Below are 57,733 nucleotides of genomic sequence, written 5' to 3'. Positions count from 1 at the left end.
ATTTGTATCTCATTAACCTCCTGAATGCCATCAGCCATCCCTGAACTGCAGAGACCATCATTCCTTCTTACCTACCTCAATAGACAGTTGAACTTGGGGCAAATCTATTGCTAGGTATACATGGGCTTGCTCACAAAATATTGCACAACATTTTGAAAAGGCTGGGGCCATTCTAATGACAGTGGCACCAGGGATTATATTTAGCCTAACAGTAGTCTGATTATTATGATCTTAAACCTGATGAAGCTGAACTTTGGTGCTGTATGAAAAAAATATCTTTCTTTGCAAATGGCCATCCTTTGATACAGGTGGCAAGATGAAATGCACTGATTTTGATGGGATGACCCTAACAAATAGCACTGAATGAAAATGTAAATACTGAAAGCATTTCTACTGTACTTTGCAGTCCTTTAGTGTGAAGAATATACATTTATGCTAGTCATAAGCCAGTTTGAAAGAGACAGTCACTCCTCAGTGCTTCTAAACACTGAAACAGAGAAGCACCATCAGCCACCAACCCCCTGGAAGACTGCCCTAAATGTGAATGAGCGTGGTGGTACTGAACAAGCAGTGAATGCAGCACGTGGCACCTGTTGAGGCCCAGGAAAAAAGGGAGTTGTTAGCACAGACGGGATGGATTTTCAGGGATCCATCTGCCAGTATGCACTTATCAGTAGCCTCAGGGAGAGACTCAGTGACCTAGCAGCGGGGCACAAAGGAGAGGGGTGAAGTCTCCCACTGTGAGTAGCTTTCTGATAAAAAAGGGAATGCTTTCACAGCAGTTAGCTCCAGCGCTGGTGCATGACTGATTCATCATGAATGCTTGTACTCAGGTTTCCCTTTTAAATTTGCAGTCTGTTCTTCAGGCCCTGCTGAGTTTAACTAGGTAACTGTCTCCTCTCCTTTAGGGAGAACAAATCAAAAGCAGCACAAGGGCCAATGCGTGTTTCTACTCAAAATAAATGAAATGCTTGGGGGAGACGGACCGTGTTTTATAAAAGCACACAGTGCTTTGTATAACTCGATGCCCCCAGTAACAGTGGGTTTTACACTTTAACAATAAATATAACTTCAAATTTAAAGAAAATGTTTAAAACAGCCAATGTGCTATGCCCAATAAGCAAATGTTTGCATGCAGAACTGACAGGAGAAATGAGCTCAGTGGGTCCCATAAAGACCACGGGTCCTGTGCTGAATGCCTAACCTCTAGTAAATTCTGAAGCACTCTACACCTACACAGAGAGGAAGGAAACCTAATCCCAATGCCTACATCAATATAGCCCCACAAAGAAAAAAATGCTAAATGAAGCCAGACTGTCTGAAATGCCATCACTCTGAGTGCGAGCTCCAGAGGCACGCATCCCTGTCAACCTGGGATCTAGAGACTGGTCTCTCTCTGTATCATTTTTGCCTAAGAACTGATCAAGTTCTTAAGCCTGTATCTGTGGATGAAGTCCTGCACTGGGTTCCACTCCCTACCTTTAACACAACCCCTCACACTGAACAGCCACCTATGTAAGATCCAGCAGCAATCCAGGACTTGAGCTCAGAGCCCGTTTGCCACTCTAGGCCATTATATCACAAATAAATGCAAACACCCCATTTCCATCTACCGCCTCTTCCCATCTGGCTTAAAAAGGCATTTGCCGGAGATGTGCATCAAGAGGGTTCCCCATCCTGCACTGACTGCGAGCCTCCAGCAATGCCTGGAGGGTCGACGGCAGCCGTGTGCCTGCTCTAGGACCAGGCTGACACAGGTGCAAGATGCAAAGGCACCTGCACTTCCAAGCATTCACATAAATAAGAGTCCAGGTACCCACCCCACAAGACATGAGTTAGGTAGGGAACGTATGAACATCAATTCTGGCCTTCAGCAGCTGTCCACCCAGCCCTGCCTTTGGTGCCCAAAATTACAGTTACACAAAATTAGCCCTAAAATCTTGACTAATTGCGTGATGATTTGAACCTGCTGTTTGCAACATGCTGCTTAGCTTAAGAGCGTGCTGTGGTTTAAACCCAAGATGACTGTGTAGCTCCACAGCAGTCCTGTGTACTGGGGGAAAGTTGGTACAAGTACAAACATCTACAGCATCTTCAGAGAAAACATAAAAGCTGAGGGTTTTATTGGATTAAACAGATCAAAATAAATAACAAGAGTGAGGGTTCATTAAGTTTAGTTATGTTTAGATTCATTCTCCATGTTTGAGGTTTCTCAATGTGGTGTTGATAACGTTTCAGAATAAACAGTATTCTAGATAGCATTCTGGCTTGTCTCTACCCTTCAGCAAACCTTTATTTATTTATTTATTATTTATTTTTAAAGACCTTTGTAAGGCTAGTTTTCAGCCCAGTGAAATGACATTTCAGTGGTTGCAAGGGTAAGAACACATAAGGTTCTTTTCATCGTGCTTTACACTAAAATAGGGATGTATTTTATCTAAACAGTAGGATCATAGACATTTTTATGTTTGGAAGTTTACTCAAAAGTATAAAAATATTCTTAAAATACTACAGTGTGAAAGAATGAGTGACAGAAACAATCTGCAGGCCTACCACGAAGACTGGACATGATGACGTTCAGATGGACAACGGGGAGCACACAGATTACCAGATATTACATGATTGTTGTCATTAAAAATAGCAAAACATTAATTACAGTACAGAACATACTTAAAATACAGTAAACCTTGCAGCTCATAGCATCGGTAAGAACACTTTTAGCGCTGTGTTATGAGTTGTTATTGAAACTCAAACCATATGTTGGCAGCAGTAGCACTGCTACTAGTGGCACTGCACACGAATTTCAGGATTTGTGATTTGAGTGCACTGGTCTTTGTGACAGCTAACAGTCCGTGAAGTTGAGATAAAACACCAGCTATCACAAGAACAGATTTACAAAGTTCCCTGAAAAAAACTGTGCAGAAGTCAGCAGTGACTGCCAACAGCAGATAAAGGGAAAGAGGGGACACACGCCTGGCTGGCAGCGTGGCAGTGGCTGCCAGCCCAGAGCCTACTTTGGGATTTCTCATCAAAACCCCAAGCCTGTCTGTCTGTCTATCCATTGTGGGGCATTTATTTTAAGTTTAGGCAGAATAGTTCTAGCCAATTCCTCCCAAGGACTCCTGAACTGCTCTAGAAAAAGTCTCCCTTTTCACAGCAACAGTTTCTAACACATCGTGAACTCAGTATCTTTTACGGAAGTACATTAAAACAGTTTACAGAGGATAAAAATACACCCTGAAGTCATCAAGACAGCTATAGATTCAAAGTTCAGTTTTCCCTTTTATTCCCCTCCTTTTTCCCTCAATATGAAGGCTTTTGCTCTCTCCCTGCCCCATTCCCCCCTCTTCATCCCCCCCCCCAAATAAGCAGATGCAATCAAGGAGAAATTTATTTTGAACCAATTCTGCAAAACAGTTCAACAATGCCATACTTTATAAAAATACTTAGTTACATAATTAAACTTATTACTATTTATATAAAAAGTGTGAATGTGAATTTTAAACTCTGTTAGGGTAAGAACCACATCAAGATCCTCAGGTGAAACAAATAAATTTTCATAAACATACAAACTCTTTTGGAGAAGTCTTATAATACACAACCATTTACAATGAACACGTTCATTAAGTTAGTGTTTTATTCCTTTGCTATACAAGTGTTATTACAATGAACTGTTCCATTCTGTAATTAAAATCCAAACAATGCCAGTGTCATTTTTGGCATTTGTTGTTATAGCTGTATTAATACATAAACTCATATGATTGTGTTATTTATTTTAAAATATTTAGAAAAATTAAAATTCCATTGTATTTTTCGATCTTCGTTGTGTCTTTTTTTTGTTTGCTTTGTTTTTCTTACATAAAGCCCTTTTAAAATTTGATAACCACAGATGTACAGGTGATGAGTGATGATGAAGGAAAATTGAAAATGATGGCACTGTACTTACAAAGATCTGTTTGGTAGCTGGATTCAGTGTAGTGTAAACCCATGAAAAAAGGTAGGTTTAGTACCAGAACTATATTACCAACTTTTCTGAAATTCATTTGTTGGATAGCTTTACAATGCTAATATAAATTCAAACCCGATAGATACGTAAGAGTTTAGTGTTTCAAAATTAAAGTATATAAGCTTGATCAGAAATTCAAAAACGTCATGCAAATTGTTGAGTAAAAGACATGATGTTATTGCTTGATATGTCAGTAGCCAAAAAAAATAAATCTAGATGTCGTGTGAGCTGGGCTGAAAGCCAGCAAATTTCAATGTCACTGTATTCGGACAATATTAAATATATTTTCTCCCTTTAGTTTTTAAACTTTCACATTTTCTTTTCTTTATTTTTAGTTAAATAATTCTGTAGGAAGGGCATAAGTGGGAAGAGCAACTGTGTGTAAGGGTGTCTTAATAGTCAAGAAAAGCAAAAGTGCAATCAAATCCCTGAACTAGTGACAATTAACATTTGTGGCACCCACCCTTGCTAACACATATAAGCCACATACAACAGTACCGAATCTGTCTCTGCAAAAGGACTAAGAAGTGGCCATTTACCAGCTTCAATCTTGCTTTCATGGTGAGCTTTGTTCAGGTAGTCTTCCCATACAAAAGCTCTCTGTAGGATCGGAGCTTAAAAGATAAAAGGATTTCCCCCCATGATTGTATCACATAGTTTCAAGTTCAAATATCATCATACTTTAGCAACATAATTTTATAAAATATTACCTCATTTTCTAGTTACCTTCATTATTCTTAATTAGCTACGCAGAAAGAAAAAAGAAAAATCTCTCATGCTACTTTCCAGTTATATTAATACAAGTATTAACACAGTGCATTATGCTCTCTAATTTCACTATTGAGGTCTACCATTTAGATCAAGTTTGTCATTCTCTGTTCCAATTTCTCTTTTAACCTGCCTACCCTAATTAAGTCCATGCAAGAGGAAGCTTATGGATCAAGACTATGTATCAAATATGGTTGTACCATCTTAAGGGGGAAGAATGGGGGACGGGACATATAATTTTGAACACAGGAAGTTTTACAGAACTGGAATAGCATTGCTTGGTCCCACGAAGTTCTTCTGCTTTAAAAATGTCCTACCCCAAGATCACTTTAATTCCAGACAATTCCCTCCTTAGTAAATGATTAAATGTTGGAAAAATAAAGGATTTGAAACATTGTTGTTTTTTTTCTGCTATCATTCACACCAACGCTCATTTTACTAGCCCGTATTATCAGTAAGCTTCCTTTGGACCCTGAAGTAAGTTGGGAAATAGGAAAAAAAAAATACACGTCATTGGTAAATTAGATTATAACATTTTAAAAGTGGTTTTGTGCAACTGTATTATGAAATTCCAGTTTGCCATTAAGAGCATGCAAAGTAGCGAAGATTTTCTTTCCTTTGATTCCTTATAGACGTCAGGAATTCTTTGCAAGTCTTTTACATTTGGCAGATTTGTGCATGTTATATAGACTGTTGGCTTATAAATTGTCTCCAGGCTGGTACTGTGGTTCTGTAGCAGTAAAGTAGTCCTCCAAGAAAGACTGAATATATTCAAATGTTGGTCTCTCATCAGGGTCCTTCTTCCAACACAGTTTCATTAACTCATGAAGAGACTCTGGGCAGCCCTGTGGGCAAGGCATCCTATATCCACGTTCCACTTGTTCCAGAACTTCCCGATTCACCATCCCTAATAAAAAGAAAGCATTTTACCTTTGAATGTCATTATACAAAGAACAGTTAGCCAAAGCTTTTCAAGTTTCTCCAACCACGGTGTTGTTTACAATGTGCATGTGAATCTACCGTTTCAGAATATTTCATGAATGCGTTTTATGTTGAGTGAATTTTTAAATTCTTGGATTAAATACATTTTCTGAAAATTATTTAATTGTTCTGATAATTCCTCAGTACCTGGTCCTTCCTTCATTTGTATAGTTACTTGTATATTTTGCTACAGAACATTTACCACTGTTTTAAGCCTGTTATTTCAAAAAGGAGACTCAAGCACAGATACCTTCTGCTTGCCTAAGCTTCTACTAAAGGACCACTTAATTTGGTATCATTATGCCTTTTTATTATGCATATGCCTAGCAGAACTACCTTACAACTCTAGTCACAGAAAAATATCTGACAGAACATGTTATATATGCTTAGTTTCAAAAACAGGTCTGGCAGGTTCATTCTATGGATGCTTACTGTAGACTGGGAAAATGTCAACAAAAGTAGAAATTTCAGGAACAGACAGACAGGAAAACCTAAGGACACCCACTAATCTGAAAAGAACTATCAGTCACATTTGCAAATTCTATAATCTTAAAACACTTTAAGGAGCATGTAATAGTTAATCTGTAAATAAAACAAGTAGCTTTGTGAACAAAGGAACTAGTGAAGCGTTACCAAGCTTTTGTCTCTGCTTGTCAGCTGTGGGCTGTGGATGAAGGTTAGAAGTCAAAAAGGTAACTTCAGAAACAAAGAACACCACAAAGTAAAGGAAGATCTATTCCATTTTCCTCTTACCTGGATACGGCACTCTCCCCTTTGTTACCAGCTCTGTCAGTAAAATTCCAAATGACCACACATCTGACTTAATTGTAAACCGACCGTACAGCGCTGCTTCTGGAGCGGTCCATTTAATTGGAAATTTAGCTCCTGCAGACATCGGAAAGACAGATACTCAATTTACCCTTGGTCACGCATCGTTTACTTAAGCTTCAAAATATTTTAAAAAGAATACTGCACTCAAATTTTTTTAGTTTGCTTTGTTTGACCAAATTCAAGGTAGTTTAGTATTTTAGCATTTTAAGCTGGAAAGCAGTTTCAAACCAAAGCAGCAACTACTGGCTATAATTTCTGGAAGCAGTTAAGACATCTGGGATTCTTAATTAAATACGTTTCCAGAAGTGGGGTGATCTTCAGAAATTGAGGAATACCCTCTCTAGAACCTCATCTCTCTTCAAATTATAGCAAGTTTTTACCTAAAAAAAAACGTTTCAAATGTCTTTTAAAAACATAAGCAAGTTGCTAAATAATTCTGAACACAGAAAGTTTACAAAATATGCACTTAAGCAAGAGGGACACCCAAACATAGCTGTGCAAGCACACTTATATGCATTATCTTTATTCACGCATACAGCATACATTGACACTCTGCTAAATGTAATAGTTCTAAATAATTTTAAGATAACTGGACTTATTTATTGAGTAAATAAATCAATCTTACCTTGTCTTGCAGTGTACTCATTGTCCTCTATTAACCTTGCTAAACCAAAGTCTGCTATTTTACACACAAGATTGTCTCCTACAAGAATGTTAGCTGCCCGGAGATCCCTGTGGATGTAGTTCATTCTTTCAATGTAAGCCATGCCATCAGCAATCTTAAAAATAAAGTTTTATTAAAAATTACTTTCCATGACTACATACATTTAGCCTAAGCATTAAATTATATCATTTTATTTTAGGTGTATTCTCATTGTGTAAGTATATGAAGTAAAGCACAGCTTGTGACAACATTGATTTGAGTGTGCCTGGCTCTACAGTATCTATCAATTTGTAACTGACCATATCTTTTTGACAAATTACAAAAATCTACAACAGAAAATGTAAGAAAGAACAGTGTACAACTGCTAGTGTACAATATTTATATTTAGTTGATATTTGATATAGTTTTAAATTTCTAAGCATAAAATATAATTTTCTTGGTTATAAAATGTACCTGAGCAGCCATATCGACGAGCTGTGGAAGTTTTAAGTACTTTCCTTCTCCTTCTTTTAGGAAGTCTAGTAAGCTGCCTGTAAAATATGACAACAGTTTGATGAAAAACAACAGAAAAACACACTAACTTGTCCTGAAAACATGAACAAGATTTTTTTTTCTAGACGTTAGGATTGATGCATTCAGCTCCCAAAATCTGAGTTTGAAAATCCTCATTTACCAGAGCAATTGAGTATGCCCGTATAGTTGATTCTACTCTGCAAATTTTATCTAAGCACTTTTTAATCAATTTTAATAATTCAGATAACTAAACGCTGATAAAACAGACTGCCATTGATGATTATATTGCCTGACCTTCCTGGTATCAATGCCTTTCCTGGCTGGACTTTCCACAATTTCTAATTAAACAAACAACAATTACAAAAACAACAACAACAACAAAAACCACCTATATGTTAGTTAAATCTTCTGCCAGCTCCAATTCTATACCAGAGAAGTGATTCTGAAATTGCTGCTTTTAATTCCTTACATGGGAAAACAAAAGTATCTTCCATACTTTACGATATATTATGTTCTCATATTTATATAACACAATTGTGTCCAGAATATTTCAGCATTAGTAGTATTTGAAATTAATTCCAAGGACCTGTGCTTTTTAAAGACAATAATTTTTACATGTATGTTAAAATCCTGTTTCTGACACAACAGCTTTCCATAAGGGTAGAGGAACAGACTGAATAAAGACTAATCCATAATCTGTCTTATTGGAGTCAAAGTAAGACAGACAAAATGAAAAGTGCAGTGATGGTTGGGGAAAAAAATCACTAAATAGCAGGTCTTGCAGTGGACTCATGGCAGTAGTAACGAATTTGATCTGTCTGATGCGGTTTTAGTCAGTTGCTGTATTTTTTCATTGGAAATAAGAGCATGAAAGGCTCAAGGCTGCTTTTTCAAGGTAACATCCCTAGAAAGCAATTGTTTATCTTGACTGCCTTGCTAAAACCCGATTTCTGAACAATGAAAACTGATTTTGCATGACTAATTTAAGATCTGACAGAGACTGTCTACTGTTATTTAGAAAAAACAACAAAACAGAAAGAAATTCTTAAATTTTCTATTCCTATGTTTTCAAACTTGTAAAACACTTTAAAATCTTTTTAAACAGGGAAAAATAAAACACACACAAAAAAACATATTTGTGGAAGAGTACTGAACACAAGCAGCTACTCTCCTGGGCTTTGGCAATACTTCTATTTTTTACCAGGATAGCAAAATTTCTCTGAGTTAAACAGACGTTTGCATTTTTCAAAATCCAGAAAAATTGACATGAGAATCCATTTCTTCTAAATACTAATATGCTTTTGAAGTTCATTTCCACATTCAAACTAAATCTCTATTTCACTAGCAGGGGGATATATCAAGGAAAGAAGGGCGAAGGACTGAAAACAAAGAGAGATAAAGGCCAGAGTCTGCTAAAAATAGCCAACTATTTTAAAATTCATCACTCTTCTAGACACGAAACAGAACAAAACAAAACAACTAATTCTGTTGTTGTGAGCATGAACAGAAGGAAGGCATATTCTTGTAATAGTATTTGTAGCTATACCACCCAATTTAAATATACCAATTTAAATATACCAATATATGCACTAAATAAATGAGGAAAAATGAAATGAAATGAAATGAAATCATGTACTTGGAAGATTAGCAAGGGTGACACAGATGCATCAAAAAATTCATGCCTCCACCCATGATCTAAATCGGAACTGCTTCAAGTAGGTCAAGCATTGCTCATTTTAATTTAATCAGAATTATCATTTTAAACCTAACATTAATTAAACATTTAATTTGTTCCTGGGGTTTTAAATAATCTTTCTGATACAGTATCTTCAGCCTATTCTGCCACACACCTTTTGTCATGAATTCAGTGACTATGTAGATTGGTTCCTCAGAAACAACGGCATACAGCGGAACAAGCTTGTCGTGTCGTAATTTCTTCATGATTTGAGCCTCCTGCAGAAAAGCTTCTGGCATCATTGTTCCAGGTTTTAGTGTCTTGATTGCTACTTTTGTGGTTCCATTCCATGTTCCTAGAGAAGCAAATTATATGTTATTCTCCAATACAAAACCAAAGAGGTTTTCTGCTTTTTTTTTTTTTTATTTTTTGCTTCAGTTTTGTTAGGTAACAGAGAATCTTAAATTACTAACTACATCGAATATTATTTTTAACTTTATGTGACTGATCATAATCAGTATTTTTCCTTCAATTATTTATAAGATTATCTTTTCAGATTCTGATACTGACTTACTTAAAATACTGTTAAAAGATGCATACAGACAACTGAAAGATGTCAGCTTAAGCTCTTACCCATCCATACTTCACCAAAACATCCTTGGCCCAACTTAACTTCCAGCCTCAAAGATTCTCTAGGGATTTCCCATGCATCTTTTGCTAGTCCCTGTGTTTGTGGTTTCACAGTGGGACACACAGTTGTTAGCTTATGACACAGCCCATCGGCATGTTCTGGAAAATGGAAAAAAAAAAAAAAAAAGCTTAATAGTTAAACAGGGTAACACTATAGCAGAAGTAACGTCCTAATGTTGGTAAAAGAACTATTTCATTTACTGTTTATCAAAATCAAAAAGAAACTTTGTAATTGTGAATTTTAAAAATAAGCTACATATGAAGTTTTTCTTCCTCATGGTAAACACAAGCTAGTCTTGGAACACCAGACTTTCGGCTTACCTCTGTAGTGCTTCACCAACTTCTGTAGAGATTCAAATTGTGCTCTGGTTGTGATATAGTATCCACCATTGTCAAGTTTTCTGATTTTGTAGTGTTTCACATTATCACCTCTGACCTCATCCCAGTCACGTATGGAAAGGGAGTAAGCACCTAGGAAATAAGTCATACCTGCTGTTTCACCAAAAATTTACAAATATTTTTGATGCATCTCCCCTACTGTCATTATACACACACACGTGTGCACATGCATACGTGTAATGTAATCAGCGTAAAAATAGTCCTCGTGCTCACCCTGGGGAGAAGAGGAAGAAGAGATATACAGAGGCACACATACCTTTAGTGGTTTCACTCTCTCTTACTAAGAAAATGCCGCGCTGGTTCCCAGGATTTAAAAGTAGCCTTTCTGCATCCTTCCTGCCCATTTTACCAAAATACCACCTAGAAAAAGTTAGAGGAAATTAGTGTCAATAAAAGTCTCCTACGCTTTTCTAGTCATATAAATACAAGATTTATAAATCTCAAGCATTGACTGGGCTACTAATATTACAAAGCAGTTACAAATCAATAAAAGTAAAAACGTCCATATAATTGGAAGATTAAGATGACCTATTTCTACGTGACTAATTTCTATTGTTCACAAAATAAGTAAAAAGAGGTCTCTGTCTGCAAATATTATGTTTTTCTTATGGTTCAACAGTAGATATCAGTAGTATTCATTGCTGAAAGTAACACCCTCCTTGTAGTAAAGTTCATAGGGCAAGCTGAATCAGATGACAATGAAATACTGTTGGTGGCATACTCAAAACATTGCAGAAGCCAAAACTACCTTCTCTAGGAAGTTTCAGCTATAAATCACAAAACAGTATTTAATGCAAAGTGGGTGTGCAGCAAGATCATCGGATCACATTTATTCAGGTTGGAAGAGCCCCTGGGGGGTCTCTGGTCCAGCCTCCTGCTGCAAGCAGGATCAGGATCAGCTGTGAGATCTGACCTGGCTGCTGAGGGGGTGTCCAGTTCAGTCCTGAATATCCTAAAGGGTGAACGCTGCATAGCTTCCATGCGCAACCTGTGCCCCTACCTGGCTGCCTGTCCTCAGGGTAAAACGCTTTTTGTTACTTCCACCTGGAACCTCCTCTGTTCAACTTCTGTTCTCTCTCATCCTTTTGCTGCACACCTCAGTAGGGGGAGCACTTTTTTCTCCTGTTCATGTAGGAATACCCTTTTGGTAGGTATCATGTAGTTCTCTCTGAGCAACACTCCATCTTTGAATTCTAATATTGAAAAGTATGGAGATGTTTTAACACATCTGCTTTTTTTTCTTGCCTGAAGTTATTTCAGAAAAGGAAAGTCTTCTATTAGAAGAAAATAGTAATTTTCATTAAAATCATAAAAGTCACTAAATGAAGCAAAGTGTAAATTTCCAACATTTTAATTTGGGACCGTTGTAGCATCAAGCTAATCTGGCTTTATGATTGTTGGAAGTTGGCAAAAAATGTAGGTAAGGAGGGATCATTTTGTTGGCATGTGATCAGAACAGCCTGTACAATCAGTTAGGAATTTTAAACTTATTTTTACTTATTATTGTGGTCACAGTTTGACATGCAAAATTAGAACTGGTCATGAGCGTACATACACTTGAAACAACTTTGAAGTAACTCTTAGTCTTAATGAAGCAAAGTTGAACCCCAAGACTATGGCAATTTACAAACTATATTGTAAAGTCTTATTTTATTTTAGTACCTATAAAATATTAGTAGGTTTAACTTTTTTTTTTTTTAAACTAGTGTTCAACATCTATGTTATAGCAGCATTCAAAAGCCACAAGGATAATATGGATCCTATCACAAGCAGTTTGTGATATAAATGCCTTCAAGCTTAGAAAAGACCGTTTAAAGAAAATCCTAGCAATCTGGGGATGTATATTGCCTTGCACTCCTAACTCCAGCCACAATCACAACACAAAATCTATAAACACAATCAAGGGAAAGGGCTAACAAATGAGCTCTAAAGCAAATGAGCTCGATTCCAAATGCTGTAGTAATATTTAATAAAATTAGCACTAGTTCTTTAAAATAGCGTCAGTTTAAAACAGCCTCCTCACTCATTACCCCTCACTCTCACCTCCAGTCATCACAAAAACGTATGACAAAGCCCAACCACCACATTTTGCTTGTCTTTAGGAGCAATACTTCCTTTGCAGAAGCACTGCATTCTTTGTTTGCAAAGGTCTACTGTTTCCATTTTACCACTACTGCAGCCCTAATGACAACATGCTTTTACTGCATAGTTTAAAAAATGGTAATAATAATACCGATCTCATTTTTTTCAAAAAAAAAAAAAAAATCAATTTTAAAAGCAGACGAAATACAATAAAATAAACCATAGACCATAAAATAACAACAAGCCTGCGGCACAATCACTTTTTAATAGCAAAAATCCGGATGAGAGCAGCAGCACGCTGAAGTCTCAGCTTGAGATTCAGGAAATGTCCTGGAAATTGGGCAGCTTTCCCAAAAGTGCCGTAGGAAACACGGAAGAGCCCAGATCATGTATGGGGAAATTGCTTATTTGCAGAACCATGCCTGTTTATCACAGCAAGAGCTGTGGAGCGTTACATTGCTAGTACAATAACTACAATTAGTCCCTTGAAACAAGCATCACCTGAAAGTATACCCCAACTCACAATTACCAAAATAACTTTACACAATTCTGTAAGTGCTTTGGGATCTTTGTAATTAAATGTAGGAAGTACTGGTACCCAAAGTCATGAAAAATTCCCAACTCATAGTTGTCCCTAGTGTGCCTAACAATTCCATCACCAAGAAGTTGCTATAGATGAATAGATTAACAATAGCTGTCCATACCACTGTTATTTAATAATGTGAGAATGGGTACTACCAAGGATATAGCTGATATTCAACTCAGGGTTTAGCAAGCAAAAATAAGGATAAAAACCTACAGTTGAGGATGTGTGAACTCTTAACTAAAAGCATGTATTTTTGCTCAATGAGAAATACAGTGCATGTCCCACAGTTCTCACCTCCATTACTACACTCTCCCAAACTTTCTCCTTTAGCCCTGCACATGGCAAGCACAAATAAAACATTTGCAGAAGTATTCACTTTACCAGTAGTAATAATTGTATCTTTGACACTACCCACATAGCATTCCTATCCTTTAATTAGTAGTGTTATCCTACTATCCCTTCAGTGTTACATGCAAGGAATTAAGGGAACAGTATCACCACAGAGTAAAAATGTAGAATGGATAACAAGAACAGATTGACAGGGTACAGCGTCTTACTCTTCTGCTTGAATGGAGTCTGCAGGAGCTACATAATTGCTTGGGATGTAGCCTGTTTTTCCCGTAGCAATGGATCTTGCTTCCCACCAGTCTCCTTCCCTGCAAGGAAAGATCAGTTATCTCTTCTACACATGAACAATACATCATTCCTAACAGCTACAGCATCCTGATGTATGAAAGACAGGTTAAATTTAGGTAACATTTTATTTTAATTGAGAAGGACTCTAAAAGAATTTCTGCTACACCTGAATGTATTTTCCTTTTAATTGTGAACAATGTGAGTGCTTCTTGGTGGAATTCTGTACTTTAAACGATTCTTTGTTTAAAGTAAAGGAGTTTATCTATATATGCAAAATGCAAACCTGCAACAAAACATTTTATGATGGAGGTATGTAGACAAACTTCCCAGTTCCTAGTCTTATTCTGCCTCATCCATGTCATTCTGCCTGTACAGTGACAGCAAGAAACAAAAGAAGCAGAAAGTGAGCTAATAAAATTAAGAGAACTCAATGAATGAAAACTGTCCCACCTACATATTAGAACTACTACCACACCCAAAATCTGCATGAAAAGAAGTCTTCAAAGTAAAAAAATAATTTATTTTTTACTAGGCTTCTAGAAATCAGGCCGTAATACTCCAGAACATCAAGCTACTACTAAGCTACCTTAGCGTGGGTTTTCTACAGAGGCCAGTGAGATGTGTTTCCATGGCCAGAAGTCCTCTCCTACCAGCAGGCTGCTCACTCCTGCATTCGTGGTGCAGTGCTGCCAGTTTCCCCACCTCCCTGTCAGATGGACAGGCAACGCACAGAGCTTGCAACACCTCTGCTGCCCTGAAGGGGATAGCTGTGCCTTGCTGCAGAAGGGAATGCAAAGATGCAGCCCTATCAGCAGGGGAGGAGGCGGTTTTGGGCTTCCCTAGTCACTACAGCTCTGCACTTGCACCCAAACACAACCTCAGCCTGAAAGTTATCACCTTCCCAGTATAATTATTTTAATGCGTGTTGACTCTGTCATCTGAGAAAAAAAATAATCCATCTACTCTTCACTGAAATATGACACATACATTTGAAGTAGGGCCAAGGATCTATTCATTCCGAACAATGCCCAAGTGAAGTTTATGAATGAGAACACTTACGTGTTGTTTATTATCTGGAACCGTTCACCTTTCTTAAATGAAAGGTCATCTGTAGTTCTAGCTTCATAATCATATAAGGCCACAAATACAGTAACACCACCTTAAGGAAAAAAAAAAAAAGATATAGCAGTAATGCTACAACTCTTGATTTAGGGACTCGCCTGTGAAAACAACTGATCACTTCTAAATTGTAAGCAAATGAATGTTTTGGGTTCCATCTGATTTTGGCAGCTAGATCAATAACTTGTTCATTTCTTTAGATAAAGGAAAGTCTATAAACAAATAACCTTAAAAAGTATATTATTTCCACAGCAAAAAAACCAACAACAGATAGATACATCACTGGAAGTACCTTTACAATTAGAGTATTTAAACAGAGACACCTGTAAGAACACATTGATAGTAAAAAAATAAAATAAAATTAAAAAAAAAAAAAAAAGTTAGCTTCTTTATAAAGTTAGCTTCTTTTTAAGAAGATCAATAATAAAAGATCCTACAACACAAAAACAGCCAACTGGCAGCCATTAATTATATATGTATTTTTTCCAGAAGTAGTTTCCTGTTGAACTCAGCTGTAAATAACTGTGGTAATTCCAACTTTCTGGGATTATAGAACAACGATCTCCGCAAGGAATTCAACTAGAAATACAAGCAGTCTGTTGAAGACAAAGACATTTCTCTGCTTTAATGCTAACATATTTTTTTAAATTCCATTAAGTATCCCAACCACTGAAGCATACCCTTGCTGAGGATGATCCATCAGTGCATTCTTCTACAGAACAATGCCAGAGATATTTCACAGGACAAGCAGCTGCGCTCCCCCAGCCCTAGGGAATTTGCTTCCCTTGTCCCCCTTCTGGTACAGGGCGCGCTGCTGAATGTGACCCACAAACATGACACAAGTGTGAGAGAATGATGGCAGGGAGGCTCCTACACTTACAGTGGGAACACATTTTCTATGCTTGAGGGAACTACTTAATAAAACTGGGCTAAAAGAAGAGAAAGAGGGGAAGGAGAACAGGCTGTATGAGATGTACGAGCCATGAGCAAAAATAAGTACCATAGCTAGAGGAAATTTAAAATCGAAAACTGCAGATGGGCAATTCAGAAACACTTCCTGAGCTCTCGAAATGCTATTTCACAGTCTAGTGGGCATTTAGGAAGCCTAATGATAATCTGAGGAATAAAATAATTAATTTTTGAGAGTACAATATTACATCTCTAGCATGCATATATATGTACCAGGAAATACACAGAAGACCACCTACAGAAACAAGCTGTGTCTAATCTTAGATGTGGCAATTAGCATGACGGTGATCAGAAAGGAAAAATACGTAATGCAATGGGTATTGTCTACATCTAGTGTTATTGTACTATGGATACTTTCTGACATAAAGTTCCAAATCAGTCAAATATTTTCATTTGATTTAGAGTCTTCCTGTGCTGATACTATCTCAGCAGGCCATAAATGGGAATGAATCTATAGTTCTAAGAAAAATAGAAAAATCTCCCTACGATTATAAAGTGAGGGTTTATTTTGAAGTATGACTTCCAAACTAAAAATTAGACTATCCCCCTCCTTTGGCACTAAAAAAAATATGTTGTTCTCATAGGTGACTCCTATCTGAGGTGAACAGAGGGCCTGATATGCTGACTGCACCCAACCCAGAGGGAAGTCTACTGCCTCCCTAGGACCCCAGTAGGAGATGTTACTAGAAAACTCCCTAGCCTGGTACAGCCTTCCAATTATTATCCTTTATTGGTTTTTCACATTAGCAGCAGCTATGAAGTAGCAAAGAGAAGTTCAAGGGTGATCAAAAGGGACTTCAGGGCTTTGAGACAACTGATTAAAGGATTGGGGCACAGGCAGCATTTTCCTCTATCTTTCCAGTAGCAGCGAACAGTATTGTAAGGAAGAGGTAGACCCAGCTCATCAATACAATACGATGAGGCACTGGAACAGGCTGCTCAGGGAAGCTGTGGATGCCCCATCCTTGGAGGTGTTCAAGGCCAGGCTGGATGGGGCTTTGGGCAGCCTGGTCTGGTAGGAGGTGTCCCTGCCCATGGCAGGGGGTTGGAATTAGATGATCTTTGAGTTCCCTTCCAATGCAAACCATTCTGTGATTCTATGAATACATGGGTCCAAAGCTGGTGTCACCAGAAGTTTGGGTTTCTTGAACATGGGATTCTTGAACACCAGGCCTGCTGCTGCCTGACTGGATACACCTTTCTCAGAGGAAGAAAAGGATTTTTGTGCAGGAGTTAGCAAGGCTGTTCAATAGTGCTTTAAACTGGATTTGAAGGAGGAAAGGGATAAAACCAGGCCTGCCTGTGCTAAGCTATGGGAAGGAAAGCATGCCAAAATTTGAGGGACTGCGTGCTAGTGAGATCCTTCAGTCTGCTTCAGGAGGAGCTGGCTACAATGAAGCACATTTGAAATGTTTCTACACCAATGCACACAGCATGAGGAATAAACAAGAGGAGCTGGAAGCCTTGGCTCCGTCCCAGAGCTGACATCATTGGCTTAAACAAAACCTGCGGGAAGAGTCCTGTGACTGGTGTGCTACAATGGCCGGTTATAGGCTCTTAAAAGGGACAGGCAGGGCAGGTGAGGCAGGGGGTGGATGGACCATACAGTGCTCGTCTCTGGTAATGTCACGGCTGAGAGCCTCTGTAAGGATAGTGGGACAACCAAATAAAGCTGATGTTGTTGTGGGAATCTACTACAGGCCACCCAGCTGGGATGATGACATCAAAGAATTATTCTTTAAGGAACTAAGAGATACCTCTAGATCAGCCACCCTTGTCATTATGGGTGACTTCAACTTGCCAGATGTTAACTGGAAAAAAAAACACACAGCTGATAAAAACATGTCCAGGAGATCCTAAAACACCTTAACGTCAAACATACTCCTTCTTGGGCTTTGTCTTCAACACCGATGATGGCCTCCAGGGGTCCCAGAGACCTGACTGTGACTGTGGGAATGATAAACTCCCAGCCGACCCTAAACTTGTGTGGGAATGGTTGCTCCAACTGGATGCATGTAAATTTATGGGGCCCAATGGGATTCATCCCAGGGTACTCAAAAAGCTGACTGATGTCATCATGAGACACCTCTCAATTACTTTTCAAAGTTTGCAGATGATACGAAATTGGAAGGAGCTGCTGGTTTCCTTGAGGGTAGAGAGGCCTTGCAAAGAGATCTTGACAAACTAGAGACCTGAGTATTCAGCTGCATAAATTTTAGCAACAGCAAGTGCTGGATTCTGCACCTGAGGTGGGGCAATCCTGTGTATATATACAGACTGGTGGAGGAAAGGCTGGAGAACAGCCCTGCCAAAAGGGATCTGGGGATTTGGTTGACAGCAAGTTCAATGTGAGTCAACAGTGTGCCCTGTCATCCAAAAGGGCCAACTGTGTCCTGGTGTATGTTATGCATGGAACTGCTAGCTAGTCAAGGAATGGGATTGTCCCGCTCTGCTCTGGGCTGGTACATCCTCATCTTGAGTGCTGTGTGCAGTTTTGGGCACCACGATATAATAAGGACATAAAACTATTATAAAGTGTCCAAGGGAGGGCTATGAAAATGGTGAAGGGTCTAGAGGGCAAGACATATGAGGAGGAGCTAAAGTCACTCGGTGTGCTCAGCCCCGAGCAGAGCAGGCTGAGGGGAGGCCTCATGGCGGCCTGCAGCTCCCTCACGAGGGGAGCGGAGGGGCAGGCGCTGAGCTCTGCTCTCTGGGGACAGCGACAGGACCCTAGGGGACGGCATGGAGCTGGGACAGGGGAGGGTCAGGCTGGGGGTTAGGGAAAGGGTCTGCACCCAGACAGAGATCAGGCACTGGGACAGGCTCCCCAGGGCAGTGGTCACTGCACTGAGCCTGACGGAGTTCAAGAAGAATTTGGACAACCCATCCAGCTGGGTTTTGAGTATCTCCACAGTAGGAGACTCTACACTCTCTGGGCAAAGTAAATAAGTGTTTTCTCATACTCAGATGGAACTACCTAGGTTTTAGTTTGTGCCCATTGCCTCTAGTACTGTTGCTGGGCACCACTGAAAAGGAGTCTGGCCCCATCTTCTTAACGCCCTCTCCTCCAGATATTTATACACATTGATAAAACCCCCTCTCCAGGTAATTCTTTTCTCCAGGCAAAACCAGCCCAGCTGTCTCAGCTTCTCCTTGTATGGAAGGTGCTCTAGTTCCTTAATCATCTTCACAGCACTTCTCTGTACTCACTCCAGTAGCTCCATGTCCCTCTTGTACTGGGGAGCCCAAAACTGGACCCAGCACTCCAGGTGTGGCCTCACAAGGGCTGAGTAGAGGGGGAAGATCACCTCCCTTAACCTGCTTGGCCACAAGGGCACAGTGCTGGCTCGTGGTTAACCTGCTATCCACCAGGACCCTCTGGTCTCTCTTTGTAGAGCTGCTTTCCAGCAGGTCAGCACCCAGACTGTAGTGGTGCTTGGGGTTATTCCTCCCTATGTGCAGGGCCCTGCACTTGCCTTTACTGAATTTCATGAGGTTCCCCACCGCCTAACTCTCCAGCCTGTCCAGGTCTCTCTGAATGACCACTAAGCACTATGGTGGATCAGCCACTCCTCCCAGTTTTGTATCATCAGCAAACTTGCCGAAGGTGCACACTCTACTCCATCATCCAGGTCCACTGATGAATAAACTGAACAAGACTGTGCACAATGCTGACCCCCGGGGGACACCGCTAGCAAAAGGCCTCCAACTAGATGCTGTACCACTGAGCACAACCCTCTGAGCTCTGCCATCCAGCCAGTTCACAATCTACCTCACCGTCCACTCACCTAACCTACTCTTCCTGAGCTTGCCTATGAAGATGTTATGGGAGACAGCATTCAAAACCCTGTATCAGAGTAATGAAACAGTGTATTCAAGCGTAAACAATGCAATAAGAAAATTATCATTATTTGTGAGCTCAATTATTTGTAAGAAAGAACTGAAAAAGCTTATGTACAATCCTTGTAAAGTTTTGCTTTCAACACTTCAGCTATCATAAAACCTCTTTATTTTCACTCACAAGTGTAATTTACTCCACAGCAAAGAAAAATAAAGTGCTTCAGGCAAACAGCATCAGCACAGAATATTTTAAACAGATACAGCCCAAATGATTTTTAAGTCTCTTGCAGATGTTTTCTTTGTGAATTACGAGTTGTTCAAGATATGTGGGATCAAAACTTCCCTTAAAGAGAATCCTCTCATTAGTGCCGACTTTTCATCCTCTAATCTAGGACTGGTTTTGGAGAAGACTTTACTTTCTTATTCAGCATAAGGACTAGAGAGCCCTACTGCATACATAGCTGCACAGAAGGCAAGAATGACAGTCAATTATTCTGCTGTGATTTTCAGAAGTATTCTGTGAATTCGTAGTGTCCGATGACTGAGAACGTGTAGTACAGGAGCAGTGCAACTAACTCACGTTTCTTCTCCTTTTCTGCTCTAGAAGAATAAAAGAATGCTCAACTCTTTTTCAGCCTCACTACCAGCTACGATGACAACCGTATCGTCCTTTTATCAGACATCACTGATGGGCTGGATAAGTACTACTGACACTTATGCCCTGTTTGACAAGCCCATCTATTCTCCTCTCTTGCAAAACAAAGGGCTCCAGAATGTGATCTAGTGTTTTATTTGTGACAAAGACTGGAAGCTTACAGCCAGATGAAGTTTGTCATTTAATCCATTCACAAAAATACCTAGTTTTGATTGATTTGAAAATCAGAAGTGGATCAATCAAACAACTGCTGATCCAATTTTTATTTAAAAAATAAATAAAAAAGGAGAGAGTGTGTGTTTGAGGACGGACTGGTTTAGCAAAACAAGGGAATAATTAAGTATGAACTATCATTTTACCTGATCATAAAATGATTGCAGCATTCACCCAAATCAACTTGCTTGCAAGTAACTGAATGCACACTAATGAGATTCAAGCCTATCTTTTCATGAGAAGTCCCTTCTGTTGACTCTGATCCAAGATACAACATGCTTAAGTACTAACAGGAACAGAGACAGGCAAGAAAACAGCCCTGCTGGTCTAGGCAGAAAAAGATTTATGGTATCCGGGGGGGCTACATTCCTGATGTCTGGTAATGCCCAGGAGTGCCTGCATGCACTACAGGAGATTCCCACGTGAAAGAACCAGATCTAGCAAGAAGTAATACACAGGGGTTTCTTGGAGGATATGAAGATTTCTGTAAGCATGCTAAATAAAAATAAAGGCTGCCATTACTTCAGTTTTACACATGTTCATCCAAAAAGGATTCAGAGCAGGCTCAAAAAACTTTGAGACATTATAGATGTTCTTTTTTTTTTTTTTTTAAGAATTCCCAAATAGGGAATATGACATAATCATTACTTGACAATTCATATTTTATTTTCCTGAATTTCTTAATGTCAAGGCCACAGTGGATTTTCATGAATCTCAAATTTTTTGTGCTTAGAAATTTTTAGATGCTACTGCAGCCAACATTCTAATGTTACTGCAGCAAAGATTTTACCACTATAACTGTGCTAACAACAGAATTTTGTAGGAAAACTAGAAGTAGACTAATAAAGAATTATTTACCATATTTTATGAAGTGTCTGCATAAGGTTTCTTCCCTCTCTCTCAAGTAAAAAGTAAATGACAGTTTCCTCTCAAAAATATCCATCAAAACTTAGTGAACTACTGAGATTACCCATGAGCACAAAAATAGTGTTTTTTAATGAAGTTTTATGATTTTGATATCAAGTGTATATTGCTTTTAAATGCTGTATCTTTAGAGACTTTGTGTCAGCCAAGGTCTCCACACCTTGTAAATTCTACCTTCTATATATCCAAATTTGCTTTTAATATGACCCTCAACAATGAGAATTCTACTCTTGTTTTACATTGCTCATATATTTAATAACTTTATAAAAAACAGATTTCATGCTGCCTTAATGTAAATAACTTACAGCTAAACAAAAGATCTGAAAAACAGTTTAAATCAAAGTATCAGCTTCCCAAATTTTAGATGCTTTACATTTTGTCTCTCTCTCCAGAAGTTTAAAGCCATTATTGCATGTGCATCCCTTCAAGAGCTTAGAATTTCTAAAACATTTTTATCGTCTACTCTTATTACTGCTTTTAGTGTGTCAAGTATCTGTGTGCTGTGGTTCTAAAAAAAACCCAAAGCCAAAAAAAAAAAGACAACCACCAAGCCCGAGTTACTGGTGGGTATGGGCTGAATTATTATCTGAGCAGTAAAGATACTAAAAATCAAAAAGCTCTAAAACGCAATTGACTTGAAATTTGAAATTTATTTCTGAGTGGCAAGGGGTAGTAGATTTTTTTTTTTTTTTTACTATGACTGTGAAGCTTACATATAAATAGCAACACAAAAAGAATTTTTTGTAATACTGACCTGTTAAAGTACTAGGATATGGACTTGGCACAGCTGAAAACGAAGACGATGCTCCTCCAAAGGGTGTCATTCCTGAGGGCCCTCCAAAAGGAGTCATGGAATGACTGTTAAAATTAACTGCTGATCCCTTTATTGCCGGCGACTGTGTTGCTTGGCTGGAGTCTGACCCGTAATGGCTGACGTGGGAACTAACAGGTTCTGGAGTGTTATCAGTCCTGTATTTCATGGCCGGACCTTTATCTTCCTTGCTTTTAATGCACCCCATGATTGCTTCTGTGAGAACAAGAGGAAAAAATTAGTTCTAGATTTCACATCTTTTGCTAGTTAATACAGAAGACTCCCCCAAAGTTACTGAAAATGTCGATTTATTGATGTTTACAAAAATGTTGATTTATTGATGTTTACAAAAAACAAACAAGCAAAAGAATCCCTCCAGCAACTTCTACTATGTGCAGGTTATAAACGCCAATATTAATGCACTCTGGAATAAGATCTAAGCCATTCCTGGACTAGAGGGGACACAATCATTTCCCCCTACCACAACACATAAAAACATGACATTTGAATTATTCTTCACCCCAGATTCTTGCTGGACTGTACAAGGCAAACAAACAAACAAAAAAAAACAACAAAAAGGCAGCCGGACAGAGGAGGAAGTCACCAAAGACTTCTACAGCAGAAACCTGGGGAAGACCAGGAATTCTGAGCAGAGGTGACAAGTACGGGGCGATGTAAGCCATGATACAAGGGAAACAAGCGGGGCACCCCTGTTCTCTTTTTTAAGCACTTGTGCAATAAGGTCCAGAGCTGCTGATGGCATAACAACTAAGGATAGCTTTAAAGAGGTAAAGAAGTTTCCATCCATTTCCAGCCCCCCGAATGCAACTCACAAATAAATCCATAATATCCATTGCCATGGGATAGGATTAAGCTCAGTGCTGAAGCTGAATTAAAAAAAAATTACAAGAGTAATTAGAATATCCGTGGTAGCTTAGAAACTGATCTGCACCCTGGCAGGCGATGATTTATGGCCCTGGCAGCCCAGGATGGCCACAAATTTCCATTAGAGGCAGACCGTGCCAGAGCTGCTTACTGCAGGGACACCTCTTACCTGATGACAGTCATCAGAGAGCAGACATGTCAGAAACAATTAAAATTACCATGTCGTAAGAAGTCACCACCTGTCATTTATCAGGTGGTGACAACTGATAGTGGGCATTTTATAGCTTCCCCAGCAGGGAAACAAATCAGAGAGATTTGGAGAGGAGCCTGTTTTAGATGCAAGGCTAGTCTGACATGAAAATTTCTGTGTTCTTGGGGAAAAAAAAAAAAAAAAACAACAACAACAAAAAACACCAAAAGCATTAAACCTCCCTACTTTAACCTCAAACATAGAAAATTCTAAAAAAAAATAGGAAATTAATTCTCTAACAAATCAATTTAAAAATAATACATCAATCTGAAAGCACTAAAAATATTTCTTCCCATAATTGCAACAGCAGTTTCATGGATTCTTTAGCTAGGTGTCCGGAAAACTGTTTCCCATTATATATCTAATTATTTTTCCCTTTCAGTTCTCTTTTACCTTATTGACTATTAGATACTTAAATCTAGAACAAAGTAAATCTTCCTTAAAAGCAAATACTGCCTTAATATAGTCACAAAGAGAAAACTTAGTTTTCCAATCTAAAAGTTTTCTCATTTCCTTTGTGTAACTACTACAATATTAAAAATGCTGCAATTTCCTCAAGAACCTTCAACCAAAGTTCTTGGAAAAAAGAACATCCATAGCTACTGAAACACCACATAAAATTTAAAACTAAGAATACTCATCTGACATTTCAGTCCCTAACACTAATGTGTTACAGAGAACTACTGCTGCAGAAACAAGAAGCAACAAAGTCAAATAACTGCATTTTAAAAATCTCACCTAAGGGTTTTACGTGGAATAATGAATCATCACAAAAGCAAACCTTTTTTTTTTTTTTTCCCTACTTCTGCTATTATTATTGCCAACCTATTCTATTACCATTTGGGCACAATTAATAACTCACATACATACATACATAATGTAACATGTCTAAATACCTTCAGAAGGAAGCATTATAGTAGAAAAGCTAGTTAGCAATTCATGATATAAGTGGATCAAACACACAAAACACATCCTTTTCATTTTATTTCTCTACATCTATAAAATAGACACTGTAGTTTGAAGCACATTTTTTTGGTTGTTTGGCTGCTGTCTGTGAATTCTTGTCTTACTTTCTTTGATTCTCCTTAAATAACTGCAATCAAAGTTTTCTGTAAACAGGGAATACAAGTCAAAACACCTTTGCGAAAATGTTTTTGGAAATCGCACCGATTCCCTACCTTTGGTTAAAAAAAAATTAAACATCATGCATGATTAAAAAGTAGTTATGTTAATAACTAAATTAAAAGGTAAAGGTAGGAACATTCGTACATGTTCATCACAAATATTTTTCCTCCAGTATTTCTGGCATTTGGTTAACTTGTAACAGGCTGACAAGACTTCCAGATTTAGAAAAAAAAAAAAAAAAAAAAAAAAGAGAGAAAAAAAGATAGAAGCAAGTTCACAAGACTGGTGGATTCTGCCCACACTAAGTGACAGTAGTATTGCATGCTTCAATTATAACTAATATCACCCATATGTGCTCATGTCCTTTGGTGGTTGTTAGCAGTAAAAAGTTACCATTGGTGTACTTCAAAGCAATTACTGAAGACCTGAATTCATTCTAGAGAAATGTCTTTTTCTCTTGCTTCTTCCCTCCCCACCCATTTCACTGCTAAGGTGATCTTCAGTCAGGGGTAAAAGGGATTAACAACGGAGATTCAATCAGCACTTCAAAGAGACTGACGTTCAGAACTAGGCAAACAAAAATGTAATCATTCTTCTATTTTTATAATTGCATACCCACTAAACAAAATCACAGAAGCAAAATAATTTGTTTTTGAAAGCCAAAAACATAGGTGGAAAAAATTCTGTAAAATGCTGCATATGAATTTATGAGGAGAAAAGACAGGGATGATGGCATAAAGGGTGAGTAGTAGGGAAGAAACTGCCCACACAATGGAAGGAAAAAAAAAAAGCTTTATTACTGTTTAGCCTTGCAATATATACTGGATAATAATAATAATAAAAAAAACCTAAGCAGCTGGTAGTGTTTTTGTTTCTTCTGGTACTGCATTTGTTATTAAAAATTTATGTAACTGGAATAACTTACAACAATTTTCATTACTCTTTGACCAGAAACAAAACACTAAGAACTATGTTTCTGCCGTAATATTCATGGCTCTTTCTGAAGCACCAAATTCTTTTTTGGAAACAGAAATATAAGAAGTTCCTGTTGGCTCTGCTGCAGTCAGTCCATCTATTCAAAGAAATGCTGATCCAAGGTAAGTAATCCATAAGCCACAGATCCATTCCCATTAGTTAAACCCTTATTGTAGATCAGACAGAGTAACTTCAGTGGCTTTTTCTTTCTTTGAACAAATACTTCCCAGTGTGCCAATGCGTTTGGTAGGTGGGTTAGGAGTCAGCTTGCTAGAGGACTAGCAGAAAGCACAGTCTGAAAGGCCTGGAGTGAAACCACAGATGTCTTGTCCTGCTATCTAGATGGAAGCAATCCTGCATTAGAATGCTTTCAAGAAGCAGAAGCTAAAATGATTACTGGAAGGATGGATGAAGGTTAGCAGGATGCCCACAAAAATCAATAGAATGAGTGTATGCCAGAAAGTAGTCGTCATCAAATACGATTTTAGTGACATCTAATTTGACTTGGGATTTTAGAAGAAGTCATACAAAGGGCAGAAGTTCATTGCCTTTCAATACTCTACAAACACCTCAATAACAAAGGCATCTTAACAAGCCCTCTGTCAAACAGAGAGCTCCAAGAAAGTCAATTCTGCCCCCTTATCTTCCTGAGTATTTTACAGCAGAGTGCTAGATCACAAGGAAAACACCGTTTAAAAAATCAAAAGGTATGGCTAGTAAAGCCTTTGTGTTTTGTGCTTTCATTTCAGAAGGATGACCTACCAGCCCCCCAAAAAACAAGTTTTTCCTCAAGAGCTGTCATACCCTCAGGTACTGACAAACCATTCCTTTAGGGAATCTGCAGCCTTGATATCCATCCAGCCCAGAGGTGGGTGCCACAAGGGAATCCACCCATTCATTAAATGCACCTTTGTTCCTTCCTGTTGATAGTTACTGACGTTATTTATTCACTGGTTCATCGGGATTCAAGGTTTCTTGGGAGTGCTTCAACAAAGGTCTCCTGCTGGCATGAACGAACATTAGGTGGATAAACCAACAATGCAACAACTAGCGTTCCCAGAGCAAAGCAGTCTGCAAATAACCTCAAAACCGTGTATTATTTCCACTTCCTTCAAATTCTACCCATCGGCATCAAGATTTTGAGGGACATAGGTTAGCCTCTGAAATCCTGAAGACCAAAAGCCTCATGTTTGTTCTGCTTGCTGTCACTGATTTAATAACAAAACCTATTCACTATGAAAAAAAAAAATCAAGAAAAGTAAGGAGTTTCCTCTAGGGTCCAAACTGAAGGTATTCTGCTCTCTCACTTTTGTTACGAACCATCACTTCCAGTCCTCTCGAGACTTCATCACTACCTAAGGCAGCAAACGGCAGCCACACAAAGAGGCTCTAACACGCTGCAAAGGGAAAGATGCTCTAGGGAGTTGTTCTCTATTCAGCCTCTTCACTAAATCAGGTACTAGAACCATACAGGGAATAAATGCAAGAGGTAGGGAAAAAAGAAAAATCAGTAAGGGGGATGATAGAATGTAACACTTCTTTTCCCCACTCCTTTCAATTACTGAAAATGCCCACATAGCTGAAAAGAGCACCTAAGTCCTTTTTCACTATAAAGAGGAGTCATTATAAGAACTCTGGAGAAGTCAAATCTCTTTCAAGAAGAATACAGCAAGACTGCAAGTATCTTTATTCCTAAAAAATAAAAACAAAAACTCTATGCTACGTAATATAAAAAAGAATTTCATTTGAGATTCACAAATTGCCAATAAAATGACCAAAAAAGTAAAGATTCCCACTGCTACTCTACTTTCGTTTCTCAGTATTAACAACAAAAATAGTTTCTATCGATAAAAGTAGCATCTTCAGTTCTCAAATGTGAAAAATGTCCTCCACAAAAAAAGTCCTCTTAAGTTTTAAATAGAGCCATGATCTGAAGTTATTAAAGTTTCATGCAGTAACGAAGACAGGATATTCTGCAGAAAGTACACTAATGGATCCATTAGCTAACAGCTGACTATTTGCTTAAACAAGTGCAGAGCTGACTCCGTATGTCACCGGAGACATGCAACCTCTGCTGGCTTTTTGTGCACCAGGCAAACAATGCGAAGCATTCACCAAACAGGTGGTTTCAGATGGCAGCATGTAAAACTCATTTATTAGGAGTGGCACAGACTGAACGAAATGAAAATAATCAGAAAAGAGGCTGGTAACTCTTTTGGCCAATGCTATTGCATTCAACTAACTCCATTTTAAAATTCACTGCTTTGATATGAAAATATTATTATTTTTATAACTTTTTTTTTTTTAAACACAAAGCAATCCACTATGTAGGTAAAGAAGAAATACACTAAAGAACAACCAAAACTAGTTTGTGTTCTTTGCACAGTGTACAGTTTTCATTCTCAAATTATGTACTTTTTACCATGCAATAGTTTATCTTCTATAAGCTGTCGTAACTTGCAAAGTTTCCTTATTTCACTACGAACAACCCATGACATTTCAAAGAATGATGTTCCACGGGATACAGTTTTATAATTAGCAGTAACATTAGCATAATGACACCTCAGACAGTCTGTATGATTATGCATTTAAAGTGCCACTGACATGACCTTGTAGTTAATGATCTAATACGGAGCGAAAAGTGAAGATAAAGGAAGAAGCGTAAAACAAGACATTGAAGCAAGGACTTAGGCTATTACAATTTCAATGTTTACCACTCATCTGAGCATAAGTCTCTCCAGAAAAATAACTATAAACCAGCACTATTAGATCTTAGGTTGCTCATACATTAAAATATTCATTTAAATAAATCTTGTCCTTTATCACTAACTAGAAACCTTTGATCCCAATGTTTCTACAGACCAAATCCTGCTTTCAGTATGACTGCAAAAACATATTCAAGGAGAAATTATGAGGCTCCTGTGGCAATGCTTTTGATTTCATAGAAGCAGAACAAACTCCAGCTTGGTTGCTAATAAAGCTATGGCTAAGAGAACTAGCATAGCAAGCAGAGGACACTGCACAAAGAGAAAAAAAATAGTACAGAATTCCTTTTATAACTGGAAATTTTGTGTATTTCAGAGAATTAAAAGCTGTTGCAAGTTCTACATATTTCTGTTCTATCTCCTACTTCTTACAGAAATCAGATTAAAAAAATTACATTAAATTAATGACATTGAGTGTGGCTGGAGGAACTAGCTGGCAAGATCATTACAACTGTGCTCTGAAGGAACACCAGATCTCAAAATACTGCCTGAAAATTCAATATAAGCAGGAATTGCATGAGAAAGAATTAAGTCCTTCAACCTTTCCCATTCTCTAATGATTTCTTAGCATTTTGGCATGGAAGATGAGTCTGATGATATGTGCTGCTTCTGAGGCTTGACTGGGTTACATACATGTGGGACACTTGCCCACACATAACAGATTTTGGACATACAGTCTACAAAGGAGAACGAGGATTTCCAAACCTCCAATTTGAATTGTCTCAGACAAAGGCTTCTCTCCAGAAGAAACACCTTCTGTTGTAACTAACAGGTAGGAGGAGACGGAGCTGCTCCAGAGGGCAGCACTACCCTCATCCCAATCCACACCAGGCCCTATCATCCAACTGCACGGCTCCATCGGATGTCAGGTTACAGAGGTAAAGCAACAAATAACTACTGCAACAAAAACATTTAGTGACCAGAATGGAAATAAGGATTATCAGTGTGGTCATGTCAAGGAAAATATGAGAATTCGCAGTTTTCCCTCTCAGTCACACTCTTGTTCTTTCTGGACAAAATATGTAGGATCTCCTCCTGCTCCTTATGTACTTGGACAGCTCAAGCTGTTGAGGTGGTCCTTCATTTTAAAGACAGGCAAAAGTTTTGGGGGCATATAGGAGAAAATGATTGTGTCATGGATGACACATGGCCTCCTCTGCAAAATATATGCTCATAAAACTGTTTATAATCACAGTTTTGCCTACACTATCTGAGATAACGTAGGTTTGCTTTGACTACATATTATATGACAACATATCATATGACAACATAACTTCTCAATACTCTCTGCAGCTTTTCAGTACTTAAAGGGGGATTATAAAAAAGATTGTGAATGACTTTTTTGCTCAGGCAGTCATTGACAGGACAAGGGGGAATGGTTTTAAACTAAAGAGGGGAGATTTAGATTAGAGGTTAGGAGAAATTCTTCACTCAGAGGGTGGCGAGGCAGTGGCACAGGCTGTCCAGAGAAGCTGTGGATGCCCCATCCCTGGAGGTGCTCAAGGCCAGGCTGGATGGGGCTTTGGGCAGCCCCAAAGTCTGGTGGGTGGGATCCCTGTCCATGGCAAGGGGGCTGGAACTGGGTGATCTTGAAGGCTCCTTCCAACCCAAGCTGTTCTATGGTTCTGTGATAGCAAATAAAAATGTTTTTTCCAACCAGAGTAATGCATGCTCAGGAAAGACAGACTGGAGGTGGAAGACAGCAAGCCTACTCTAATTTTAATGACTTTTCTAACAAAAGATGACCTAGCTTAATATCCTGTCTTCAGTACAAGAGCTCCCCATTCACCACATGCCTGGGCACAGCCTCTGACAACCAAGTAGGCTATCTTTTTGTAGGAAGAGTGACCAGCAGTGGATGCTTTGGAAGAAGAGAGGAGCAGGATAAGCACAGGCTGAAACGTCCTCAGTCTTCACTGATCCACTCAGGAATTCCAGTCAGATGGAGATGAGCAACTTCACTACACTGGAAAAGTCCTGCAGGTACGAACCAGCTAATGGATTTAAACCAATGTGTTCATGAAACACATGGATAAGATTTCAAACTCCACTTCAGCTGGAAGCTGCCCACCTTGCGTGCAAGGTAACAGAAAGCAGGAAAGAAAGCAGGTGCTGGGAGGAAAAGCAAACAAAAAAACAGCACCACAAACCCACCCATACTAGGTAGAGCCTAGCCATACTGAGCCAGAAGGAACTGCTTCTAAATTTCACAGCACAGCAAAGACAAAATCATCAAATTTTAATGTTTAAGCTCATTAAAAAAAAAAAAAAAAAAAAAAAACAAACTACAAATTGCTATGCAGAACTTTTATTTTAAGAAAGTTTATGTTTTTGGGATCTGCTCTGAATTTTCAGTGGAGTCAGCAAAGTGTTTGTATCCAGAAAGAGTAGAAAATAATTTGTTTTTTTATACATCCAACAAAGACCTGCCAACAATTCTAAGGCAGATGATGCAAAAATGGATACACAACACTGAGATTAATTTTCTTTATTCCAGAGGTCAAGATCACAAGGGAGAGATTAACTGAAATATCAGAACTGCAAAAGCAATTTTATGTGCTGAAATATATAATGCATATACATGAAGCTATTTTTAAATTTAGAGTTATAATGTCAAGCCATACAATTCAAAGCCTTTAGCACACCAGGAAATTTTCTCTGACAACAGACAATACCACAGACAAAACAGCCAATATATTGTCTAGACAGCATTATTGCTGCTCCATTGTCTTGAGCATTTAAGCTCACAGTCAATAAATAAATTCAAGCAGAAAAGGACAATTTAGTGCAACAGCTATTTATACTCACTAATTTGTAAATAATTAGAATTATCTTGAAAACTCAAAGCCTGAAATATTCAAGAAGTCTCTCCAAAAGAATGTTTCGGATGACAGCAAGATGCATGTCATAACTTGTCAAGCTGTCTAGTCTATTTCAGACAGGATTTACGAACTTATTTATAAACAGAAAGATTTTGTTTTCATTGAATCGTATTCGGAAAAGAACAAAAAGTATGCCTGGTATCACATAATACTTTTAGAGACACCATTTCCAACTATTCTATTTAAGTATATTACTTCAGAAAAAGACGCCTCCGGAAGTAATTTTAAAAGCACATTTTATATATTGTTTACTAAAATAATTGTGCTGTTTTTAGCAAGATGCATACAGCATTCCCAAGGGAAGTCTGCGTTAGAAAAAAATTGAAGTGAAATTTCTGCAGTAGAAGAACAATTTGCAGCTTTTTTGTTCTGAAAAATTCTGTGAAAACTTAAGGAGTCATTTTTTTCAAAGTTCAATTATGAACTACATGCAAAAAATAGGCTACAAAAAGTGCAAGCTCACAGAAGTACAGAACGGACTTACAGATAAAGTGACAATTACATGTTAAGATGAGAAAAAAGAGGAATTTAGTAATAGCAACACTTCAGCTGCTACTTCATTTACTCACTGTTAGTCAACTAAATACTAAAGAAAGGACCAGTCACAGCAACTTAGAAAGTGAACCCCCCCAAAAAAAGATGTTATAATAAATGATTGTTACATCCACCCAATGTGTAACACAGGAACAGTGCTAGGGAATCTGATGGAACTTAATTAATTTGGTGTGTGTTTGACACAACAGTTACTTTACATTTGCACATACCTGCTTTGCAGAGTTGAGTTTTTACAGCTACTGTTTGCCAAATGTCACTCTAAGCTGAAAGCACATTCCCCTTTATTCTAAAGCTATTTTATCCTCACTAACGTAATTGACATGATTAGCATGTTAACAAAAATCAGTAATTAAAGTATTTAAATCCAATTACTGATAAAACGTTACAGCTCATTTATTCAAAGACCATAGACCCAGATCTCCTTCAGCAATTAGTTCTTTGCTGAACAACAGGAATTTCAGGAAGCCAGCTGGAAAACATCACCCTTTTGACTAAAACAAAAAGTAAAAGTATGCATAAACAATTACAACCAGACATGTACGCTCTTCTTCGTGATTCAATAGCTTGTGTTTCCCTTTGCACATAAAAAAAATAAGCGAAGAGTGCAATTATATTGTAAAGAAATTCAAAACTAAACAAAAAAAAAAAAAAAGGAAGATGACACCTGCTAAATAATAGTCTTATTAAAAGGGAAGAGCTGGATGATGTTTTAACTAAACAAGAATTATAACCCTAATAGCTATCATTACGGCTGTTATGTTACTTTCTATAGTGACAGATCTAATAGCTGTCATAGGAAAGAAGACCAGAAGAAATTATCTTAATTAGCTAGTCATGCATCTTGCACAATAGAGGCCATAGGGCTGCGCTAAATTCATTTCTCTTTTTCTGTGTTTTTCGAAGTACCCACACGCCCAAATTCATTCCATTTCAATATGACCTGTTATGAGAAGTCCACCCACACTGGACAAGTACCACGTTTTAAACACGGTAACCTCTAGAATACGTGCCCTGTATTACACTTGTACCACCTTTGCCTGAGATCCCCACCAGCACCAAGCCCCCATTCCCTCTGCACGCAGGCTCCTGGGCACCCTGCCCAGGGGACCTCCAGAGGGCCCTTCCCACCTCAGCCACATCATTCTCTGGGCATTTCAGGACTCTCACCCTTCCCTCTGGTAAGTGTGATGCATTTCACTCAAACGCAGTCCTGTGAGTGGCTTTCCAGACAATCTCATCTTCTCCAAGCCCCCTCAGTTTTTTTCAGTGCTTTCCTTTAGCAGGGATCTCCAGGCACAGATACAGCACTCCAGGTAAGAAATATTCTTCCTCATCGTTCTTTGAGATTGTAGTATTTATTTCAGCTGTAGCCACTGTCTTACGATTCTCAGGGATTTTTTAGCGAACAGAAACTCCCTCATCTTGAAAGCAGAGCCCTCATCCTTCTAGCTATACATATATTACATGTTGCTGTACAAAGCAGCCCCAGACTCTCATCTAATCCAGATTATTCTAATAATGGAGCTGTGAGGCAGAAACGGAAAAAAAAAAAATCACTCATCTGCAATCAGAGACAACTGGACATGGTAAGAGCAGAGTCTCACCGCTACCCTGCCTAGGGCTTCTTACACATGCCCCCAGTACTGCACAGTCCCATTCATAACCTGCCCTACAAGCACTTGGCACTGCTTTGCAACAAGCATGGAGCTCGGCCATATAGCTCTCTGGTTCCTAAATTCCACAGTACACACACTGCAGAAAGCATCTGCTTTGTCTTGGGAGCCAGGAAAGCATTCACTTTCCTTTTGTACTGGGAGGCTAAACTGGATTATTTGCACACCACATCACTTGTCCCAGCCCAGGGCTGGCTCCTGCAAAGTAGGAGTATCCTCTCTCTTCAACAGGTGAAGTTTTGTTCTGAATGTGGGCATTTCAGAAGCAATTTGTGAGCCTGCTACCAAAAAAGAAATAAAAAAAATCTTAATTCTTTGCTTTCAAAAGCAAGGTGCTGTTTTCCCTCATGTTCATGCTGATTTTTTTGCCTAAAGGGATCAAAATACTCAACTCTTTCCAGCTCGAGACTAGCAATTAGAGTGGCATGTACAGGATGTACCAAGCCTGCAATGATGACATGTAATGGAAAACCACACAGCGCTCACTTCCCATTTCTCCTTTGTTTTCCTTTAGATGGATCTTCTGCTGATTTTTCCTTACCACTTAAAACTGCTCACAGGACTTAAAAAAAAAAAAAAAAAAAAAAGTTGAAGTTTTCAGGCATCTTCTAAAGATATGTTAAAGATTACAGCAGTTATCTAGTTATCTGTAAAGGGTTTTCCACACTTGGCAACAGATCTTCCCTTTAATTTAGCATTTTGCAGCTCAGATTACTCACTAACATGCAGTCAATAAAATCTGAGCGTGAAACTCCAAGTGAGCAACACATGAACCACATTATCAGTCACCAGTGTGCAAAGTGAATACAACCGACAACAAGCTGGCTGCTGCACATGCTGCAGAAGAGGAACATATGAGAGAAGGGTGTGAAAAGGTACCACTGGAGTGCTATGGGTTCTTACTAGAAAAAGAATCAGAAAGAATATCAGTAATCAACAAAGAACAATAGAAAAGTTTTATTCTGAGGTGGTTATTTCATGTAGGTAAATACTGTTCACTTACAATAATGTACACCACAGTACAAGGACATCCTTCAGTTTTTATCTGTAGATTCTGATAACACAGCTCTAAACAAGCAGGCAAAATGCCTTAGCCTTTTTTGTTTTGTTTTCAGTCATTCTGGTACTTATTTTTCAGAGCACACAATTTATATTTAAAGATTCACTTCAAGCTAACTACTGTTCGGTAGCAAATTTTTGCATTCCTACCCAGTAAGCAGAGCAGAGCTCTTTTGACTCGAAGAGTATAAGCAGAAGGAAGGGCAATTTCCATTTTAATAAAACGTGAAAGGTGGAAACACCGAAAGGTGAGGGGGGAAGATGGCCAGGGTTCAGCAAAACACATGCATGTCAAACGACTTACTCCTCGGTAACTCCTGGCAGTTATTTACATTTTGGTCACAGGTCAGAAGGATTTAAATTCTGAGTAACACCGAAGGAAACAAATTAATGACATTTAGAAAGAATTAGTGCTGCCAAAAATAGAAAGATTGTGATGCCAGAACTCATGCTCTTCAAACATCAGCAGCGTGCTTAAAAGAGCTGAAGTATGTACACAACAGCAGAGCTGAGAAGCTCCAACAGAAACTTTCTGTGAAACTAAGTGTTCATTAAAAACGAGTCAGATTTTAAAAAGTATTTAAAATAATTCTTTTTTTTTTCTTTTTTTTTCCCCACAGGTTAACTTCAAGACCCAATTTTGTGAATTTTTAAAGCCTGTCTTCTAGACTAAACACCAACTGCTGGAAAACAAGTTCTGCTGTTTGGAGCCATTTGTGGGTGGCTTGCTGCCAGAGCGCCCTGCTACTCACCACCAGTAACAGCAACAGTGATAACCCTGGGGCCGAGCAGCATTAGCAGAGGTAAATACCTGCACCTTCAGCCACCAGGGGCACGTTGGCATGGTTCATTCACGAAGACTGGTAAAATTACACAGTGCAATGGTGATCTCTACCTGAGAAACACTCTGCGAGTGTTAAGGACAGGCCAGCAGAGTGCTTCATCTGTCCTTTTTCTGCGGCACGTCATAGTTGTGGCTTCTGACTTTTGCTATTTTTGTTGCAGAGCCGAGAAGCGTTTTACATCCTTGTTGGTCCAAGTAAGGAGTGCACAAGAAATGCGTCCGACACCCAGCTCCCCGCTGTGAGCCGCAATAACCCTGCAGTTCTGAGCTCCCAGTTACCATTTTATCCCTGAGCTCATAGTGAGGGGCTCCTTTTCCCTTGGTGTTTCTATCTGGTGCTTTAAAATTCACAACAAGGAAAACGTTTGAAAAAATGTACATTTATCTAGGCTCATATAACCCGAGATGATGGTGTGAGTTATTTTCTACCCCCAAACTACTTGTCTACGATGTCAAGATGGATATAGGAAATGAAAAATATTAACTACAGTGGAGAAAAAGCCCAACACAACAACCCTGACAAAACTCTGTCAGCTTTTGATATGTAGCTGAACATAAATATAATGAATAGGATAGAAAAGTAGAAGTATACAGTACAATATCCTCCTCCCTCCCCCCCAACCCATCCCAAGATATAAGGATAGAGTCTGGTAGTAGGACTTGATTAGTGTGATCAAGAAGATAAAGTTGCCACAAATGATGACATAAAAAGCAGAATTCCCCAAGGGGAATAAAAAGAAAAGATTTCCCCTGAAAGGAAGTAAGACCTATAAACAAGGAGAAAGAAGTTTAGGGGAGGAAGCAGGCATGGGCAGGGGACTGAGAGTATTCAAGCATGATGCAGTGCATGAGCATGGCACAGCATTAAAAGTTCTTAAAAATAATTAAAAAAAAAAAAAAAAAGGATTTGAGCTATTCCAAGCGTCAACTTCAGAGAAATCAAAACAAAAATTAAGGAAGGTATCTGTATACCTGTCTCTCAGCCTGGAAAATCTGAAGACTCGAGTACCTGTGCATGGGCTTCCTGTGCAACCAACGGAGAGATATGGGCTGCTCTGGAGAGGGAGCAACTCTAAGGGCACCTGAAGAGGCTTTTGTGTTTGTTTTTTGTTTGGCTTTGTTGATATTTTTTTTCGCTAATATTTAAAAAAGTTTAGAGCATAAAGAAAATTGTATTATATGCCCTGCTCTTCTCATTATGCCAGTCAAAAGTAAAATAAAATAAAACCAGTCAGCAACACAACCGTTTGCCTAATTTTAAGCATCTACCTCTGCAAGGCTATGCGAATATACCCTAATTGTCAAGTTTCAAATGTGCCATAAAAGCAGAAAAGCTTCAGAAAACACAAGGCACGAACTAGGATACAGAGGATTTTAAACTAGGATTTTAAACCTCTGAAAACTAACTCATGGGAGAAAACAAAAGACTCCTACTCAACTGCTGTGCCAGTCAAGCTAGTGTCCTTTTTAAAAACTCCCTAGCTTAAACAAATGACATTTATACTCAGCAATGGACTTCAGGTGGAATTCATCTTCCAAATTTAGAGATCTTGCTCAGGATGAGATGAATCATGCAGTGGAAGTGCTTATTTCTCTCCACTGACTATAAAGGGAGCCTACAGAACCAGCTCACACACAGGCAGCCGAAGCTGGGGTTTGCCAACCTGCCTCCTGATAGCTGATGCTGAAGTTCACGTTGTACAGCATGCTTAATGGTGCCATCTATTACTGTACCAAAGAGTTAAGCTGGAAAACTTTTCTTTCAAGAAGGTGAGAAGCAGCACTGCCCTAAATTAGCACGTGGAATTAGCTGTACAGGGGTGATCGTCCCCCTGTACTCGGCTCTGGTGAGGCCGCACCTTGAGTACTGTGTTCAGTCTTGGGCCCCTCGCTACAAGAAGGACATCGAGGTGCTTGAGCAGGTCCAGAGAAGGGCGACGAAGCTGGTGAGGGGCCTGGAGAACAAGTCCTACGAGGAGCGGCTGAGGGAGCTGGGCTTGTTCAGCCTGGAGAAGAGGAGGCTCAGGGGCGACCTTATCGCTCTCTATAGGTACCTCAAGGGAGGCTGTAGCGAGGTGGGGGTTGGCCTGTTCTCCCACGTGCCTGGTGACAGGACGAGGGGGAGTGGGCTTAAGTTGAGCCAGGGGAGTTTTAGGTTAGATGTTAGGAAGAACTTCTTCACTGAAAGGGTTGTGAGGCACTGGAACAGGCTGCCCAGGGAAGTGGTGGAGTCACCATCCCTGGAAGTCTTCAAAAGACGTTTAGATGTAGAGCTTAGGGAAATGGTTTAGTGGGGACTGTTAGCGTTAGGTCAGAGGTTGGACTCGATGATCTTGAGGTCTCTTCCAACCTAGAAAATTCTGTGATTCTGTGATTTAAGCTAGGTGCAAACGTTAGCACCCACTACTATTTTTCCCTCACACCACAGTTAGAGTTCTCTTCATATAAAAACAAGCACATCTTTCAAATAAAAACCCCAGACATCTGACATCTTACTACAAACTGTAACACCTGCTGAATATGAAATTATTATTTTAAAGTAATGAAACCACACAGAGAAAGCTTTATAAAATTATACATAACTAGATGAAAATGCTAAGATTAATAATTGCCTAAACTCAGCCTGAATTGTTTCTATGGAAAACATGGACCTGGGATTCAAAACCAGTGCCATGCTAAGGCACATTATTAAATTAAAATTATCACTTAAGATTGAATCAAAGAGTAAAAAAATCATCTGAGTTTTGCAGCTGCCATATTAAGAAGAGAGCAGCTATATTAAATAGCAGTCTCTTCTTTCAAATAGCATGAATCTGCTCCAATGCAGTACTTCTGTCCAGCACAAAGTACGTCTTCTTTATATTACTCCTCCACTTACAAGTAGAGAGCTCTCTCTGGTCCCTGCAGAAACAAAGAACTGTATTTTTCATCAATAAACTGGTCACATACAACATGGAGATACAGGGTGCTGAGTATGTCTGTGGGAGGGCAGGGCAAGACGAAATCACTGCAAAAGAGTCTGAAGGGACAGCAGGAATAACCAGCCTACAGACAGCCCAGGCCATGCATTTGTTTCATCAGTACCCACTCAAAAATGCCTCTTTCCCAAAATACCTCTTTCCCCAAAGGGCCTCTGTTATGCATGGAGCATGAGACAGATGCAACTGGAAGGGCATCCGTTAAATAACCTAAAAAATACTAGGCAACAGAAACAGGACAAAGTCATATGAAATTAATCCACTGTCTGACATGTGCCAGCAGTCTTCTCCCTGCCCTGAACATGACCCTGGCTTTGTGGAGACTGCGTGTTTTGGTGGAAAATACACGGTCACACAGAGATTACGTAGCCTATGGACCTAAACCACCTCCTACATAAGTTAGTATCTCGTTACGGCCCAAAGTTTGAGTGCTACTGGTTGTAAGGATTCTGGAAAATGAGTCAACAGAGGAATTAAAAAAAAAAAAAAAAAAGAAAGCAAGCTTTACAACAAAGGAATGCTGTACTGACAGGATCAAAAGGTCCATTCAAATACTCTCTCACTAACAGTAGCTGATACTAGATACCTAGAGAAGCATGGAAGAACATGATAAATATACAGCAATACTTCTGCTGAATACTCCTTAGTTGAGGAGCCTCCAACATCCTCCAACAGTTTACAGAAGTAGGATTTCCTGAACAAGCAGGTATTTGCAATTGAGGATTTTTCCTCCATGTTGACATCAGCGCTGAGGGGAAGCGTTTAGCCTCCTTAAATTCCTGAGGCAAGAAGCTCTATAGCTGAATTACACGTTCTGTCAAGAACCACCTCCTTTTGTCTGTTTTCAATTCATCAGCTGCTAGTTTCATTAGATACCTCTTGGTGTGTGCGCGCTAAAAAAAGACAGCGAATAAACACTCCCTATTTATGTCCCCTTTGCTACTGATCACTTTACAGAACTCTACCACACCATTTCTCAGTTGTTTCTTCCACCCAAAAGAATTCACGTTGTTCCTCTTACACAAATTGTTTCCTATTAGTTCCATATTTGCTCTTCCGTAACATTTCAATTATGTTCTGAAACTATGGTTGATTTTTATTTTTAATTGTCTTAAGAAGTAGTAGGGGTGAGTGGGGCAGAACTACATAAAATAATTCATGACTTTAAAAAAAAAACAAACAACAGAACAGTATAATTACTAGTCTCTCTTTATTTTCTAAACATTTTTAACCTTTGTCTGTTTTTGACATCAATGCTGAAGGACAACAGTCAGCTTTAACCTCATGTTCTTAGATGTGAAGGTAAGCTTGCTCCCCTACTTCTCCAGAATGCACCACATTAAGCTATTGATGGGAAACAACTTCTGCTATTTTAATGTCCAGTTGCTGAGCTTTATCAAGTCCTTAAGGGCTGTTATGGTCTGCCTTTGTGTCTACTACCTGTCAGTAGACTCTGTGAGCTCACCTTTCTCCCATGTCCATCATGAACATGAATGTTCCCCATGAACAAAACTGTGCAGAATAATTACTCAGGACTCCTCTCTACTCCAACTCTCTGTCTTTTATTTTAGTCTGCAATTTAGCCACATGAAGCCCTTTTTCCATATCCAATGGCTGCTTACTTTCTTCAAAGGTTTTTGGTTGGGGCCCTTGTCAAATGACTGTTGGAAATCCAAATGAACTATTTCTGTCAGGTCTTACTTATTCATGTGCTTGCTGACACCTTCAAAAAGCTCCAATGAATCTGCAAAACATGACATCCCTTCGTAGCAGGCTCCTTACTCTTCCTCAACAAACTATGTTTATCATGTTGTCTTCCATTATTATTTTTATTGATTTACTTGGCACAGGTGTCAGGCTTACTGATCCCCAAATCTCTCCTGAAGCCTTTTAAAAAAAAATAATAAATAAATAAATCAGTGTTACATACAGATTAAACCACAGCAAATAAACGATTCTGTATCTTCACTAGATGGTGTCTTTGTTGCTTACTGTGTATGGTAAGTACAATGTTCCTTTGCTTGCTTGCAGTTTGGAAAGCTAGACTTACAGGGTATAAGCATAAATGCAAGCCTCCAGATAGAGATGTGTATGTTTTTTATTTTCCTCAGTTTAAACAGTATTTTTGGGGAGATCAGTACATGATAAAGATTTACTTTAATGGTAATGCGACAAAGATTTAGTTGCATCAAAAGAACTCTCTTGTCTTTCCAGTCTGGAAATTATAGCTCCATAAATATGCACTGCTGCGCAGCAGGAGCTAGTCAACTATTTAAGAGTGGTCCTAATCACCAGGAGACACAAACAAATGTGTAAAAACACAGTTATTCATCTATAAATGAGATACTGTTCAAAGGGAAGTATAACTTCTAACATCTTGCTTGAAGACAGGAATTGAGAACTTCTGCAGCAATTATAACCAACAACCAGGCAACCTGAGAGAAGGACTACACTGAGCCAATTTTTAATATACACAAGTATTTTTATCCTTACCAATGGTTTGAAATTGCAGCTTCATTTTACAAGGTTGCTAAACGCTCTCTGAATTGCAAGTTGAAGCTCACCCAATTTTTCTTCAGGACAGTGCTGTCATTTTCTACTCACAAGTCCACAGACAGAGCTGAAAGTGAGTCCCATCTGAGTCAACTCATCAGGTGCCTTTTTCTGATGCAAGCTGAAAAGTTTCATATGTGCCTGCCTGTGACAGGTTTCCATGTGACCATATTTCTAATATAACAGCGTGTATAAACCCACATGCAAGTTTCAGATTCTTTTTCCCTCTCTACATTTTCTATTAGTTTAACAGAAGTTTGTAGTTCTAACACCAACACAACGACAGTATAGATTCAACAATTCAAGGTGTTTAGCCAAATGTATGGAGGGCAATAAACCAAAAAAACACCTCTTCACCATCAGTACAGACAACATTGGAGCAAGTACAGAGTTCACATTCTAAGTTTTTACAACATTAAAGAACAACAACAAAAAAAGATGATGCTATCACAGATGTTGAAAAAACACCTGTCCAAGCAGGAGATGAAAACTTTTCTGCCACTTAAAAGCCTCTGGTGCTGCTCAGCCTTCCAGGCAGCAGAGAAACATATCTGCCTTTAAATACCTGTGTTTTGTTAAAATTCAATTACGACACTTATTTCTGCATCACTTTTATTCCTTACATAAAAACTATCCTGAAGAGGTAAAGATGGAAAGGACACCTGCAGGTTGTCTACTCCAACTCTCCTGCTCAAAGCCACGTCCACCACTGCGAGTTGGTAAGGGCTGTATCCACTTACTTTTTAAGTTATGAGCACGGATGGAGATGACACAACCTTTCTGGACCACCTGTCCAGTGTTTAATAACCCTTACAATATTTTTATTATATCTATATGGAATTTCCCATATTATGATTTGTGCCCGTTGCCTCTTGTCCTGTCACTGGACATTACTGAGAAGAGCCTAGCCCTGTCCTCTTTACTCACCCAGCATTTCGGCCTGTTTCTAGCCCCCCTCAGCATGATTTCCCCTCCATAAATGCACGCTACGCTGACAGCTCCCAACCACCTTCCAGCTCGTTGTACTTGGAAATTATTCCGGCTCCCGTTCTTCGCCTTTTCCAAACTAAATATTTTTTCACATCTATACAAATACACACGCTCATTAGTAGTTGCACATCCAATAGCTGGGATGTCCTTAAAACAACGAAAATCTCACGCCGCTCCTTAAAAAACTGCTTAGTCCAGCTAGGCACTGAAATAACAATGCTTCTTTTTTCTCTGGCAAATGTATCTGAACCGATAGAAATGCTGTTGCAGCTGTAATGGCCAAATGATCTCAGAGAAGTGAGGAAAACACCCCCACCCCCCAAACACACTCCTTACTTACTGGTGGGAAGAGAGAAGTTCACCAGGCACACTGTATGACAATCGTGCCTACAAGAGCTTTTATCTCCTTTAGAGGATACATTTAAATTGGGAGAAAATTAAATTTAAATAAAGCATTTTGTTAAAAACATCCTCTCTGCAGATCCAGTTTTATTCTTGTATTTTGTCGTTGCTCTTGACAGAAGTAGCTCCCCTTCACAGATGCCCTGGCCTCCCAGCAATAGAGCCATGAGGAATTTTAGGAAGCATCTTCTCCACGTTTTTTTTCCTGCAACTGTTTTTCCACTTTCTGTCTTCCCTTCAGACTGCAGTGAAGACAATTATCAGCCCACAAACTGTGCTAAGAAGGTGCCTTGTGCTTACACCATCACTCCAATGAAGGGCAGGTTTGGTACTGCCCAGTATGTGTATCCAGAACATGAGCATCCTTTCAAACCCACTACAAATTCATCAAAAAACTTTGTCCCACAAAGAAATGCTGCAGCATTCCTAAACCTCAACCAGCTTTAAACATTTCCAGGTGCTGGATAAGGCAGGAGCTGTGTGGCTAACTGGTGGCTCAGCTCTGCAAGCCTTACAGGGACGGCAGGCTGCAGTTGTGGTTTTGTACCGTATTATGCATCCGACTAAGTGCTTCAAACACAAGCTGTGGCATTACACTGCACTGCAAGAGCAGATTACAACACGAATCCTGTATTCTTTCACCAATTTAGTGATGTACTGCCAAAAAAAAAAGGAGCCCATTATAAAAGCTATGTTGTACATTTGGCCAGGGCACGTCTTCTATGGTTTTGATAGACCAAGGATGATCGCCTAACAATAGTTCCTAGGATATTCATACCCGCTGCAGTGAAGTGGTTGGCTAAAATATTTTAAACAAATTTGGACATACTCCCAATGAGATTATAACAATTTTCAGGCAGCTGAGACCTTGGGCCAACACTAGTTGACAGCATCCATTTAAAAACTCTTTCACACTTGTGCAAAGTTAAATCAACTTGGCACGGGCTCTGGTAGCCAATTGTCTCCTTAAAGTATGAGCTCTATTCATGCCATTGAATTGCTGCATTAAGGGGACAGTTGGCTGGCATGGGGAGGCTCGGGCTGATTGACAATGTGCTTTAGTCACAAAGAAGTTGCAGCAAGAGTTTCTAAAAACCAAAAGAAGCAGTTAGGACGCTGAATAGACGAAGCTAGCTGAAGACAACAAAAGTACAGGATGTTTCCGGGAAGAAGCCCGTGCTTCAATAACCTTCCTAACTACGACTGATCTTAAAGCCCTTTTTAGGTTTTGCTCTGTAAACGTAGCACCTCAAGTATGACAGCAAATTTTAGTTTGCTGCTTAACCCCACCCCAGCTAAATATTGCGGCAGCAGCCAGGATTCGGGGAATTTTTCTTTTTGCAGAGCTGCGAAAGCTAAAACAGCTTACAACGCTGTGCATCTGCATTCTTCCCACTGATGGGATTTCATTTTGCTTGTGAAACATTAATAAAGGAATGCTGAACAGCATTTAAGCACTCATTCTACGATTATTCTAAGGAGATTACAACGCGCCAGCCCTTCTTCCCTTTGTGGAGCTTCAAAGAGGCAATAAAAGAAAGCCATCCAGTTGCTTAGGTCAAAATAGTTGCAGAGATTTGAATTAATTCGCGATCCCCAACAGATCCTAGCAGCACTGAAAGAAAGACTTGATAAGCAAAATTGACACACGATACATTTTACATGAAGTATTACACAATAGGACATGAGTAATCACTGCATTTCAGTTCATTCTGCAAATTCTCTCCCTTGTTTGTGTACACAACACAGACAACACCACGGAGTAAGGCACAAAAGAGATGCCAAAGCCGCTATTGTCAATTGTGGAAGTCAGTGAAATTACTCCGCATACCCCTGGTAAACACACAGGCTGACATCCAGCCCAGCTTCTGCTGTGAGTGAATCTCCTTCCCACCTCAGCAAGACCACGGAGAGCCCCTCAGAACAGCAGCCCTGATGCTGAGGCTACGTGAAGCAGGTAGAAAACACAGAAGCCCCCCAAACCCCACACCACTAGCAGTATAAATTATATCAAATTTAAATGGCATATAGAGCCCTTTAAGCGACTGAGAAGGTGAATGGCTTGAAAATTTGCTAACAGTTTAGAAAGTGTTTGCGTTTTCTCCTCCTATTTCTTACATAGCACACGCACAAGAGTTCATAAACAGGTTGCGGCTTTCCGGTGCTAAAAGATTGATACTGTAAAACATCCCTAGTCAAAAGTAAGTGACATCTGAAATTGCTCAGTGCAGTGAATCAGAACAACCGATTCTATCTAACTGGAAAAAGGAAAAAAACTTCTTTGATTCAGTGCTAAATGAGCCTAGCTGTTTGAGACAGCAGATCCAATTTCATTGCCTGTAAAGGCAGGCCACACTTCTTTGTCTTCATTTTATACTCCAGTGAAGCCTACTTCAATACAGTTGCCTCCACTTATCCTTTTTGGTCCTTTTATGTACAGCTAATCCAACTCTCCCTGAAGTCAAGAGGAATTTTGCACTTAACTTCAACGTGAAAAAGGATCAGGTCCTAAAACAGCAAAACTAAAATATCTGTGAATAAGAACAGATTCGGGTTTTTCTACTTCCTAAGTAGTTGAAAAAAAAAAAAAAAAAAAAAAAATATACAACCAATTTGATGAAGTGAACAATCCAAAATGGAAAGAAGTCTGATTACCACTTCAGTTTAAAGCACATGAGAAATTGTTTAATATGGCAAGGTTTTAAAAATAATAATAGTAATTCCAATTTTCTGGCTGCAGAACTGCATCATTTAATGCAGCCTGCTTTGCCTTTTCAGTTTCACAGGAACTGAGAGGTGGAGAAACGTCCAAGTCTAGGAAATAGGTCAACAGAAGCAACAGGTCAACTGCACGGTTTCCCAGCTGTACAGGTCGTGCAGCAACACCACTTACAAACTTCCCAGCTGCCCATCAGCACATTGGGGTTTCCTCAAGAATCTCTCACGCTGCGATTACTCTGCTGGCTCCAAAGTTTTGGCAGGTTCCTCTGTCAGCCTGAAGATGAATTGATTCAGACATCTAAATTATCCAGTTACCTGTGGATACTATCTGACATCTAAGGCAGTAAGTAACATTAACTTCTGAGTATTCTTGCAAGAGCAAAAGGAAAATATAACAGATCTGTACAGGCAACCAGAGTCATATGCTAGCTGGGCATATGCCACTTTATAATGTAAAGTTACCTGTCCAATTGCATTTTTCAATAATTAAAGTTGAGAAATAAGTATTTATTTCTAATTACAACATCTATTTATAGTAAGACCTACATTTACTGTTAGGATAACCTATATTAAATCCAATTTTATTGAAATTATGCTAGCCAACAAAATTTTAAACAAATTCAGATTAGGCAGAGCTCACTCGTAACCACCTTGAATCAGAATTTGAACGCTGATGTACCTTAACCACCAGCTTCTCTTACAAGTATAGAGGATTTCTATCCAAATTAACGTTATATAATATCAGTTCACTACAGTCTGTGAAACATTCAGGCAAAATATGATCAGAAGAAGCCAGATTTTTGTTCATGTTTTCAAAAAAAACTAAAACTTACCAGTACATATCCATTCATTCGAACATTGCAGGGTTTTTGGTAACCAAAACCAATTAAATTGAAGCTATCATTCCCTCTTGTAAATACATCAGATTTAAAACAAAACGTGCTTTCCATTTAAATTATCACCTTCTAAAACCCTATCTAAAAGTTACCACGTTAACAACTTATACCTTAAAATATAACATTGGTAATTTACATGAATTTCTATCACTGCTTCCATTCAAATGCCACTGAAGATGAAATGGGAAGAAAAAACTGTCTTTCAAATAAATTATGCATTCATTGCTTAACAATTATACGTGCAACTTAAAAGAAGTTATTACGACATTTTACTATTAAACAGTACAATTGGAAAATCCATGTCACTGGCAAAAAAAAAACTAGCAAGATTAGCCCAAACCCTAGGATACAGTTAGAGTCAACATATTTATTGACCAGGAATACTCAGCCTCTTTGTCTGGGAAAAGAGCTAAGAAGTACAAGACCAGGTTAAAATATTCATTTAAAATACCATATAAAATCGAGGTGTCATGCTTGTTAACTTAAGTCACTTTACAAATCACCCTGTATTAACTTGGCCATGGTTTTAGCATGTACATACCAAATGTAAATAGTATTTGGATGGTACATCAAACTTAAGGTAAAGGTAGAAAAAAAAAAAAGGTAATAAGAAAGTCCTACTTTTAATAACCAATACAAAGTAATTGGAGAATATTTATATATATATACCTACTTTGTATGAACAAACCAATTTTATTTTCAGAGCAATATGGTTTCCATCTCTAACCTATCACTTATGCCTTTTTTCGTGTATCATGATAACCTGAATCAATCAGTTCTACGCGTTTTTACAGTGTATGAGGTATTTCCTAAAATGAAAAAGATTGATATCTTTAGCAAATTATATAATATATATAATTATTCAGCAAGCTATTTTTAAAGTAGTAAGAGCAACCTCAGTCACTATGATTTATGAATTGCGTTTTAAGCATAGAACTGTACTTCAAGTAGAAAGCTGTACTTAAAAAAAAAAAAAAAGAAAATTAGCCATATTACTATTGCATCTTAGCCTCTAACACCATGTACAAGTCACTGCTTAATTTTTGTGTTATTTCAGGAGTTGAGAGTTTTGTCCTTGAATTTTGCTCGCTTATTTGAAAACCCCAGAATGCAAAAAAAAAAAAAAAAACAAAGCCAAAATCAACAATGTAAAACACCAAAAAAAAACCACTACAAAATCTTTTTCTCTTAACCTTCAAAGAATATTAATACAATACCTACTTACTTCTCAGGCTTGAAAAAGTATAGCTGCTGTGAAAAGCAATTTTATTCAGGACAATTTCCACGGACTAGCTGTAGCTCAGGAATTATCTTGTTTTCCCCTACAATTCTCTTTGTTTCACAAGTAATTGTTTTCAAAAGGAACAGTATTTTACCATATACATTCCTGGTTAGAGTATTTAATTTTACAATGAAAAAGGAATTAAATATGGGCGTCCACAGTGAGAATAGTATACTCCCTCTCTCTCCAAAGCATGTTTTCCAGTCAGGTATAGATGAGATCTGGACCGTACTATTATAACCTTTAATAACCCTTTAAACCAATCTTCACAAATCAGTTAAACCTCTCCCTTTGTTTTCAGGATGTTGTCATTCTATTAATGTACCTTCTACCTAGAACTTGGGGAGGTGGGGGGAACACAGACACACACCAAAAAAAAGAACAGAAAACATACTTTGGCAAAAATCCCAAATATCACGTGCCTCAGAAACTAGAAAGCACATGTACATTTTGAGATACTACTGCTGGAAGAAAACCTGAATGCTTTTTATTTAATACAGGCAGAATCAGACCCACCACCTGTAGCTGAGCAAACCTACTCTGAAATTTTCCCCTTAAGTGAGGCTCCAAAAACTTTTACTTGAGACTTCCCTGTTTCTGAGTTCAGGATAAAGTCTTAATATCTCTAAATAATCTTTTAATAAAGAGAGATCTGGTCTAGACCTTTGGTCTGATTCATGACAGCTGTCCTTTCAGGAGGCTTTATGTACTGAATAGGAGCATCAAGGAAGAAAAACACTGTTACAACTTAAGATAAAAAAAAAAACACACCAGACAAACCCAGGTCTTCCACGCCCATGCAGTAGGAACAGCCTTCTTACAGCAGTGATGCACAGCTCACCTGGGCTGGCCATCACTCAAAGCAGAGAAAGGCCTTTGCCCCAGGGATGTTACCTAAGCCTTACATAAATTTGCATTAGGAAACACAACAATCTGTGCTTTCAGGTTCACTTGTCGCATATTGCAAGACTTTCTACTAAGGGAAATTACCCAGTGGCAGGTAAGGCGTGCAGCTTCATAGTAGCACCAAATGAGTTTGCACCTACAAGGACGAAAACATGGACTACTTCGAATTAATTACTGACATCAGAGCTAATCTTAAATACTAAATCATTAATAGCATTAAAAAAAAAAAAAAAAAAAAAAAAGGAAGAAAGAAGTAAAGCATTCTCCCTGCACATTTTGTTTTCAACTCAAAAAAATATAGGAAGAGAGACATGAAACATACACTTCTATCATCATATGCCTTCCTCCCATTCCATCCCACCCTCGCTTAGTCCTTACATAAATATAAAAACCATGTCTTAACGTGAAGTTTGCTACTAGGTTCCATGCAAATTTTTCATTTTCAAATCATATAAAACAGATTTATAAAACATTTTTAAACTGTGTTTGGAGACCACTCACTCCAAACATATTTCAGACCTACACATGGCCCTTAATTCTCAGTTTCTCACAGGATAACTTTGTTACTTTTTTTTTTCTGAAACACCAAAAATTTTGCCTCTGAATAGGCTTCTGAAGACCTCAATTCAGAAAGTACTAAGATTTTAATCTCAAACTGCAGACATTCAGAAAATAATATCAGAATCAAAGAATTTTTTTTAAAAAAGGAAAATGTACTACTAAACTTGCTGATTTTAAGAAGCTTACAGTATAGAACTTTTGCTATTATATTTGGATTTCCTTCCTTGACCACATAATAGCTCCTTGAAACTAACGTTTTTCTGTCAATCTGTAGAAAAAAAGCATTAACAGGTAAATGCATATTTTGAAAACTAGAATATTGCCTATACATTAATTTTGTATACATTTTTCAACAGAGCATGCTTTGACCAAAACCTTAGCTGTGTCTCCTCTATGATGCACACACACCGTTCAGTTAAATCCACTGAAGGAACATCTCAGCAGAAGTCCATCTAACCCAAATCTCTCCCCAAATTGGATCAAAGCCCACCACTAGCACCTACTGCCTGGGAAGGCAAGCTGTGCTGGGTGTTGAGGAGCATAAGAACCAAGAAAGCCCATGCCAAGGACAGTTTCTGGACTTTGTGGTACTATCACTGGCAAAACAGAGTATTCGTGTTGAACAAGCCAGGCTGGTGAAGACAACCAGAAGCACAAAGAGTGTAGAAGAGTAGAGCAAGGTATATACATAAGCACTTGGGAGTTTTTTGTTTGTTTGTTTGTTTTGTTTTTTAATCCATTACAAGTGTATGTTGTGATTTTAGTTTCCAATGAAATGTTCTTGAAAAGCAAGAAAGCACTACACAGCTCGGACCTATTCTTTCCTTCATCAAATTTTAAGCATAAATATTAATTTTGTTGCCTAACCACACTTAAAAACAACTTATTAACGTGGGATCGTTCAGCATTAATTTGTTTTATGTCGTCTTCTCCTGGCTGACTGCCAAAGGCAGTTACCACGCTACACAACTGCAATACACAAGGGATTCAGGGTACCCTCTAATTACTCCTTAAACACCTCACTTAAGCACTGTCTTTTATTACAGTCGTGAGGGCATTAAGTATGGTTGAAAATCTCAGAACCTTTAGCCCAGATAACTGCATTTTTCTTCCTGAAGCTGAACATTTCAAGCACGGAGTAGAAACATTAGAAGGTCTTCCTGAACCGTAGACAAACATGAATGCTGTCTTCTGCTCCTACCGTTCTTTTGCTACGGGGCCATCGATGCTGGTAAGCATACCTGATACCACACACCGCGGATAAAACACTTCTGCTGTCTCATTTTTATAAGGTCGGAAGGTGTTTTGGGCATGTGCAAAGGAAGGGAAGTTAACCCCACTGAACCAAAGCCCTCCTGTACGAAGACTAACTTGAAAAATCAGTTTAACCAAATGCATCAAAGTTTCCCCAGAAAGAAATTAGGGACCCCAATCTACAAAGATTAACTCTTGTGACCGTGTTTACTCAGCTCACCAGCAATGTAAGTAAATGAAGTGACTCACTTCTGTAAGCCTCAGCCTAAAATCCGAACAGAAAGGGTGGCTCTAAGCTTCTGAAGAATCATTTATTTTTCTCTCAGATGTCTCTAAACTTCTGGTGTGAAGAAAACCACAGAAACATTTATCTTAAACCACAGAAGTTTTGCTTCCTCCTGAAGTACTGATTTGGAAGACAAGCTATTTGAAGATCCGTAGCACCATCAGAATGCACAACTTCCATAAACACACAAAGATGTAAACATCTGTATTGATTACATCTATCTTATATAATGCCATTACAATAACATTTACCTTCCAAAAATACGAAGATAAAACAGAGCGAGCCTAGCCAAAAAAAAGGTGATCTAACTCCACATGCAACCTCTCAGAGTACTCAAGAAGTTGAAAACCAGATAATGCCTGCCTGAGGTTTTGGTGGTCATTACCTCCTTGGCACTCCCCCACCATATCCTGTAACATTAAGTAAGAGAACTGTTATGAAAAATCGAAGCCAAGCCCCAATCTCAGCGATAACAGCCAGCACGGCTGAAGATGCGCTTGCTGACGATCCCTTCTGCAGCATCCTGCTCAGCTGTGGGGTCGGATAAAAACCTACAGCAGGCAGTCCCCAGAGGAGACCCTTGGCCCAGGGGCTTTTTGCAGCAGAGCTCAGCTTTCACTTAATAATTTTTGGGACAGATCATGAGACCTGGTGAGAGAACCAGCACTCCACGGAGGCACCTACCTGAACGGACAACAGAAAGGGGCACTTGGTGGCTTTAATCCCATTGCCGGTCACGTTTTTAAAGAATATCTATTTAAATCTAACGAGAATAAAACTCATGCACAACCAATAACTTCTCCTTACTTCTGTCACTAACATTACTATCATCTCAATCTCAGATCCCTCAACCAGCCGTGTGTGTTAACGTTACCTAGGGGTGCAGTCCCACTCGCTTCACCAACTTGCCTCGGCGCTGCTTTGATGCACTGGCACCATGAAGAATAAATCCTATTCCCATAGGTGGAACTGGCAGTAAGAACGACCTCTGGAAGACTAAACTTAAACTTGTCCTGCAGTTAGCTGACAGCATCTTCTCAATACTACTTTTCCCCTTCAGCATACGGATGGGAATTTGTTCAGGTTTGCCTTCAAAACCTGGCAACTGCTAACACGCTCTGGAACCCCACAGCTCCAAGTCACTGGTTTGAATGCAGCCCAGGACTGCAGCGATTGAAAGAAGTTACCATATGGCAACTGTAAGGCAGTTTGTATTCAAAATAAAAATCATTAACAAGAAATAGTGGTCGCTACATCATAAAATCCAGCACCATAAAGCGGCACCCTCCTGGCATTCTCAAGGAGAGAAATGAAATAAAGGCAGAGAATGAGCCATCTTCTCGTAGTCAAAGGTGGTTCCTCTGGGAGCCTAAAAATTAGCCCCTACTTTTAAGATTAGTTTTAGGAACTACATTTCTCCCTCAATATTGGACCTGTTCTGTCAACTTCCAGAGGATTTCCAGTACTAGAAGCCAAAACCTTTCAGAAGGGCTTCCCAAAAAACACAGCCTGTACAGGCATGGAAGGTGTCCCACCTGAAAACAGCTGCCCAATATGACACAGCCGAATAAGCAAGAGCTCCTGTGGTAGTCTGCATGTTAATACTGACATCAATTTCTAAATTAACATCAAGTTAGCATACTCAAACTGTGATCAAAGTACAAGGCAAAACAGTTTGATCCAAATGGGAAATAAAGATGAAAGAATGTATTTCTCTTAACTATCGGTCTGAACACGAGGAATTAGCTACTGAAAACGCGCTGCTGTTGCCCACATACAGAGCATACAGGAAAGTAAAACTGTGCAGCTAGCGCGTTCATAAAGTAAACTTTGGCCACATGAACTGACATGAGCCACGACGCGGGCGTTCACATCCCCGTCACATGATGACAATCTTTTATCAGCACGAACACAGTCCTGACTTATCTTCTGGAATTGCAGGAAGTACACAGGTCTCAAAACGAAGAATATTCCTCTGGTGCAGAAGAGTATTGATTAAAAAAAAAAAAAAAATCACTAAATTATAAACCACAGTTTTTCAAGAAATAATTCTGGTACTCACTATGCACCACACCAAAGATTTATTAAGCGTGACACTCCTCTAGCTATTTCAAATAAGTTGGCAATTCCAATATAGTTTTAGTGCCATTCATTTATTTCATAGCCAGAGAACTATGAGGTCATATATATTAAAAAAATAGAATAAAATAAATCCCTCTTTATAATACGAAATACAGATTACAGCTACCATGGCCTCACCCTCCAAATGAAGTTCTCCAGATTTCAAAGAGGAATATTAGGGCTTCAAAATTAGGAAGTTATTAAAAACTACACGGGCAGCTCTGCGAACAGCAGAACCGAGGAAGCCTAATTTCCTGCATTGACTTCCAGCTCAAATGAAGTGCTCACGTGAACTCTCCGGTGTGCAGCTTAAGAGCTCTTTTCTACCTGGCTTCCTTACTTTCGCAAATTTCGTACAAATTGTCCACCTGGGAGACCCCTGCTGCCAAATTTGTTTGAAATTGGCTAACAGCTGGAAGATTTGTTAGAGGGACTGACAGGCACACAGATGTTGCAGTTGCACTTGAGTTGCACTTCTTGAGGAAATAAAGCTAACAAAGACGGTGGAATAAAACAATTATTGACAATCACTGTTACCAACTATCGACACAGTTTCATATACTTGGTATTGTGTTGTTTTCTTTCCTCTGAAATTCAACGCAACCCGTTTGAGTGACAGTGCTGCTCTCCTGTCTGTGTCACAAACGCTACCTCATCCTGAAATTAACCCTTGCACCCTGGCTGTATAAAACACACCCAGGGGCTCTGCGTTCAGTAGGAACCCTCTACAGCTGAATTTACAATGATGCATAGGAAATACACATACGAGTTGTGTTGTTCGTTTTTTTTTTGGCTGGAAAGGAACAACCCTGAAACTTACCAAGCCTGCAGAAACATGCAGTTGTTGCAGTGTATGAAGTACAGTGTTACAAATGTAACTGACAACATGGTTTTATTAGAAAGCCTTCTTACAGTCTTGGCTTCCAAAAACGAAAAAGAAAAGAGACAAGCAAACTTTTGTATCTCACTTCCTCAACTAAAGGTCAATTTTGCTTGCAAAATTTCTCTGAAATTTCATTCAGCTGCCGACGGATTGTTAAGAAAAAGACAATACACTTTCCTTGGCAACACGCTCTAGGTTTTAAGCTGGCTTTGGCTCAGCCTGCCAGCTGAAGCAAATTCATACAGCTATTTTCTAATTACCAGCCAGCCTCTGCCCGGGCTCAAATTCAGCAGGTAGGCCTGAACGAACCTCCTTAGCAATCAGGAGGTTTGCGTGCCTTCATATCCTACTTTTTTTGACATGAACTGGCTCGTGTGTCTGTACATATCTGAGCCCTGGAAAGGGCCATCCTGAAGCAGTGAGCCCCTGCATGCGTGAACCCAGGGCGTGAGGCAGCGCCCGGAGGGACGCGCACCCAACTCCACTCGCCGGGGGGGCTGCAGCAGGGAAAGTTGCACACCGTCTCCGCAAGGGATGGGGTTTTATTGCTTTAAAAAAAAATATATATGTATATAAATAAATAAAATAAAAAAATGGAAGGAACATGAGGAGGTTTGATGAAGTGTTGTGACTGAATATTCAAACCAGTGAGTCAGAAATCTCAGGCGGTCGTGTTCCTGCTAGGTGGAGGGACGCGAACCAGAACACGGAGCGAAAAAAATAGATACATTTATATTTATATATACAAAATAAAACAAGCCGAGGCACGCGCGGCCCCTTCAGAAACCAATTTCCTGGATCCCCCCCACCCCCCCCAAGCCACCGCCGCCCCGCTCCGAGCCCTCCCCGGGGGGGGGGGGGGGGGGGGGTCCCCGCGGAGAGCCGCAGCCGGCCCCGGGCCGTGCCTCATCGCGCCCCCCTCCAGCCCCTCCGCCTCCCCGCTCGCTGCCCCGGCAGGAAAGTTGCCGAGAAACTTCGGGCGGAGGAAGGGGTCGCGGCCGGGGCCTAGCGCCTCCTCCTCCGCTGCCCGGCGCCGCCGCCATCGCGGCCGCCTCTCCCCCAGCGCGGCCGGGTCCTCACCTGCCTGTCCTCGGCGGCGCCGGTGGGAGCCGCAGGGGGGGGAGAAGGGAAGGAAGCGGGGCCCCCCCCGCTCCTCCCGGAGCCTGGCGGCGACCCGGGGAGGGAAGGGGGGGAGGAGGGGAAGGGAGGAGGGAAAAGGAGGAGGAGAGGAGGAGGAGGAGGGAGCCGGGCGCTCCGGCAGCGTGCGGAGAGCTGGAGCCTGGCGGCGGCGGGAGGAGGAGACTCCCCGCCCCTACGGCCGGGCTTCTCCGCCTCGCTTCGCCTCGCCTCGCCTCTGCCGGCCTCGCCTCGGCTCGCCCTTCGCTGCCTGCCCCCGGGCGAGGCTCCCCGCCCGGCTCCGAGGCCGCGGGGAGGAGCCCGGCGGCCCCCACGCCGCGGGATGGCGGCGGCGGCGCGGCCCCCGCTGAGGCAGCCAACATGGTGGCGCGGGGGGGCCCCTCCGCCACAGCGCCGGGGGGCTGCCGAAAGGCCGGCGGGCAGCGCCCTCGTGTCTGGGTTTTGGCTCTTCCCCCTGTCCTCTCCCTGGTGGTTGGAGTCAGGGGTGTCCCACCAGCCTCGGTCCTTTCAGGTTGAAGACCTAAAAAGGTTGGGTTTGCGTCAAGGTGGGGTGAGGAGAAAGGTCGCTGCGACGCATCCAGTTACTGGCTGCAGGAAGAAGTGGGGAAAAAGAACCAAAAATACAACAACAAACCACCCTAAGGAGACAAAGTTGTTGAAGTTTACGCGGGCAGATTGGTGGTTATCACTCTGAATGATCTTTTATTGCTTTCAGCTCGCTAATAGCAAAACTTGGTGCGGTAATAGCGCTTGTGTCTATCGCGCCTTTATTTGGTTCCCAGGCTGAATATAAAATGGTAATTGTATTGATCCCTAATGGTAATCTAATAGTGTAGTTTTAATCATTAAAAGCAAGCAAAACACGAGATCTCTAGGCAGGGATGCAAAGTAAAGCCACTTGTAGTTTTTAATTTAAGACAATACATGTCTTTGCTTTTACAGGACCATAAATACACTAAGCAGGCAGCTAACAAAATTAAAAAAAAAAAAAAAAAAAAAAGCATTTCAGATTTTGAGGCTCCTTACCATAAATCACATTCATGCAATCCTGTTAGCGTGGTGGAGCTTATCATTTTCCTGCCCTGTCAGGAGCCTAAATCACATTATGAAGAATTGATTTTTAATTTAGAAATCAACAGCGGGTTTTACGAATCGAGCTGGGCAGCGAATTACTTAACCGAGGAGTATTTGCAGAGTGGCAGAGGCCTGCGTCTGTCGCTGCTTCCCAGCACTTTTGGGAACACAGTCTGACCTCCAGCATCAGCCACGTTTGCCTATGACACAGGCAAGCACTGCTGCATGGTTAATTTTCCATCACGGAGGTAGAACTTGCATATCTGAAAAAATGGCTGAGCCCCGAGGATGATGTCGTCATCATTATGCTTCAAAGTTACTCATTTTCTCTAAGACATGGAGCAGCTTTGGGTCGAAGCTGTTGCCCTGGGACTACAAAGCTTTATAGTTGGAAGCAATTTGGTGTCTAGTTTTCAGGCCTCCAGAAGATGAATGGGATTTCTCTTGGCACCTGGCTGTGCCCTGGGCAGTTACCTGGGATTCTCAGTACCTCTCTGTTTGCTTTCTCTTCCAAGGACCTATATAAAGAGTGTGTTGGTGGGTTTTTGAAAGGCAGCAGTTGACTGTCACCTCTATCACTGCATTTATGCTGTTGGCTGCCCAGATGTGCCACCACAACCAGTACTAGGGCTGCACGGGCAATTGACTTCTCTCAATCCTGAAGAGACCGGCATGCTTAATTTCAAGCCCGGTGTGATTAAAATAGCACAGCAGTTTGGGAGAAGAGGAGATGACCGGTCTTGCAACTGGCAACAAGCTCAGCCCCACACCACGTGGACGTGAAAGAATAGATTAGGGTTTGAGTCTGGAGTCGCGGAGGCTAGACATGCTTTCAGTGCAGCGGAAAAACTGGCCACTTCCTAAATTGTCTTGCACTTGTTACTGGCTGTCTGACCGCTCCTCGTTTCTATGAGGCCATGTTGAACAGGTGACTTAAACCCATCAAGCTGCTGGTGGCTCACTCTGTTTAACTCTGCGCTAGAAGGGACTCGGGGCATCATTGCCACCTTCTGCCTGTGAGTCAGCCTGCAGCCTGTCACCACATTTTACCTAGGTAAAGCTCTCATCTCTTACTGCTCTGCTGCTACTGAGTGGGCTCTAAAATCTGTTGCAGTGCTGTAAGTGCCATAAGCCATAAAGGTTGGGCTTAAACCCCTCGCTGTGCACTCAGAAGGCATCAACTGTAGCTGGCAAAGGTCTCAGCTGAGAGTCAGCTAAGACCAGCGCCTGCTTTTACAAATTTCTCCTCCCTTTTAGTTTAAATTTACATTTTTGACCATTTACAGGAAGGGGAAGGAGGAGCTGTAGCACAGCTGGGATGCAGTGTGAGATGCTGCCACTGCAGAGGTGAACTGCTGCCATGTGCGGGGTATGATTTCCTGACCAGCCCCTCAGACAGGCTCAGCATTTGTTAATGCAGCAACGTGTGTTGTATTTTTTGTATTTTAGGAGAATTGCTGTTGTTGAGGTTGGCATTAACATAGTAACAAAGATTCAGGTAAATTCCTAATTATAGGCTACATGAAAATTCTTAAATATTTCTAAAGAAGGCAATCATTTATACAATTCTAAATGTGTTTTGGTTCAAATTACCTGGTGATTGATAGGATCAAGAATTGATTATGCCAGATCAAGTATTTTTAGGGACATAAGAGGGAAATCAAGTATTTTTAGGGACATAAGAGGTATAAGAGCAGAAAGAAGGAGGAGCAGAGAAAGGATACGAAGGAAGGTGGACTGGGCTATGTCAGGTACCTATATGGGTTCACTGCTTTGTGACTGAGGAATACAGGACTTATATCCTGAGACTTTGAAGGAGGTGGGCAGACTGATTTCCTGAAGAGCTTTAACAATACGTGCTGAAGGTTAATATATGGTACACAGAATGGGTATAGAGTAACTTGGAAACGTTGAGACATTTTTGAACAAAACTGGTGGGTTTGTTTCCCAATAAATAGGAATAAAAAGTAAGATACTGTAGAGGTTCATGGCTTCCTGAAAATAACTTAAGAGAAACCTGGACCTAAATCCATCCTTTCATTTTGAGAAATAAATGGTAGTCAAGGCCTCATCTTACCTTTAAAAGCATGAAAAATAATGGAATGGCAACACCTCCTAAAATTCCTTGGCAAGTTCCCATCGCCTATTGCATGATGTAATCAAATTACAAAAAGCAGTTCTTCTTAAAATTAATTAGTATTAATCACGTATACTTACGTAAATAGTTTTAAGAATTGGGAGTTCAGTAAAGCATAGATATTTCTTTTGAATCTGATTATTCTAATTGTTAAGTGCGTAGTTTTTGTTTTGTCAC

The 57,733-nt window shown here is 39.7% G+C and overlaps 1 protein-coding gene across 1 annotated transcript; it reads right to left on the bottom strand.

Annotated features, from left to right (window-relative positions):
* Nucleotides 1-3,373: 3,373 nt before the first annotated feature.
* Nucleotides 3,374-54,489, bottom strand: YES1 (YES proto-oncogene 1, Src family tyrosine kinase). The gene is made up of 12 exons (XM_084507655.1): nucleotides 54,289-54,489; nucleotides 22,306-22,578; nucleotides 14,891-14,990; nucleotides 13,753-13,851; nucleotides 10,784-10,887; nucleotides 10,450-10,599; nucleotides 10,072-10,227; nucleotides 9,614-9,793; nucleotides 7,704-7,780; nucleotides 7,212-7,365; nucleotides 6,509-6,640; nucleotides 3,374-5,681 (listed from the first exon to the last, which is right to left on the bottom strand). Exons 2-12 carry the CDS (start codon nucleotides 22,568-22,570, stop codon nucleotides 5,473-5,475), a joined length of 1,626 nt encoding a protein of 541 aa, XP_084363781.1. The 5' UTR covers nucleotides 22,571-22,578; nucleotides 54,289-54,489; the 3' UTR covers nucleotides 3,374-5,472.
* Nucleotides 54,490-57,733: the final 3,244 nt, after the last annotated feature.

This window comes from Aythya ferina, assembly GCF_964211825.1.
Source record: "Aythya ferina genome assembly, chromosome: 2".
In the NCBI taxonomy this organism is placed as follows: Eukaryota; Metazoa; Chordata; class Aves; order Anseriformes; family Anatidae; genus Aythya; species Aythya ferina.
The sequence above is the reverse complement of the archived record's forward strand: the minus strand, read 5'-3'. Positions and strand labels throughout refer to the sequence as shown.

Bases quoted from the DNA above. Each gene is read 5' to 3' on its own strand.
- YES1 (XM_084507655.1), bottom strand. From the start codon at position 22,570: ATGGGGTGCATTAAAAGCAAGGAAGATAAAGGTCCGGCCATGAAATAC. The intron at 10,888-13,752 runs GTAAGACGCTGT...AACTTTTTCTAG, and splicing joins GACTCCATTCAAGCAGAAGA to GTGGTATTTTGGTAAAATGG. The intron at 7,366-7,703 runs GTACATTTTATA...TTTATTTTTAAG, and splicing joins TCGTCGATATGGCTGCTCAG to ATTGCTGATGGCATGGCTTA.